Raw genomic sequence first — 72089 nt, forward strand, 5'->3', positions numbered from 1 at the left:
GACTAAAGCCCATGAATAAAGTAAGTGCAAAGGAAAACCTAACCTATGAGATTGGAGATCCCATGATCTAGGTTCAATAGGACAACCTAACTGCATGAACTAAGGGTGGTCACTGTGGAGGCATAGCTTATGTATAAGTTGATGCATAAACTAATATCTATATCCTCCTAAGTTACAGAGGGTGTCTAAATAAACATCCTAGTCCATTCCAAAGATAGTCAGTGACAAAGGGGAGGCAAAGCATAACATATGGTTAATGATATGAGGATCATGATAACCATTATGCTTTTAATGATTTAAAGGTCAAATCAACTATGTGATGGTTAATGATATTTGGATCATGGTAACCATAATGATTTGAGGATCAAATCACTATGTGAGAGAGAAGTGGGGTCGCTTCAAATGGATTTATGGGGGCGCAAATCCTAGAGCTCTCGCAAAACCAGGCTAGTGTTCCATGACCAGAACAGACACGACAATGAGGGGTTAACCAGATCAGGAAGAGTGTTGTGTGAAATGTAATAACGTCTACATCAAAAGGGGATTGGTTCAAGGACACCGCGTCTACCAACCACTAAGAGACTAAGTATGTTTCACAAAGGAATGTTCAAGGCTAATGGTATCTATCCTGCAACGCTCAACCGCTGTAACTTTATTTGAAACGTGAATGTACGGATCGATCTCCATTCATGTGGGAGATTGTTGGAAATTTTGGACAATAATTAATATTTATTAGTACTTGTACTAATAAATAAATTAATTAATTAAACGTGTCCAAAGAGTAAAGATGAATGCGATATCGATACTCTAAAGTGTATAGTTGTGAACTTGAACATTGGTAAAAATAGAAATGGGTTTGTCCCACATTGGTAGAACGCTTGAGAGCCGCCTTAGCATTTTGGTGGTTGAGCCAAGTGACATGTGTTGATTGTGTAGCATGAACCCGTGATGAGTCAGCAGCTAGGTGTCGTCTTCTAGTTGTCCGCACTCCACATACTGCCAAGTGTCAAACTCATTGGTGAGTCGGATGACATGTGTCGTCACTTACTTTATCTTGCGCCAAGTGTCGAACTCATTGATGAGTCACGAGACACGTGTCACGTGGATAGCTCTGGATGTGACACGTGTCACACTGACTCATGACCGGAAATTTCTATAAATAGTAAGGCAAGGAGCTCATTAGGAACACCGAAAACTCGGATAAGTCACATCACTATACACACTCGACCTGACCACACAACGCCAAACCAGCTCGTGTTCTCAACTCCAACTCTCTCTAGATCCCGAACTCTCGTTACAAATAAAGTTCGGGTGCTAGGGTAATCCCGGCAGTACATACTGCTTCGGCTCTTGTACCCTGGGAAACAGACGGGCTTGCGAAAGTTGCACAAAATCTGTTTTAAGGGACCACTGTTTAACAGAAATCCTCAGCCACAACCGGGAACCATAGTTTGTTCAGTTTTGCAGCTAGAAAGGTGTAGACGTTTTCAGGTAATCAAGACAGATTCACCAAGGAAAGAGATGTACAAGAAGACATGACTCGGAGGTGATGCTCGGATCTCGGTGAACACGAGCTAGACGATGTGAGTGCGGTTCATGTGCGGATTCAACATGATGATTAACTCGACTCCGCCCCGGTTTCAACTCGTCAAAGAATTTGGTGTTAGAGCATAAGTTAGGGACTTCGGTATGAATCAAGACATACATATATGTATATATATATGTGCTATATTTTTTGTTATTCTCGTTTAAATTTGTATACGGTATATGTACCACAATTTCCCAAATTGTATAAAAAGATTATTTATTTGTTTTATTAATATTGTTTAATAAAATCGTGACCCATGTCCTACACTTATGTCGTAACTATGTGTTAGTCGGCTTCGTGTATGTGTTGAATAATGTCCGTTCCTCGAAAAGAAATCTTTTAATGAATTATGGGAGTCTTTAGACCATAAGTAACAGAGTATCAAACAGAGATTGTTAGAATAACAAATTTTGGGGTTGCTTGCCTTCTGGACTAGAAGATGGTTGATTTGAAAATCGTCCACCAACCAAATTCGTGAGCTACAAGTTATAGCTCATAACATTGTTGTTGAAGGATGACCTTTAGTATGACTTTTCGAGGCTAAGAAGTTGTTTCTCAGATGGTTAGAGATCAAGAACTACTTAAAAATAAAAGCGAAATGGGATATTTTGGAGAAACTTTTTGTTAGCCATTGTATTGAAAAATGGAAAATATAATAATAAATAATAAATCTCTAACTTAGCCCGAGAGTATATGACTTACAATATGATTATGTTGTAACAATTAAAATTAGAATGCATGTAATTCTTGATTTAACCTAAAGTTGTATGGATTATAGTATTACTTAGTTTGAGATACAACAACACATACCAATGATAATTTATTGAGATAATGAAAGAAAGAAAGAAAAAATGAAAAACGATTTAATTAGATAAGACTGACTCATATTTTTTTGATAACATAATCAATTTCAAAAGGCAATAAACTATGATAATATGGTAAAACTAGTCTAAAAGCAAATGCGAGATGAATATATATACGAAGAGACTTCCTGTCACGTTAATAAGTGTGCAATACTAATTACATCTAAACCAATACATGTAGACCTCATAAACTAAATTGTTAACACCCTAAAATAGTGAAGAGATAGGGTCTCAAAGTCACCACGGAGTAAGCTTGAGACACCCGTGGATGGATCTAACCCTATCAACTTACTAGCAGTCCTAGTAGGGCCGTCCAAACCGCTTGCTACCGAACGCGCTCGGCGCTCGCTCGGAAATTGCTTGAAAAATGCTCGCTCGGTTTTTCGCTCGATTGTAAACGAGTCGCTCTGCTCGGTTCGGTTTGTAAACGAGCCAAGCAACGAGTAAAGGTCTGCTCGGTTCGGTTCGCTCGAATATTTTTAATTTATTTTATATATAATTATATATTAACAAATATATAAATATATAGACAACGCATATAAATATAAGTATACAATTTTTTAAACTGTTAAAAATTTTCCCAAATCTATTAATTTTATAGTTTTATTTGTTTGCGTCAAGTTTTCAGAATACCAGGAGTTTGTTTGCATGTTCATTATATCTCAATTACAATATATTTCTCATAAAAATTTACAACCAATTATACTTTTGTCTAAAAACTACTATTTTTTTATAAAATATATTATTTACAACCTTCAAATTTGTTTCTTAATGAAATTTTACAGTGAAAAAGAAATAAATAATGCTCGAAAATCGCTCGATGTTCGATCGAGAAATGCTCGATTTGATTTTGGCTCGTTTCGATTTTCGCTCGGTTCAAATTTCAGCCGTTCGGTTTGGTCGATTGTAAACGAGCCAAGCAACGAGCAAGCCTTCACTCAGGTCGGCTCGGCTCGTGAACGGGCCTAAGCCCCAAATCCATCCGCAGAACCAAGTAACCAATAGAAGGTCTTGAAACACATCCGAGGAAGGGTCCTTGTCATGTCACATCATGTCACAAGATGCCCGCAAGCGTCCCCCGTGAACAAAAAGACTTATCACCCACTAAGAATATACAATGCATAACAGCTGACATAAGAGCCAATCACAGCCCAAGATGCCTGAATAACGATATCCAGGCACAATAAATTAGGATTGCACGATGGGTTAATTGCGGGTAGCCAACATTGTACCTCCAGGTGAATAACGTCCATATCAGCCAGCTATCACAACCATTCAGAAACCTCAATGTGCTCCCCAATATGAATAAAAGGTTCCATTGATACTAGTGACAGACTGACAGCTCCGCTAATCAGTCTCTACCTCCTCGGCTATAAATGTCATGCTTAGACCAACAATTTAAGGATCATCCTCACTCTCTCACTCTTATAATTATTCACCGAATACTCGTACTGATTGACACACCGGAGGGTGGTTACGAGAAGACCTCCCTCCTTTTCCCCTTCTTGTAACAAGCTCACGGTGTTCTGTTTTGTAGATTTGATCGGTGTCGGCTTGTAGAGATCACATTATATTTAACCCCTTGATGAGATATTAGGTTAATCCTTCTAGGGTTGAACTAGTGTATCTTCAAATAGCATGATAATAATTTTGAGATATTTAAAAGACATGCTTCAATTTTAATACTTTGATATAAGATATTCTAAATAATAAAATAACCTTAAAAGTGTGCTTTTTGTTGGTTTGAATGCGGATCAATGATCGTCTTCCCATCTTCATGGCGTGAGAAAGGGGAAGATCATGCCATGATTTCGTAACTCCACCTTTACTTGATATATCCAACAATTTCTATTTTAAATTTAAACATGCTTACTTTTTAAATGTCAACTATATTATTAATTAAATGGATTCAGATTCTGACTTTCTGATAACATCACTTCCTCTTGATTGAAGTTTGTCTATGACAGGAAATACGAATCAACTTTTTCTTTGTTTTTGTTAGTTTGTTTAAAAATTTAAAAATTAACACCATTTATTGTTTTTTTACCCATTATAAAGTTCACACAACTAAAAAAATCACTATTCATGGAATTTAAAAAAGGCTTTGTCTATTCGGACACCCAGTTTTCTATTTGGACACCCTTCCCTACCTATACGACTCGTATAGCTTATACTAGTCGTATAGAAATCAGCTTTATGTCAGAACCCGTTGACCCTTTAATACGAAAAGAGCTATACGAGTAACCCCCCATACGACAAGTATGTGCTATACGAGATGAATTTGAATTGCAACCTCCTATACGACTACGTGTATGAGCTGTATGAGTTATACAAGATAAATTTGTACGAGACAAAATACATTTTGTTTCAAGTGAAAAAACTAGTATAGGGCGGTGTTAGTAAAGTGTTCAAAACTATACATGACCCATTTTCCACGCACAACAAAAATATTCCGCGGCACCATCATTTGCTATTTATCTAATATATATAATTTATGTAATGCTATCATGTTTAACTATATTGTTTCGAATCTATAATTACAATACAAATCACATAATAATAGAAGTAATAATACCATATAACATAGGGATGAGATCAGTACCGTACCGGTACCGACCGATACCGGTACCGAAAATCCCGGTCCCGAAATTTATAAATTCTTGATACCGGTACCGGTACCGAAATATTCGTTTCGGTACCGGGACGGTACCGGTATTGAAGACAAAAATCCAAGAAATACCGGTACCGGCACCGAATTTGCTCATTCCAAATATAACATAGCATTACCACATAAATACAAAATAAGAGTCACCCTACGAACATCCATAATCAAGTACAAACATCCAAATGTAAAAAGGTACCACACAAACCACATAACAACCAAATAAACATAATCGTCAACACAAAAACATAAGTCCACATAAACCCTATGCTGGTGGAGGTGGATGCTGAGGGGGCTGGTGCTGTTGACCCGGATGCTGAGGAGCAGGAGGGGGGTTAAAACCCTGTGATCTCACCCATTCAACTATCCAATCTTGAAACCAAACCTGACTTGCCTGAATATGCTGGATGTCCTGAATAAGCTGATGTGGAACTGCCGGTCCTCTAACAACATGCCTGTGGTGATGGTCCTCTAACAACATGCCTGTGGTGATACTGATAATGTTGTTGAGCGGGGTCTTGGTGTTGGTCCTGAACATGGCGGTCATGGGGGGGCTGGTCCTGAACATGCTGGTGAGGCTGCCAAACAACTCCAGGAACCACAGAGAAACGTAAACCCATGTTTGGAAACTCCATAGCAATTTTCATACGTTTCACTGTATTCTTATCTAAACTCCTCGCCTTTTTTACGTGCATGCCACGAACAGAATCTGGGTTGAGCAAACCTAACCCGCGCCCGATGGCTGTAATAAAAGATCTACAAATAATTTCACCATCCTGCCTTTTGCTATGAAGTGTAGCAAAATAAGAAGCCATACACCATGCAAGGTTGAAATTAACCAGCGTCAACAAACAATATAAGTAAAATAGATCAGGTGAGGTGCACCACTCCCTGCTATTCCCACGACCAGTAATAGAACACGTGATCACCTTGTGTAGGTATCGATGAATAGGATCTATAATCGAACTCGACCTGGCCTTTATCTTAAATGGGCCAGTACCAATCTGACCCCAAAATTGTGTCACGGTTTGGTCATTCTCCACAAATATACCCTCCTCGAACTCCGGATAAAGAACCTGCTCCTCTGTGTACAAGCTTGATACAACAGCAAACCGGGGTAATGTCATCCCATGATCCTGGCCAAATAAACGGAACACCACGCTGTTATCAGCATGCATATTGTTTGGAGGGGTAAAACGAAACATGGACAAAAACTCTAAAGTAAGCTCTTGATAATAAGGGAGGCCCGCAAGATCTATAAGATGCCTCCATGGTGTACCCACACCTATAATCCCCTCGGCCCTCTCAATCTCTCCTACATCCCGCAAAAGATCCCAGTCGATCGAGATAGGGTTAGTCATTTTCCTGTCTGCAAGCCGATGAAGTCTACGATGGTCCTCGGTTCCCGCAGGGAACTGTAAATACTCATGGGTCTCATAAATAACATCACCGTCGTCCAAACCTTCATCGTCCGACATAATAATCTGCTAAATTACAAGTTACATAAAAAAAATAGATAAGTAATAATTGGATTAAAAGTATACCATTTGAAAAAACATAATTACATAAAAAAAATTAGTTATGTTTTTTCTTAGTTCGGGTCCAGTTTGGTTTCACGGTTCGGGTGCTAACGATTTAGTTCGGGTCCTCTTCAGTTCATAATGAAGCTAACAACCAATTCGTTGTTGTTGTTGTTATTATTATTATTATTATTATTTTCATCTTTACAAAAGAGTTGAAAGGAAAGAGTGGCTGCAGAAAGGTAAACATGTAAACCGATTATTATTATTATTATTATTATTAATATTATTATTATTATTGTTTTGATGAATATGCAGTTACAACATATAAACCATACAGTGGGTCGACTGCAGCAATACAAAAGAGTTGACCCGAAAAGCAATAAAACATTCGGATAAGACGATTTGGTTCGGCTCTGGTTCGGGTCCGACTGCAACAATACAAAAGAGTTGACCCAAAAAGCAATAAAACGCTACTTTGTATCAGTTGAAGCGGTAAATTACCAACCCGTTTTGACCCAAAAACCAATCCTACCCGAACCAAAATATGAAAATAACCTTTCTTTGAATCGACCCGTTCCGAACCAAACCCGCTCTAGCCAACAAAACACAACAAAACAAATTTTAAAACAAAACAAAACAAATTTTAAGCCAACCCGTTTTGACCCTAAAACCGTTCCAACCCGAACCAAAGTATGAAACCCGCTTTACCCGTCGTGACCCCAAAACAAAACAAAACAAATTTTAAGCCAACCTGTCGTACCCTAAAACCGTTCAACCCGAACCAGTTTGAATAATTTTTTTAGACAAAATAAAACTAACGCACAGATTCAACTAATCATCTCAACTTTTAGTCATATTCCACCATTTCCTCATATGAAGCAAATATTAAACAATTAAGAACAAAGAACTGATACAAAATTTAGGGAATAAGGATGCATCAATGGTGATTAATCTATACTTACAAGAAATAAAGAGTTAAAATCCTTTACCTTAGTTTACAACAAGAGCGTCTTCTTGGCTATGAATTGAGAAGTCTATGGAAACTAAATTGATTAGGGATATCATACGCCTCTTCACCCTAATTTGTTTTGGTTTAAATTAGAGATTTACAAAAATAATTTTTTTGTTTTAAATTTTTTTTAAACGAGATTCTACTTAAATATGTGTTTAAATTAAATAAAAGATTGTTATTTATTTATAAAATATTTTTTTAATTCTTATTTTCTAAATAATAAAAGGCTAATAAACCTCAGTCTCCCATCTATAAAACTCATACCTTCACCAATTAAAAACTCCAACCTCCCACCCCAAACTCATACCTATATTTGTACTATAACTATGTCTTCTTCCTCGTCGATGAGTCGGTTTTCTCCTCACTCTAATAACGTCTTTTGTTATTGTGGTAAACCAGCTGTTTTAAGAACATCATGGACGCCAAAAAATCCTGGGCGTAGGTTCTATGGTTGTCCAGATGAGGTAAGTTATTTATTTATTTATTTATTATGTGAATTACTTCTTCTTTTTTGCAACTTAAATCACTTCAATGGTATAACAGGGATCAAAATGTCAATGGATTGGTTGGTTTGATCCAAAGATGTGTTCAAGATCAACTGTCATAATTCCTGGATTGTTAAATAAGAAAAACGAATTGAAGATTGCAAATAAAGAGTTGGTTATGGAACTCCAAATTAGTGTTGCAGAGAAAAATAAATTGAAGCATCAACTGATTATGAGTTGGATTTTCTTCATAATACTTATAATTGCCATTGTTATGCATTAAAATTTGAGTTAGTGATGCACGTATTATTATATGTAATGGCTTTATGTATGATGTAATGGTCTACCAACCAATTTTAACAACTCTGATGTAATGGTTTGCAACTTTTTATTTGACATAAAATTTCCCAATTAGATTAAAATACAACATGCATAACATATATCATCCTAAGTCTACATAATTAGTTTGACGTTCTGTTTGCTGATCTGTAAACATTTTTATGCGCAGCCGATACAAGTCTTCCCAAGCACTTACCATTTCATGTCTGAAATGTTTCCAGTAAGAATTAATTGTTGGCATCAGGTATCCCTTCAAACTTAACAACCACAAAATGACAATCGTCGACATTTAGAATGGTAATGGCAGCATGATTTAGGATTTCTTGAGAACGATGTAACAATGGAAAAACTATAGAATTGTTACGTTCATCTGTTGACAATGAGTGAACGATCACCCCATACCTATTAGCGATCATAAAAGCTGTGGACGGCATATCCATCCAGCGTTCTCGTGGAGCCATTCTATAGCTTGACCAATGCAGGGAATTAAATACTCTATTACAACGAACGTCATCGAATACATGGATGTACACATTCCAATTACTCATCATCTCTTGTATAAGTTCATTTTGTATATGGATCCAGTCATCTTCAGGACAAACTAGAGCAACAGCCGTAGACCGAAATCCACAATTTCCATCAAGAGCAACATCTTGTATATGTGAAACAAAAGGTTGAAGAATGTAGTGAACTTGTTCTAAATACTTGTGATGGTAACGTATCTCTTGAGAAACCGGCACATAACTATGTCTCTCATTGTCTTGGCTACCCATATAAGAACTGTGTCTCGCATTTTCTTGGCTACCCGTATAAGAATTGTGTCTAGCGTTGTTTTCGACACCGACAAAGGAACTATGTCTGGAAGGGTCTGCCTGGGTGGGCATGGTTTCATGAACGCTTAATGATGTAGAATTACTGCGTTTGAGAGGGGGCTCGCGTTTGCTATTTTCCTTAGACTTTGTCGGCGGACGCCCGCGGTTATGTTTTTGGACTTCTGGTTGTTGACTGGTTGATGAGGCTAGCCTTACTAGTGAAAGGAACTTTGACAACATACTTTTTTTTCCGCCCTTTGACTCTTTTTTAAATTGTTGTACAAATTCTTATACCAGCTTGTTAGCTTTTGAGTCAAGACCTTCATCCTCGTTAATAAATAACGGATCGAAATCCAACTTCCTCCAATATATATCTATCGAATCCAAAGGAATGGTTTGATCTAAACTCAAATACTTTGAAATCATACATGCACTTGGCATACCACAACTTGTGCGGACATGACACCCGCACGTTCTACCAGACTCCATCAACTTGTTGACCCGGTTAAGCTCGCCCTATAATATATCTAGAGCTTTACATGAAACATGACGGCGTAACTCGTTGAAAAGTGGTATGTTGTGGTGATTCATTTTCTTTTTACGACTCTCTTCAAAGGTTTCTTTTATGGCTGTTAGCTGGCTCACCATGATTTGATCGATAATACCCACAAGTTTATCAAGCGTAGAGTTCTGGGTCACCATGTGTTTTTTTAGAAGAGAGTGTGCGCTCTCAACTCGATTCGTTGTGGTATTACCAAAATTTAGATTTTGGTATATCCACACAGATACAAACTTTTCTTTATACTTATCGAGCCAGTTGATGTTAACATAATCAAGTACTCCTAAAAAAAAATAATCAATACATATGACAAGTAATAAACATCTCCTGAATCAAGTTAAAAAAACACTTAATATGAGAGCTAGATAAATTACTTTTGTGGTCGGCAATTAAAGTATCATAAAGTCGCCTGTATCTTGACTCATATTCAGGGAGAGTGCTAGACTTAACCAACCAGTTCCATCGACCAAGAAATTGTTCGTATCTTCGGCGATAGCGAAGCTTTGCCTGCAATGCTTTTTTATGTTCTCATTAATGTGCCATCTACACAATAGTTTGGCAGCATTAGGGAAGACAATTTCGTAGGCATTTATCATGGCAAGATCACAATCTGTTAATATCACATGTGGCATCATGCAGTTGTCTAATGTCATCTTTAATATAGTTAGCACCCACGTGAAATTATCCTCCTTTTCATTGGATATAGCTGCCATTGCTATATGAAATGTCTTGTTGGTTGAAGTTACACCAACGATTTGTACAAACGGCATCTTGTATACATTTGTATTGTACGTTGTGTCTATCACCAACACATGCGGGAATGCACGATATATCATATACGATGTTGGATGAACGAAGAACAAATCCTCCAAGGCATTTGTGGATGGATTTGTGCGATGGTTGTGTATATAAGTCGTGTCTTGCAACAAATTGAAAAGAACCTCCATCGGGCTTTTTCCTCGGTGATCCTCTTTACGGATCTTTTGCCCTTCATTGTAAACGGTTTTGATGCAAGTCACATTTCTTTCATCCTTAGACTTTAAGTTACATAAAATGTCACGTGGTGGTGCTCTGTTTTGATACATATCATGTACCATAACCTTTTGAGCAGGAGTAAGTCTACCTGCGTATGCGTGACCCTCAAAATATTGAACTAGTTCATTGTTGTGTGTATCATCAACCACCCGCAACCTCCAACCATTATATTGTCGCAAATAGTTGCCTATTAAGCTAAAATGGCAACCCGTTTTGATTGTACCAGAATGTCTAACTGTCGCAGTACAATTATGACCCACCATGATCACACTTTAGCCAAACTTTAACGACTTCTCCACCGGCGTTTGTCTTCGACCGTTGGGTTACTACGACAACACCAACTTCACGGCCTATTGTTTTCACCCAGTCCTTACGTTTGTCGACAGACGAAAACAACTGAAAATAAATTTAACCTTCTATTATCAACAATATCTTAAATATTAAATAACATAAACATACTTTATAAAATTATTTATACCTCGTTGGTTGAAAATGGTGAGACATTGTCGGAAGTTTCACCAACACAATCATCTTGATTGTCATCATCATCAAACGACATATCTAACTCTTTTTTGTATTAATTTTTTTTAAACACTGACCACTCTAATTTTTAAACACTAACCACTCTAGATAGTTTGTTGTGACACGGTAACCTCTCAATATATATTTGATTGGTTAGAGTATTGCGTCGTGTCATATAATTTACGGTGGAATATTATTTCATGTCAAATAATTTACCGAATATTATATCGTGTCAAATAACTGGCAGAATATTGTATCGTGTCAAATAATTATCCTGCCTGTACGAGTCGTATAGCCTATACTACTCGTATAAAACTAGTCATTCCCAGACATGGTACACTTAACTAACGAGTCGTATAGATTATACTACTCGTATAAGTCTTAACTATGGTCAAAATCATCTGAAAAGCTGGTATGTACGGACTGAGAAGGGTGTATCAGGATTCAAAACGACTCGTATAGGCTATACTAGTCGTATAGAGGGTGTATGGTTATTATACGAGTAGTATAAGCCATATGTCTCGTATAATTACCAACACCATCTCATATAACTCATACGACTCGTTTTAGAATTTGGTCAAACACGTTTTCCAAGAAAGTGGTGGATGTTAGGGTACGGAAGCTTATACGACTCGTATAAGCTATACGAGTCGTATAGATGGTGTATGAATCTTGAAGAAGGGTGTCTTATTAGTAGGACCCTTTAAAAAATTCATTGTAGAATGTATTTTTCTTTATTGTATGACGAAGATGCAAATATGGAACAGTTGATGGATAGTTTTTGAAATTCACTGCATGGAGGAGAAAACATATAATGAAGACACTAGCAGAGCAGATTATTTATTTATTTTTTTGTCTGAACGGCAATAGAGCAGGTTATTTAACAGCACAATTTTTCTGTATATAATAATATGCAAAGCCAGTTGGTTTGATGGCTAAGGTTTTCTTAATAACTTAAGTTATGTAACGTTTAGTTATTACTTATTACTAAAGTTACGTTACTGTTGTGTCCGTGCTTTTATAAAAATTAAAATCAATCAATTCCCACAGCGAAGCGTGGGTGCAAAATACTAGTTCAATATGATTAGTATTTGATATTGAATCCTTGAAATAAACGAGTTTTATCTCACCGTACTGTCATACCTTAGAGCAAGTGTTGATGGGTGTTGGCCTTAGATGAGGTTTTTCCCATATAGAAAGACGAGTGTATCATGATATGGTTAATTTATCTAGTACCCAATTTTGAAAATTAGTTGGCTGTTAAAATAAAAAAAATTACTGGTGCCCACTTCGAATTCCAGTTAGTTTCTCCCAACTTTGGTTTCTCTCCAATACATGATGCATGCCGTGAGGTCAATATTCGACGTGCATTTCGCTTCACATGGAAGTCAAACTACCATTGGCGTTATCTACGCTCTCAATCACATCAAACTAAATTTATAAAAGAATATATCTTAAAATTAATTCTCATACCGACAGATCCGATTTAAGACAACGAGTTAATAACTACAAAATTTAAAATATAATCTCTAGGGACCACGTACAATCCACCCTACCGTAACAACCGTGGCAATACATTCCAATAATCCAATGTTCCATTCACTATATACACACACAATATTATTCACAATTCACAACCCTCCATCTCAAATTCTACACTAACATTATTATCATTATTATTCATGGCCATGCGTCACCCAACACCGTCCGTATTCTTCCTCATTGTCACATTAACCTGCTTACTTTTACGCTCACCCACGCACGCACAAACATGCTCATCCGAAAAATTCACAAACAAAAAAGTGTACACAAACTGCACCGATTTGCCTACGCTCAATTCCACACTCCACTGGACGTACTCGAACGACAACTCAACGCTTTCCATCGCGTTCACCGCACCACCCGCGACCCCAAACGGGTGGGTTGCATGGGCCATTAACCCTAATGGGATGGGCATGGCCGGTTCACAATCTTTTATCGCGTTTAAAGACTCGAACAGGACGATGATTGTTAAGACGTATAATATTAGTTCGTACAAGTCTATTGTTGAAGGAAAGATTGCGTTTGATGTGTTGGATTCCAGTGCTGAGTTTTCTAGTGGGGTGATGAGGATATTTGCTACGGTGGAGTTGCCGGAGACGATGGCGGAGTTTAATCATATTTGGTAAGTGGGTGGGTCGGTGGTGGATGGGTTTCCCGGGAAACATGAGTTTTTGCCGGCGAATTTGAATGCTAAGGGGAAACTGGAACTTGCTGGAAAGAGTGGTGTGGCCGGAAGTCCTGCAGTTGCTCCTCCGACTCCTTCGAACGGTGGTTCGGGTTCGGGTTCGGTTAATGCTGCTGGGGTTTATGGGTTTGGTATTGTTATCGGATGTTTGATGGCATTCTTCTGATCATCGGAGATGAGTTTCTTTCTTCTTTCTTTTTTTTTTCTAATTATTGAATAATTAAGTTTGTACTTTAAATATACATGTAACACGTGAACGAGACTCGAATCTATAAACATATTCATTGGTCTTGGATAGATTTTAGGAGATTAATTCTCGCATAGTTATAGTTATAGTAACGCCTCCTATAAATGTGTGTTATTGTTTTAAATTTTAACGGCATAACGTGTGTTAAATGACTCATTAACAGTAGTGGCGACGCTTGAATGAAACGCCGGGTGACCGGTTTAATATGTATAAAAATTGTCATAAATCAGGATGGCCGGACTCAAAATCTTTGAACAAAAACAGGTAAATCTACACTAATGGGTAAAAAAGCGGAGATGATTGGGGCCACCTTAGGCCACAATACAAACTTCTGCTTAATTAGCAACATATGTTACATTCACTACAATTATACTCTTCAATTTTTCTCTTTAAGAAACTATCAGGTGGCTAGCCCCATATTGGCTAATGTCTTTTTATAAGCAAGAATAAACTATTTTGAAAGTATAATTATTTATAAGTTTACATTGAATTAAGAGAGTTATAAGAGAGATGGTTTTACATCAAAGTTTACGCAATTAACACTTAAACGTAGTTGGTAAACATCTTTAGTTTGAAATATGAGATATTGGGTTCGATAGTTGTATCACACAATAATTTATTTTTACACAATCACTAACTTGTTATAATGACAAATGCGTATGCCTTCAACTCCTTCAACTAAAAAGGTTGTGAGCTTTACTATCACTTGTCACTTAACAAAATAAAATGTTCACCAGTGATTAGTTAAAGAAATCAACTAAAATTTTCTGCCACGTCCGCATAATTGGGTCTAATTGTAAGAGGCATGTCATCCTAAGAAGACGTAAGTTCGGTTCTCACTTGGGCCGATTCAAAGGCATCTAGGCGAATGGATGAATCAATGTTTTGATCTCGGGTTTGAACTCGACAGAGGCGAGGGTTTATAGATTCCATTAGGTTCCTGTGTATCAGGGAATACGGTTTCATAGCGGTCGAGAAGCCAACCTTAAACATGGTCATGAAAAAATAGATTTACATTTTAGATTTTCTGTCGTTATAAAAAATAATTTCTACTTTCTTTAAATTACTCAAATCAACATTGGGTTCTAAAAAAATGGTGGCCGTTAAACACATAAAAGAATTGGATTGACTTTCAAATAGAAATAAAATTGAATGAATTTATGGAACACCACTTAGCTTGATTTCCGTCGTGTGAACTATTTCCTGAAGTGAATAATATATTTTTATTCTTATGAACTAAAAACTAATTTAATTACACTTTAGTGCCACTAAATTTTTTATATTCATAACTATATTCCATGTTATAAACTTAATAAAGTATTTCATTTTAAGATCGACGGACTCATCCACTAACTCGGGAAAGAGGCTATTACAGTATTACACGGTTTCTACCTAGTGCATCACTGCATCTCATACTCATGATTAGAACATTCAAAGGCACATTCAACTCTTTATAAAGGTGCAACATGGTCTCTCATTGTTCTTAGATTCTAAACCAAAAGGCTTTTCATTTTGAAAAACAAAACAAAAACCAAACAAAAATAACTACTTTTTTTTAACATTATGCATTCATATATGTCATTATGCATTCATATACGTTCGATTAACGGAAATTCACTTTCCTTTTTATATTCGGTGGAATTCGTTCAATTAGCTTTCTATGGGGTGATGGTTAAGGATTGTGATCTTTATGGTTTCAGTTTCAAAATTGACTTAAGAGGGCTTTCCTACAGTGATGAGTTTCCTTCTTGATGGTGTCTGAGTGAGTTAGATATGAAGCATCATAATCCTATGGACGGCTGACATCATATCTCGAAAATGTTTGCTCGGATATTAGGGCAGTTCCACACACTGTTACTCATATAGATATATTACCCATTGATGTGCTAAAAGTAGTATAATAAAAACACGCTAATCTAGACACTAAGTAATAAATTCTAGACTCTTAAACTTAACTAAACTACTAACCGGCAAGTGAACCGATCGACTCTAGTACAGCTAAGTAAGTCCGGATATCGAACCCACATGACTCTTTAAATTACGTTTACTAGCTAATTAGACTCAACTGAAGACACGACTTATTTATTTATTATTTGTTTAAAGGGGTTTAACTAATAAACTAATTTAAACTAATTAAGAAAAATAAAGATGACTAAACATAGAACTTAGACTTACTTTAGATGATGATGAACAACCACCTAGGCTAGAATCCCCTAAGTTTCAGTTATCAATTAACCGAGAGACTATTTTGTTATGAAACTGGGATCGTAAAATAGACGCTTAAGAGAAAACCCGAACAGGATCCCTGACCCTTGTCAAGAGACACCTATGGATTTCTAATAAGTTTTAACACTCACTAGTATTAACAATTAAGTTTCCTTACGGTCACCTAATCAATTACAAACTAGTTCCTTTATACAAAATCCTACCTTACAGCGCGGAAATCAAAGGCAGTCTAATATATTCAATTAACTCGATAGACAAAGTTAATCAATCAAACCTAGAGGGACTCCTTACGAAGAACTAAATCTAGCAATCCTGATCAACAAAGACCTATCAATAACCTAGCACCTTACAGCTATTTAGGATAGCAGCATACTTAGGTTTATTTGATTAACTAATATTATTCCTATGATCTTATTCGAAATCAATCATAAAATAGTCAAAAACACAAAGTAGATGACCTAATATCAACCTATTATAATGACAAACAATAATCAAGGCAACTATGGAATAATAAAACTCAACAAACAACCCTAAACACACATATGCATCAATTTAATATAATTAAACCTTTTAACTAGTTCATAAAACCATAACGATAAATAAATCCCAAGTCAAAATCAAATGTTAACAAAGGTTCATCATAAGCCTAGGCAGTCTATAATGTTTAGCCTATCATTATAAATTCAAACAAAACGATAATAAAAGAAATCATGGAGAAAATAAATAAGAACGGAAGATTAAAAGTGATAAAACCCGTGGTCTTCGTTCTTGGATGATAAGCACTTCGCCGGCTGATTCCTAGCCTTCAAACCCACCAAACATTGCAATCCTAAGCTCCAGGAAACTCCAAATTCGGCTCTGGTTCGCAGGGTATGCTCAGGATTAAGTTTAGGGGTGTTTATATAGGTTTTCTTGGCCCAAAACTGATAAAAAACGAAGAAAATTCGAGAAACGGTTGCCCGGCGCGCCGCGCGGCGGGATTTGGCCTTCCGGTCGCGCAGCGCTCCGGATGAGGGGGGCTGACCGGTCCGGTTCATTTTCTGATGCGGTCCGGTTCGTTTCCTGATGCGGTCCGGTTCAATTCTGATACTCCGGTTCACCGGTTTGGCTTGTTTTAGCTCTTTTTTCGCCCTTTTTAACCATGAACAAGTCCCAGAACCTATATTATTCAAATAAATTAGTAATATACAAATTCTAATAAAAACCGAATGAAAACTAATAAAATATTATATTAAATATACAAGGGAATTATATATATTTAGCATTATATCAAATATCCCCACACTTATCTCTTTTTCGTCCCTGAAAAAGTCTCATTGCAATGGGATCAACATTAGAGAAATACAGTCTTAAAAACATATAAGGTTATCTTAAAGCTCAGACAAAAGTAAAAACCGCGATTACCGATATTGTTGTCCACTTAAACCCAGCCACCAGCTTATCAAGCCCCCAAGCACATTAAGCATTTAAGTTTAATTGATATCAAAAACCTATGGGTCTCACACCTTTGGAGTTAAGATCCACCTACCCCATCTCAAGCATAGTAAAGACAATTAAAAATAATCGAGTTGAAGCAAACTGGTTCAACATATCACCGTAAGATAACAACCCCATAATGGTAAGAAGAAAATGCACTTAGATGGAATTATGGATGTTAGGTCAAGTGAAGTCGTACAAGCATGCCCTAAATATTATTGGACTTTGTCCTATATATGCCCTAAGAAAATATTTATTGACTAAAAACTTTGAGCCCCAATAGTGTATCCTCAGAGTCGCCATCCCATTGGTAACACGTAAACTCTCAGTCTCGTCTAGTATGTGCACTTTGGCCTCTTTTCTATTTTTGAGAATGTTTTTTTGGCATTTTTCATTACATAACTTTTCTCTCTTTTTCTTTTCTTTTCTCTTTTTTTTTAAATTTATTTATTTATTTATTATTTTTTTATTGTGCACTTAGGCATCTTTAACATAAATATATAATTAAAGACTAAAGCTCGTATAAAATTGGACATGGCGGGCGCCACCACTCTTTATTTATTTTCATAAAACGGAGTGGCGTGCTAATTTTAAAGTGCATTTAATTCTCACCACCTTAGGGTAATCAGCTTATGGTAATACTCCCTATACCTTATTGAATTTCAGCTTCACTGTCCCCCCTAGGATGAGAACCCACAAAATCTAAGATTAATTAGGTTTATTAAGAATATGCAATGGAAAACCTTTCAAGACTAGTTGGGCCTATCGACACATCCCAAGCTTAGTACGCTTTCTTTAATTATTTCTTATATTATTAGTAGTTTGAAAAACCGATTCCCGATAAATATCCTCATCTCCCCTTTATGTGCAAAAAGAGACAAAATCAATGGACATTTTTCAAAACTTTTTTTTAATATAATTAAAAATTTAACTATGACTCAAATATCCTATCCCCACACTTAAATTTAGCATTGTCCTCAATGCAAGGATAAGGACTAAAAATAAAAAGAAATTCGAAATACAAAAACTAAAAGCCTAAATAAAAAATAAAAATAAACAAACAAGATAGATAAATGGAAAAGACTTAGCTGGAAATATGCGAATGACGATATGATGCCAAAGTCTTCTTCCATGAATGCCCTCTAACTCCGAACGTACGCATCAAACAATATCTAAATATATCTTATCAACTTGATAGATATTAATCTTTCAAAGTAGTTCACCAGACCAACCAACCCACCCTATATATAAAACATGAATAAATAGCAGCAAATAATAAAAAGTATACATTTCTTGCTGCTTCATCCCCACACTTGAATGTTGCATTATACTTCAAGGGGATTCTCTTATAGCTCAAATTCTACAAAACTTAAAAACACAAAAACAAAGAAAAGATACAAAAGACTACGTTAGTGACTCGATTAATTATACAAACTCTACGAAACCTCCCCACACTTGAACTTAATTAGGAGGTTTTTCTTTGATCTGGACCCTATCCAACCCGTTCAGTTCCACCCAGTACTTGTTAAACATTGAAATTTTCTCGATGGAATTGAAAAATGATTTAAAAATCTTTAATGGGTCAGACCACCAAAATTTAAACTTACCTGGCATGAACCGGATGCATGACATGTATCAAGAAGACTGGTCGTTCTTGAAATTCAATGGCCTCTTCTTTCCTGTAGACCATCTTCTGACTTGCAAATTATTCCGTTTCGCAGATGCTCTTCTCTTCGCCTTCTCCCTTGGTTTTGATTTATGAGCAACATTTATTATAAGTGTCACGGGCCAGCTATGGAGTTCTTCCACTACCACCAATTCTATATATTCTAATAGGGATTCAAAAAATGCTAAGTCAACCTCCGAATCGAACTCACCTATTTCATCGTACTCAGGCAAACCTTCGAACTCCAAATCCAAAAACTCATCCTCCTCACACAACTTATTCTCAACCTCTTCCTCAATACCAAACATCAACTCAAGTGAATCTCCCAAATCCACTTCCTCCTCTATCTCTTCTTTCTTCACTAACGACCTTTGATAAACAACCCACTCTTCTTCATATATTTCATCATCAGAGTCACTCCAGTAATTAGCAATAGTAACCTGTAGAACCGGAGGTGGGACTTCATCGTCCATTTTCGTCTCTGTTACTTGAGTGATCCCCTCATCTGGCACATCAGCATACTTCAATAACTTCAATCTCTTTTCTTCTTCCTCTTCTTTGTCCAATCTTCTAGTAATGATTTATATTGTACGTTGAAGATCTATAATAACGTTCTGCTGATTTTTCAAGATGATGTCCTGCTCAACTAACTTCTGTTGGGAATCTGAGGCCAGATATTGAGCCAACATATTCTCTAAATTCTTCATACTACTCTCGGACAAACTATTCTCAACAGGGTTGTTATTAGAATATTGACCATCAAATTGACCCTGATTATGCTGCGGCTACTGATATAGATCATCATAATAATACGAAGGAGGTCCTTGCCAAAAATTTAGTTGCGGCTGCACAGGAGGGTTAGCATAATAATGTGCCAAACACCCTACATATTGAGGACATATAAGCGTAAAATGGGGTCCACCACAAATCTCACACATATATACGAGACTCAAAAGAAGAAAAAGACACGGACAATTAGACTCCTACGACTCAAAATAAAATAAAATAGCACGTATGTAGACTATTACTAAAATACTCCTAAATAAAACTAACAATTAACTAAACTATATTAACCTAACTCCTACAACTCAAAAACAAAACAAAACAAAACAAGTAGCATGTATGTAGCAAGTAAATCTAATCAAAGCTAATAACGCAATTGTCAAGAGTCACCAACAACGGCGCCAAAAACACGCTAATCTAGACACTAAGTAATAAATTCTAGACTCTTAAACTTAACTAAACTACTAACCAGCAAATGAACCGATCGACTCTAGTACAGCTAAGTAAGTCCGGATATCGAACCCACAGGACTCTTTAAATTACGTTTACTAGCTAATTAGACTCAACTACAGACACGACTTATTTATTTATTATTTGTTTAAGGGGGTTTTACTAATAAACTAATTTAAACTAATTAAGAAAACTAAAGATGACTAAACATAGAACTTAGACTTACTTTAGATGATGATGAACAACCACCTAGGCTAGAATTCCCTAAGTTTCAGTTATCAATTAACCAGGAGACTATTTAGTTATGGAACTGGGATCGTAAAATAGACGCTTAAGAGAAAACCCGAACAGAACCCCTGACCCTTGTCAAGAGACACCTATGGATTTCTAATAAGTTTTAACACTCACTAGTATTAACAATTAAGTTTCCTTACGGTCACCTAATCAATTACAAACTAGTTCCTTTATACGAAATCCTACATTACAGCGTGGAAATCAAAGGCAGTCTAATATATTCAATTGACTCGATAGACAAAGTTAATCAATCAAACCAAGAGGGACTCCTTACGAAGAACTAAATCTAGCAATCCTGGTCAACAAAGACCTATCAATAACCTAGCACCTTACAGTTATTTAGGATAGTAGCACACTTAGGTTTATTTGATTAACTAATATTATTCCTATGATCTTATTCTAAATCAATCATAAAATAGTCAAAAACACAAAGTAGATGACCTAATAACAACCTATTATAATGGCAAACAATAATCAAGGCAACTATGGAATAATAAAACTCAACAAATAACCCTAAACACACATATGCATCAATTTAATATAATTAAACCTTTTAACTAGTTCATAAAACCATAACGATAAATAAATCCCAAGTCAAAATCAAACGTTAACAAAGGTTCATCATAAGCCTAGGCAATCTATAATGTTTAGCCTATCATTATAAATTCAAACAAAATGATAATAAAAGAAATCTTGGAGAAAATAAATAAGAATGGAAGATTAAAGGTGATAAAACCTGTTGTCTTTGTTCTTGGATGATAAGCACTTCGCCGGCTGATTCCTAGCCTTCAAACCCACCAAATATTGCAATCCTAAGCTCCAGGAAACTCCAAATTCGGCTTTAGTTTGCAGGGTATGCTTAGGATTAAGTTTAGGGGGTGTTTATATAGGTTTTCTTGGCCCAAAACTGATAAAAAAACGAAGAAAATTTGAGAAACAAAATGCCCGGCGCGCCGCGCGGCGGGATTTAGCCTCCCAGTTGCACGGCGCTCTGGATGAGGGGGGCTAACTAGTCCGGTTCGTTTCCTGATGCGGTCCGGTTGTATTCTGATGCGGTCCGGTTTAATTCTGATGCTCCGGTTCACCAGTTTGGCTTGTTTTAGCTCTTTTTTCGCCCTTTTTAACCATGAACAAGTCCCAGAACCTATATTATTCAAATAAATTAGTAATATACAAATTCTAATAAAACCGAATGAAAACTAATAAAATATTATATTAAATATACAAAGGAATTATATATATTTAGCATTATATCACCCATCAAAACCCAAACCAAAAGATTGCCTACAAGAAAAATATTCATCTATTTTATGCCCTTATTTTGATAATGTACATGTAAAAACTTTAAATTCTTAAAACTCTACATCTTAATGCAGTAGACTTGAAGAGTTCAATGCACTATCTCAATTAGAGCATCACCAATAAATAAATCTTAAATAGTGTTTTGGGGTGTTTAGAGCATTATCATTTCGTTCCCTACCCTATATCCATATATATCATATAATTACACTAAAAAACACTGAATTTTCTCTCTCATGTTTAATTAAATAATAATTTTTATATCTTTATAATCATATTTTCTCTCTCTTGCACTCACAACTACTTTAAGAAAATATTAAAAAATTATACAGTATATACAGTAAAACCTCAAATTTAACTTTTTCATATAAATTTTCTCTCTTTTCTATTCACAACCACTCACAACCCCACTTATAATTTATAAACCCTTCTCACATAATTTTGGGATATGGGCTTAGAATGCTCTTACATGGCATTTGTCCCACCAAAATACCATCTCTTTTCTCTTCTCTCTCATCTTTCTTCAATCTCCTCTCATAAACATATTTTTAAAGATTCTTTCACAAGAATCTTACCTCACTTTCTCTCTTCCACCTCATTATCTCTCTTTTCCACATCACTTTCTCTATCTCTTCTAAAAACACATAAGAATATCCTATTAAAGATGGTCTTAGTATTCTATCTTTTTAAACTCTGACAAAACGTCGGCATCATATTTACTTTTATTATTTATGATTAATTCATACAAGTTATTTTACTCGCGTGTTGTGGCAAGTTATAATTATTGACGATTTTAAATGATGCTTTAATGTACAATATACATATATGTTTACCCACATGACCGATAACAAAGGATGGATTCCTAAAGATGGGTGTCTTGAATGGTTAGAAAATGTGTGGTATAAAGTGGCTTGAGAAATTAGAGAATTTTGATGATTTACATAAACATTAAAATGTTGACTTGCACTATTGACACAATATTTTAGGCATTTGATGAATAGTAAGTTTTGTGAGAAAGGTAGATTTTGGTTTTTAATATATATAATATATGTGTGCATATAACTGTTAAAACAATAAATAAATTTCATATTCTAAAAAAAAAAGAAAAATGAAAACTAAGTTACAACTTACATTTAATCTTATCTGACTATACTAATAAAAGAAAATTATGAGGATGATGTGACAATCCCATATTCATTCTTGGCTTAATCTCTCATCTCATACATCCTACCTATCCTTAGGTTAACGGGAAAAACCATTTTGGCAAATGAGTTATAATTTTCTTTCTAATTCTCTAATCTCTCATCTCATTCATTCTAGTTATCCTTGGGTTATGGATCAAAACAATTTTGACAAATGAGTTATAATTTCTCTTCTAATTCTCTAATATCTCATCCCATTCATCATAGCTATTCATGGGTAATGGGTCAAAATGATTTTGGCAAATCTTACTAATATATTAAAGTAAAACCATGTGTCCACATGGCATTCATCTAGGTTATCCACATAAGATGTCACATAATCAATTGCCTTTTATATTTTATCAATCTCATTAATATTTACATTAAATTCTAAATTCACAAAATATTATTGAAATCAAATCAATTCTTAACTTGAGACTTTATATCATCATTTAATTATCTTCTTATGTTGGAAACGCCTAAATGTAACTTATAAGTAATTCTAATATATATATATATGTGTGTGTGTGTGTGTGTGTGTTTGTTGAAATCTCGAATCAGTCTATATTCTATAATAAGTTATCATTTTTATATATAATTACAAAAATAACTAAATTGTTATACTTCTAAATAAAATTAACATAATTGTAAAACAAATAATGGTTTCTAAAATAAAAATACGTTTTGCCTTAAGTCCTTAACTTATGCATATTACTCATAAATTGAAACTGCTGACTCTTATTTTTCCTTAATTTATTCTTATTAGTCTTAAAATCAAATTATGTTTCAAATAATTTCTATGTTTACCAAGTTTAACAAAAATAAACTGCTAATTACATCACTATATAAGATTACACGGTCAAAACACATTCTTCATCAATTCCATCATTTCTATCGATGTCAGAAGCAACTATGTGCAAGTACGTAAGTTCTTCAGTCAATTTTCAAGCATTTAATGCTTAGTTATTCAATATGAAATACCATTAATTCTTATAGTAATCGTTTCATCATTTTAACAGGTAAATAGAGAATCAAAAACATCACAGTGCTTAATGAAATGGATATACTTTGAATCATACCAAGTTGAAGAAATTTGAAAATTAATGGTTAATCACCATTTAGTAAAAAATGAAGACAATACTTTGTTTTTTTTGTTGTGTTTTTGAATTTGAGAGTTTCTTTTTTTTTTCTAGGTGAATGTCATATGTACACATTGTATTGCTTTAATAGATTAGTAAGATTAAATAAAAATGATATTTTTTTAACGTTGTTTGTTTTCATTTATAGCTTTTATAAGTTTGTTAATAGGTATATTTGTTTTTAATGATCCCAACTATTGCCTTTTGGTCACTGCTAGTCCCAACTAATGAATTGACTACTAATGGTCCCAGCTTTTAAAGTATTTGTTCATAACGGTCCGCGACTAACAGAATCCTAACGTCGTTAGTTTCATGTCGCCAGAAAAACGGTTTTGGCCGGAAAACTCAATTTTCCCCCGAAAACTCAACATTTTCGTCCCAAACATCTTGGTAACTTCGTATCGGACCTTTAGGAACTTTTTTATAATAAAAGCCCCAATTATTGAGGTCGACGGAAACCCTTGAAACATCATCGGAATCGGTTGATGGTGCTCAAGTGGTGGTAGTTGGTTAGCGGTGAGTCAATTGGCGATGGTTGCGGTGTTCATGTGGTGTTTTCCAGAAACAAATTTGTATTTTCCGACCAAAAACGTTTTCCCGACGACCTGAAACTAACGGCGTTAGGATTCTGTTAGTCGATGACCATTAGGAACAAATACTTTAAAAGTTGGGACCATCAGTAGCCAATTCATTAGTTGGGACTAGCAGTGACCAAAAGGTAATAATTGGGATCATTAAAAACCAATATACCTTGTTAATAATCTTTTGATAGAAAAACAACTTTTGGTTCAATATTATCACAACTTAGTGTAACGTTAATATTTTACCCCTAATATTAAAAGTCTAAATAAAATGATTATTATGACTTTAAAATTGTAACCCCTAAACTTTAAACGTTTAATAAATGGAAATTATTTAGTAGTTAAATGGTTATTATGAGTTTAAACTCCTAACCACAAGTTTACATGTTTAATATTTTGATAACTTTTTTTAATTTCCTTTAATGTTTTTTGTTAAATAATGTTTGGAAATTATTTATATAATTTTGAAATTATATAGTGTTAGGCAGGTTTGGTTCATGTATTTTATAGGAATTGGAAATGAAATTGATAAACATTTCATCTATGATTGTGTTTGATTGGTAAGTAAAGGTATTCAAATGAGAAATATTTCCTTCAATTAAATGAATTCACTTTCTTTTCAATATGTGATGGAATTATAAACATTCCACTGGAATATGGTATGAATGTTTTAATTTCTAAAATAAATCAAACATGAAGATTTGGTTTGCAACTTAAAATTAATAGTGTATAAATAATTAAATATATCAAAAACTTATTAAAAACTTATAAATATAAACTATTATATAAAATAACTAAATTTACGTATTACATATAATATTTTTTTTACTTTATTATATTTTATACCGTTTGTAACACGGGCTCTAACCTAGTGTTGTATATAAAGAGATTTTTTCGAATTTGTAAATATGATATTCTAGACTTCTTATTATTTGTAATATTTATTTTATTTTCTCTCTTACTTTTAATTTTGTTCATTTCTTTCAAATAACGGACATTGTTTCCTTTTAAGAAATATCTCATAGAACAGTAACCAAGTTTCAAAAGTGTTCCAATTAGGTCACTCATACAATCTTTCTTCAAATCAGCTCACTAAATCTTCAAATTGAGCCTTATCGAATTTTTTGAGCGTTTAGAAAACAATGGAGGAGAACATGTGAGGGTCGTGATTTTGTAATATATGTAGTTATATTTAAAAATTATAAAAAAACTTTAATTATATTAAAAATCAAAAATAAAATCCATGTTACCACTCGACACCAACATAAAAAATAGATAAGTTGATTTCCTCATTGAAACAAAAACAACACATGATAAAAAAAACTTGTTAAAACCTATAATTTAATAAAATATGAAAGTTGAGTGACTTAATTTGAACACTTTTTAAACTTGAATTACCAGGAACACTTTTGAAACTTGCTTACTATTCAACAAAGTTACCCCTTATTTTTATTATTTGACAAATCCCGTGTAATACACGTGTGTCAAAAGCTAGTGTATATATATTCAAATATGTTTTAAAGTATAGTGTATACTAAATCTCTATTAAAATTGTATTTTGCAAGAAAATAATCAAAATTTAAGTTTTTTTTAATGTTTCAAATAAACAAAACATAAAGCTAGTTTTGATTTAGTATTAGGTGTATAATTATACTAAATATTAGAGTCCCATCACATGTTCACATGATACTAATACAACAAAATAATTATATTATCTATTTTATAATTCAATTTTGTTAGATATATAATTGTAATTATAGTATTTTATCTTCACGTGTTCACTTGAGAAGCTTCTGAATGACTTCCAGTCTTCCACACACTCAAAACTCTCCACCAACTCAAAACTCACAATTTATGAGTTCTGTGACGTTCAATTTTAGACTCTTACTCTAGTGAGATAAAACTAGACATTTTATTTTTAGTATCGATCTAAGGCCAATTTTCATAGAACTTTATACAAATACATGGTAAAAAAGACGCCAAATAATCAAAATAAAGAAATAGGACCACACTCGAAGGTTAATGAAGGTAAATCGTCAACAAATGATTTAATAATCTATCAAAGATAAGATTGCAAGGCAACGGTTCTCTGTAGCCACATCTTTATATTGTCTCAACCTTCGATATCTAGGTGCCAGAAGCCATTCTTTTGTAATATACAACCCATGCAAACCCTTTTTGATACTCGCCACTTGTTTTTCGTCATACTTGAAGTTTTGTCTCTAGATATATGTTGTCCCCAATGGTCAAGCCAAAATGGGCAACTTTAAAGGAAAAAAAAATCAAAAGGTTGTTTTTAGATTTACAAACTGATTGACAAATTTGATTGCTAAGGCAACGTAATGTGTTGTGTATGGTTTCAAAAAGCCGTTGTTTTAATGATAAATGTAATCAAGGAGAACGAGTTTATGATTCAAAATTGGTACATGAGACCTGGATGATGAATATATGAGGTCATGTTTCATTTTTTAGATGGTGTTGTCATCATACCATCATCATGACATATAATATACTGCCATGGTCCAAGGTTCGAAATTCCAATCAAGTGGAAACCATAATTTCAGCAATATTCAATGGTCCAAAAGTCCCAACAATAATTTATGATTTTATGGGGTAGATACCCATTTACAACAACATAAAAGCCCATTTCTTAATCAAGACTTTTGAAGATACTAATTTGCTTAATAGGCACATTGATTTTTCATGCTACTTTTAAACAAGAAACAAGTCTTGGGGGGGGGGGGGGGGCGTTTTTATAACTAGTTTTAAGGTGTTTGGAAAAATTAAGTTTTGTAAGTGCATAAGTCACAAGTTACAACTCTTTAACTTATAACTTATGACTTAAGCAAGTCATAAGAAGGTAAAATAAGGAATCCCAAACACCCCCTTTACTAAAGATGATATGATGCTAAGTGAGATAACCCATATTCAAGAAATCTAGAGAATTAAACACATCACAAAAGGTTATTAACTTATCATCATACTTCATGTTATGCGTTACAAAGGAGCTTCTTAGTGAACCAAATATACTTAAACTGTGAAGTCCATGTATTCAGTATAGTTCAGTCAAATCTTGACTTGTTTCGTGATATAAACCAGTAGCCAAACATGAATATTCACATCATCTACAATGGGAAGCCTAAAAACACTCACTCATTGTGGTTGCTAATAAATAAATCAAAGAGTTAACTTCCTTCCAAACCAAACCAACTAGTGCACTATCATGCAACTAAGATGCATAAAATCCAAAACAACATTTTTATTTGACTTTAAAAAATAAAACTCGAAAAGTATGAACAACATATCAACAATAAAAAACATCGTATGTAGAATGATTTGTTGTTCACAAGAAAAACTAATAACTCCTTAAAAGTTAAAAAAACACGCAAAACACCATCGATCATGTTACAAAAAATAATGAATGAACTATAACAGTAGAAACAAAATGGGTGGTTGAATTAAGGTGTCGATGACTGTTGTCTAGCGTCACCATTGCCATTGGGTTTAGTAACCTTCACGGACTTCCTTTTCAACACAACAATCCAAGTAAATGCTTCTAAAACCAAAGCAATAACACCCAAAGACGATATTATAATTATGTATGATAATTTTCATTTGCTTGAAGGTGATAAATTCTCAAGACCCTTGAACACATTCAAGACGCCAAGAATAATCACTATATACCCCGTTTCGTGATGGTATATGTTCCAATAAAATCTTATCTTGTGCCCCCTTTTCGGTCTCAAGAACAATACGAAAACCTATATAAAATACACCCAAATTGGGAAGAAAGAGAACCCAATGTGACGCATTATTAATTGTGTTGGGTTGGTTGGTTGAGTCATTAAACTCCGACATGATCCCTATATTATTTGTGTTAAAACATCAATTTGAAGACCCAAAATATGACAAAACATCAAATGAAAATGATAAGGTTTTAGGTTATCATATCTACCATGCTTAATAAAAGGGTTGTGTTCGGGGAATTAACCTATTTAATTATATAGGTCATGCTCCAATTGGAACGTTTAACATGTGTAATAAAACAAATCGATCCACTTAACACATTTTAAACAACCCACAAACTCGATTAACAATTTACAACTCAATTATTACATGCCATCCCGTTTGGCACGTTTACATATATGGGCTAAAAGGTCTTGTTCGGTTTACAGGATAGAAAGTGTGTATGCTTTAAGGTTAATGTTTTTACACGTATACAACCCGAACACACTTAAAAGGTGTGTAACCTAACACGATCCATTTAACTAAACGAGTTAAACAAGTTGTTAGATTATAATAAATAGGTTAAATTGATTGTTCTTGGGTTGGTGGGTCACTCTGTAACCCTATTTAATTAAACATGCTAAACATACTAATCCGTGCAATCAAGTGACCAACATATTATACAAAAAAGGCCAACCCGAACACAAAGAGTTATATATGACCATCCAAAAATTTTTTATTTTGTATCATGTTCGAAATTGACACCTCTCCTACATAACAAAGCCAGAGACACTATTTACTACTTAAAAAGACAAGATTTTGAACAATTTGATCATCAAAATCACTCAATACCAAAAATCTTTTAAAAAGGAGGGTAACGCAAAAAATATTTTGAGAGTTTAAGTTTTACCTGGAGTGTTGCAAGACAGAAGAGAGTGATTCCAATATTCTGGTGACCGGAATATTTGACACCTTTAGATTCACTTCCGAGCTTTAATCCGGTTACCCAGCCGGTAACCCCAATGGCATAAGCAGAAACTTGCAAGGACCCATGTAGGTAAAACCATGCAGGATCTACTGTTGGAAAAGTTCTGAGGTATCTAGCCATCATTATCCCCACCGGAAAAAGAATACCCCAACTTACTGCATTCAGAATCCCATGAATCTGAGCAATAATAAACAATTAAATTCACTTATAAAGTTACCAAAATTTGTTAGTTTAACATGAAAAAGTGTTCTTCAATATTAAAAAATTATAACCAAATAAAATTGGATTTTAATGGAAAGAAACTACGTTTTCCGATTGAAGAATTTACTAACGTTTATTCTATTCATAGTTTTGCAAAATGTTTTTAAACGACGTAAATGAAAGCTAGAGATATATGGGGTTACTTCTATGTCAAATACGGATTGTCTTTACCAACAAAAGAAAAATGGAATTGTATTTATAAAAATTAAAAGTGCCACTGTTCATATCATCGATATGAACTATTTTAGACAATGAGTCATATTTAAATGGTATATTGGTTTTAATGATCCCAACTATTGTCTTTTGGTCATTGCTGGTTCCAACTAATGAATTGGCTACTAATGGTCATAACTTTTAAAATATTTGTTCATAGCGGTCCGCGACTAACAGAATCCTAACGTCGTTAGTTTCAGGTCGCCGGAAAAACGGTTTTGGCCAGAAAACTCAATTTTTTCCCGAAAACTCAACATTTTCGTCCCAAACATCTTGTTAACTTCGTATCGGACTTTTAGGAACCCTTTTCTAGTAAAAGCCCAAATTATTGAGGTTATCGGAAACCTTAGAACCATCGTCGGAATCAGTTGATGGTGCTCAAGTGGTGGTAGTTAGTTAGCAGTGAGTCAATTGGCGGTGGTTGCGGTGTTCAGATGGTGTTTTCTGGCAAGAAATTTGAATTTTCTGGCCAAAAACGTTTTCCCGGCGACCTGAAACTAACGATGTTAGGATTCTGTTAGTGGACCATTAGAAACAAATACTTTAAAAGTTGGGACCATCAGTAGTCAATTCATTAGTTGGGACCAGCAGCGACCAAAATGTAATAGTTGGGACCATTAAAAACCAATATACCTATTTAAATTACAAAAGTATAGTGGGTGTCAATTGTGACGAGTTGATATTTACAACTTAAACCCAACCCAACTATTCATGTCAAAGATTCAACCATAACCCGCACAAATATAAATCAAGGTCAACCTCAATACGACCCATTTAACCTATTTTTTAAAATGAGTCCTACATGTTTAATAAGTTATCAGCAGGTTGTTAGTATTGTAATTGAGGGTTGTTAGCACAAGTTTCATAGATTAGTATGAATGCGATAAGTAGATAATTAATAGTGTAACAAGATTAAATTGTTCCTAATGATTTACGAAATCCAAACCATAAAATACAAAATTGAAAATTTGGGATTAGTGGATAATTAATCAAATTGCAAGTATATTTATAAAAAAAATATTTAATGTTTTTATTTTTAAATACTTGAATGGATTAACGGTCCAAACCCATTTTTTATACAAGTTAATCCAAACAGACTTGTTTTTTAAAAGGTTCGTGTCAGTCAATCTAAAATATGTCTTTTTATTTAATGTCGTTTCAAGAATTGTCGTCCGTATGATATATTTGTCTCTAAACTATAAAGAATACTTACATTTCTCTTTTTTGTTGCTGAACTCCCGCCACCTAAAATCTCACCACTCAACAAATTCAAAATGCCTTTAGACCCCAAATTCTCCGGTTGAAAAGCATGTCTTGCCGGGACACCCTTCTCCTTCACCGACCCTCCCACCTGCCACACCTGATTCACCGTCATCTGCCCGTTTTCCGACAACCAAACCATCGCAAATATCCTTGTAGGGGTATGGTACTAAACCCGGTTTTACGACCCTAAATTTATTATGTTTGGCTTATTTTATTATATGGACTAATACAATGTTATTGGGCTGAGGGGTTTTAAGGAGGTAACCCTAACTGAGCTAGGCCCATTAGGGTACCATGATGGTGGCCATGTGGCTCTCTATATAAGGAGGTCTCCACCTCCTTATTAAAGGGTCGTGCTCAATAAGAGCCACCACCATAACCATTTTTGTGTCTGTAAACAAGAGATCCTTGAGATTTCTTAGCAGTCACCTCCACACCCCCAAAAGGCCATTCCAGATCTCAAGCAACCGGAGAAGAAGATCAAGGCGTGGTTCGTTCATCTCGACATCCGTGGAAACATCGTCATAGATCAGGTCAGATTCATTTCATGTTTTGACATTGGCGCCATCCGTGGGACGGCAACGAACTACCCTTCGATTTTCGTCTCGGTTCTCAGATCTCTCCCAAGAAAAACCCAGATCTGGAAGTTTACAGAAAGAGGCTTCAAGACTTGTTCTATTAAAGCTCAAAAAGATCCATAGATCTAAAAGAGGCTTCCAGATCTGTGCAAAAATGAAGCTGAAAAGGATTTGTAGATCCAAAAAAGAAACTACCTGATTCGGATGATCAAGCCTCCGGATCTGTGATGGTTTTAAATTCTCTCCGCTCCGAGCTTCAGATCTATCTAGATCTGATTTACAGATCTAGATCTGGATTACAGACCTGAATTTTAGGTTTAAAATTACAGTCTAGATTACGGAGACTTCCGCCGCCATGCACGCGCGCCCACGAATTCTCACTCCGCGGAAACCACCATGTGGGTTTTGCGCAAAAGACCGCCACCATGTGGGTTTTGCGCAGAAGACTGCCACCATGCATGCTCGCCAGCGGGTCACCATTCCGCCGACATGCGTGAGCGCCCGTGGAAACCACCGCGGAAACCACCATGTGGGTTTTGCACAAAAGACTCGCCGCCATGCATGCCCACGCAACTCTCCGCCATGCATGCGCGCCCGCGAGTCACCACTCCGCCGCCGTGCATGCGCGCCCGCGAGTCACCACTCCGCCGCCGTGCATGCGCACTGCCAAGGATCAAGCTTCGCCACCATGCATGCGCGCCCGCGAGTCACCACTCCGCCGCCGTGCATGCGCACTGCCAAGGATCAAGCTTCGCCACCATGCATGCGCGCCCGCGAGTCACCACTCCGCCGCCGTGCATGCGCACTGCCAAGGATCAAGCTTCGCCACCATGCATGCACGCCCGCGAGTCACGACTCCGCCGCCATGCATGTGCAAGCCTGATTTTGATTTTTGCATACATGTTTCACACTTCCTTTTATTAATTTGAGCAATATGACAACATTATATTGACATCAAACTAAAAATAAAACGAAGTAAAACATACATGCGCGAGCTTCAAGCTCAGACGCGTTGACTAGTTTTAACTCTAAAACGTCAGGGCCTTAGCCCAATAATATGAGCCTTAGCTCAAATTACTCATAGCATCTATCCCACGTATTGCGCAGCTGGACCATAACATACCTAAGCACAACTAAGGCAAAGCACATGCCAAAACATAGTTGTTGAGGTTTCAGGTCGGGGCCGCGCATGGGATTATAATGGATATAGGCAGAGTAACACATACTGACACGTAAAGGCTAAAAAACTCATTCATAATTCCCTATAATAAATGCACGATAACGTCGCGCAAAAGAGGAATAACGAAATGCCAAGGCGCGTGTCAGCATATTCAAAATATCGCAAAATAGCTTGAAATATGACAACTATTAAGGGGTACTTAATAATTTCCTTACAACCTTGTTCAAATTTCAATGTGTAAGCATACTTTATATTCAACAAGCACACGCGCGCGCCATCGCGCATGCGCCACCATGGTTCGATGTACCGCCATCACGCATGCACCACCACGATTCAATACATCGCCATGAAGCAGCAGCGCGTCACCACGGATCACGATGCGTCGTCACGGGTCAATAATCCGCCACCAAACATGCGCACAGTCGCGGATTAACATTCCGTCGACATTCATTCGCGCCACGACAAGTGAACCTCGCCACCGCGTAAGGTCATTGCGCCACCACGCGTACACGCCACCGCGGATAACCATCTGGCCGCCATGGTGCATCCCACCATGCATGAGTGCCACCGCTATGAAGCAGCAGCGCGCCATCACACATGCGCGCTGGCGCCGAGCACCGCACCACCGCGATCCAACACCAACCAACCACGTGCATTGACGATTCGTTTTAACCAAAGGGATGGAATTGCGCGCAACGCGTGTGCAAGAAAAGAAAAAGAAAAAACAAACCCTATTGAAAAAGCAAACTAGTCTAATATCTATCTTATCTCGCTCGCGCGAGACAAGACACATTAGACTCGGGAGGCTTGAAGGGGGTATGCACCCGCCTTAACATCGAGCGGGGCGGGTCAACCCACAAAAGATAGACGAGGCTTAAAATCAGGATGTCATGAAGACACAAAGCCAAAACCTATGCGCGTGGCGCATATCACATATGCTCACGCATCACGTATGCTCACGCATCACGTATGCTCACGCATCATGTATGCTCACGCATATCATATGCTCACGCATATCACATATGTTCACGCATCACGTATGCTCACGCATATCATATGCTCACGCATATCACATATGTTCACGCATCACGTATGCTCACGCATATCACATGTGCTCGCGCATCACATATGCTCACGCATCACATATGCTCACGCATCACGTATGCTCACGCATATCACATCTGCGCATGGCTCATATCACATATGCTCACGCATATCACATCTGCGCGTGAGAATAAAGGAGACCTTGCGCAGGCCGCGCGTAAGCGACACAACAAATGAGGAACAGTCTAATCCAAATCAGGATAAGGACAACCATGATTGTACTCATCAGACGAGACAATAGTCTAACCCAAATCAACAAATGAGTCACTCTCCACTCATCAAACAACCTTCCAGAAGGTATCTTTTAAGGAGTAAAGAATGTGCTGGTGTTAACAGCTGCCAATGAAGGGTGGACAACTCAGCAAAACCCATGTGCCACCACGTGATGGCACATGGGTCAGGTGAAATACCTGGGTCAGAGAATAATCAATGAAAAGCACTAGGTGCCCTGAGTACACGTGGCGCGAAACAATAGGAGGAGGCCAAAAAAGGCCATAATGGGGTCTGAGCCAAATCATTGGAAATCCTAATACTATAAATACCACACCACCTCAACAGTTGATCGACACCGTGCATGCGCATCGCTAAGCAACTCCCACCATGCATGCGCGCTCAATCCTGCGCCACGCACGCGCGCTCAACTCCCGTCATGCATGCGCGCTCAATCCTGCGCCACGCACGCGCGCTCAACTCCCGCCATGCATGCGCGCTCAATCCTTCGCCATGCATGCGCGCTCAACTCTCCGTCATGCATGCGCGCACAGCAGACAAACACTCCGTTAGGCGAACACCGATCACCGCGGATCATTATGAGCGCCGCGGGTCACCTATGAACATTCGCAGGTCACTGATGCAAGTCAGTGGATAAAAACGACGCGGCACGTGAATGTTACAGGTTTTCCAACAAAAAGGAATTAATTTTCAAAATCTCAAAAGGGCCCCTAAACTTTTGCCATTATATTAATTATGATAACAAAGTAAGGGTTTAGATATTGACATTCTACCACCCTCGGGTTACTACAAGTATGACAAGGAAACCTCCCTCAATCAGGAAAGATGCTCGTGTCAGAGACGTGGAATACTGGTAGCCAAATCCCAGAACGCTAACAATAGCACATGCTTGGTTACAAATTCCCCAAAACACACAGCTATGCACCAAATACTAGGATGGGCTCACCTCATAATTCTCCTATGGAAGACGTCCTAATTATAGGTGGGGAATCCTTACAAACCCATACGGCTATAGCGCCAAACTTAAAGGTTGGGAATCCTCATAAACCCAAACGGCCACGCGCCAACGTACGTTGGGCACACCTCATAATTTGCCCGAGGATGGGAACCATGCAATACATCCACTTTTAGTTGATATGTTTTTGCAGGTTCGGCTACGAGTCGCACAAGCACCTATGACATTATTATTATTATCTGGCCGTTTGTGCCTCCATTATTATTTTGAAGACAAGCAGGGATAGTCATCCTGCGCAGAAGAGGCCCTTGTGGGCCAGTCATTATCATCATATTATAGCTCGTAAGTCGCCTCGCGCGCAAGCTTAATTATTTTTATAGCTCGTAAGTCGCCTCGCGCGCAAGCTTTATTATTTTTACAGCTTGTAAGCCGCAACTCGCGCATGCTTCATTATTTTTGTAGCTCATAAGCCGCAACTCGCGCATGCTTCATTATTTTTATAGCTCGTAAGTCGCCTCGCGCGCAAGCTTTATTATTTTTATAGCTCGTAAGTCGCCTCGCGCGCAAGCTTTATTATTTTTATAGCTCGGAAGCTGCCTCGCGCGCAAGTTACATTACATTATTATCGAGACGCGCACTCTATCTTTTATCAGGCCCCGCGCCACTATTGTTATGATGCGTGCTATATCTTATTCATGCTAGTGCACCATCATTATCATAAGGACCACAACATGTCACCATCATGGAGAAAACCTCCCAAAACTCAAAGACAATAAAGACAAGGCCGAAGAAAAGGGAAAAAACCGCATCATGTCCTAACACACCTTATAAAATCCAGCGCTCCACCTAAACGCTTGCACGCCTAGGAGCAACACTGGACTTTGGGGGCTTGTAGGGGTATGGTACTAAACCCGGTTTTACGACCCTAAATTTATTATGTTTGGCTTATTTTATTATATGGACTAATACAATGTTATTGGGCTGAGGGGGTTTTGTGGAGGTAACCCTAACTGGGCTAGGCCCATTAGGGTACCATGATGGTGGCCATGAGGCTCTCTATATAAGGAGGTCTCCACCTCCTTATTAAAGGGTCATGCTCAATAAGAGCCACCACCATAACCATTTTTGTATCTGTAAACAAGAGATCCTTGAGATTTCTTAGCAGTCACCTCCACACCCCCAAAAGGCCATTGCAGATCTCAAGCAACCGGAGAAGAAGATCAAGGCGTGGTTCGTTCATCTCGACATCCGTGGAAACATCGTCATGGATCAGGTCAGATTCATTTCATGTTTTGACAATCCTCATCACGCCATCCGAATCCTCTCCTTTTAAATGTTGGTTATTTTAGTTTTATTGGATTAACTTGTCGATCGAGGAAATAACGTTGGATATTAAACGATTTAGGTGATGTGGGAGTGCGGACTCGTGTAACAATAATGTTATTTAGGCTTTGTTACTTGGTTCAAGTAATTATCTATTTGGGCTTCATTATAATGATAAGTGGGCCTCTAATTGAATATCTGGGCTTATGTGGGATAAGGGAAAATAGGAATCGGTATTTATATGTCGATGGTTTCATTCTCTGGGTTTCACTCACTTGATCGATCTAATAGATAGACCAAAGAAGACGATTACCTCCTCTCTGGTTCTTCATCAATTCATAGAAACAATCAAATCCAATTCCATGTGCAGAAAATCTCTGTCTTATCCGATAAATCATTGCGTGTAACCCGCAAATAGGTTTATCTGAAAGTGATTCACGATTCAGAGATTAATCCAGGAAATTGTTCAAGAAACCAAGATTGAAACAAGATTACAGGTTTGCATAATTGATTGAATTCATCATCCAAGTACGGAATTATACAACAAAGATAAACCTATTAGGGTTTAATTGGATAAGTATTCAATTTTCGTTTATAGTGTTGATTTCATGGCCAATGGTATAATTAGATTTTAGTTGAAACCCTAATTCACAAAGTTTGGTAATATGTTTTCTCATATAATTGGTTCACTGATTAAATATAGTCATCGGAATTCTTTGGATAGAAGAATAATTGGTGAATAATAATTGATTTGGTATTAAAAGAAAAATAGTCATTGAAGTCATGTATTTAATTTTTTTGAAACTTGTGACATATAATGGCGTTGGATTTTGAATAAACAGAAGGATTTTCTTTTCTAAATTACATGTACCAACATAATCAATTTGCAAAAATTGGGTTTGATATTAAGAGGGTGTGGGATTGGTATTGTTTATATTAATCAAATTTTCTAACAAACTCGTTAGATTAATTTTCTGATGTGATCGCATGTTGATATCACAGAGGGTCCCATATAAAGAAATGCGTATAATGAAAGTTACTGTTCAATGAAAAACGAGATGCATGGTTTGATTGGAATTGATGATCTTTTTTTTTTAAGTTTCAATTTCACATAACTGAATAAATCTTTATTTTCTAGAACCCCTGAATTGATTTATTTGAAAATTTCAGATCATTACAAAGGACTTTCTTACATAAATATATGAACTTCATGAAAAGGACTTTGTATCAATGTTAATATATTTTTACAGGCGGTAGTAATAAAATCCATATTTGAATTTCTTGATAACTATAGTGGAAAACCGAACATAGGCAGTTATGTTCATACACACAAAACGAACACCAACCCTTTTTAGTGATAAAATGGAATTTAGTGAGAATTGTTTATGGACTTTGGTGATTGAAAGATACACATCAAGAATGTGGGGCACATGTATTATACCATTCAACATGAAAAACATAACAGGAAAACCTTTGGTTATGTTTTAGAAAACATGTATCCTTTGGAACTAAAGGATATGTTATGATTGTTATTCAAGAAATTAGATTATGATGACGTAATTGGTACGACTGGTTGGAATTTCCATATTTGGTGGTGGTAGTATATTTGTGGCAATCTTGTGGGAGATGTGACAAACCAGGGCATCTTAATAAATATTGTCGATTGAAGATTGACGGTGAAAATGTGACTAATATGGCGGATTTTAGTGGTTGAAAGACTAGAATGCTCCAAAAGGTACATTTGCTAACTATACTTTAAATATGACAAAACCTTTTGAGTTTTATAGTTGATTCAGTGTTTCATTCGGGTCATTTTAATTTTAAATTTTGTAAAACACAAAATTAGATTTGATTCAAAGAAACCATGCTCATTTTAAAGTGTGAATGAAACAAAACTATTAATAATATATTTGTCTATATGGTACGCACATGGGGTTGATGGGCAACGACCCAAGTAACGATATGCCCATTAAAGGTATACAAGTCGGGAAAACCCGTTGGGTGTGAAATAGACTAAACCCTGGTTTCGGGTTTGTTATTGAACTTAAGTTCAATGATTTCGAAATATAATTCGGTTAAGAATTATGTATTATTGATCTCTGAATCCTTTTATGTACAGGATGACATGCTTGCATGGTGGGTATACTCAAGTGCTATGAGTCAAGTATTCAAGAATCTGAAATGGTTTGAAGAAATTAAATCGGGTGAAGATGGATCTGTACTTAGGATGGGAAACGTAAAAGTTAGACTTATATTTTCTCCTGGAAAACATTTGTTTTGGATTATGTGTTGTATGTTCCATGGATTTGAAAGAGTCTTATGTTTGGGATTTTGTTTTAATCCAGGAAATTGTTCAAGAAACCAAGATTGAAATCAAGATTACAGGTTCGCATCATTGATTGAATTCATCATCCAGGTACGCAATTATACAACATTAAATCAGTCACATCAAAATCCAATTTCCCTTTCACTATACCATCATACGAACTTATATTATACGTGTCCACAACCATTAACCCTTTTCCGCCTTTATAACCGATCAAAGATTGTGATCCCACCATTCCTTCTCCTGTCGGGTTGATCCCCCATGATATCCACCCGTTGGGAGTTGCTGGTGGCGCGATAAAAACAATATCCATCGTGTCTTTTTTCGTATCTAGCGACCAATGGAGATATGAACCCAATTGAAGCAAGTTGACACATCAGTCGTATTGTTAGTCGTATTGTTTCCCGTTAGTGAATTTCTGACTCGCGCATGTGGGCTGGGCGTGCGATGGTGAGATTACGAGTAACACGAGTGTGAGAACAAACAAAGAGGTCGTCATGGGAAAGTTGATTAGCATCTGGTTTAAAAGTAGCAGTAGATGAGTGTATGAGTTAACGTTAAAAAAAGGGAAAATAAGGTTTCTATTTTCTAAAGCTTTGATGTTGTTATTATGGGTTATATAATGTTGGGAAGAGGATGACGTGGCAGTAGGTGAGTTTCACAAGAAGTAACGTAAATAGAAACGAAAGTTTAAGGGTTATGGTTACGTATTATAGGGCTAATTAATTAGTAATCGTACCTTTAGTAGGATAATAAATTTGGAGTCTCATTATTAGGTTAGTATATAATGATGCTTTTGGAATATTTGGTCCGTTCCGGTTGCTGGTGTTATCCGGTTGAACAATATATTGGTTGTGTTTGAAGAAATATATTATATAGATGCTTGTTATTGTATTGTTCTTTGGAATAAACAACGTGACAGGAATGGTTTTAGGGACAAAGACGGACGAAGAACAGATTGGATTTCTCACTTCAAATTTGGTGAATTTTGTCTTGTGTTGATTCGGGTACGATAGAAACAAAGAATGTTTTGGTTATAACTTATGTTTGATTAATACAACGTATGTAATCTGCTTCATTCAGTGTTTGAAATATAAAAGTTATATATTTAGAGCAAGAATATTATAACCATAGATATTAATCTTAGCATGATTTGTAACTTGTTTGATAAATATATTGACTATAATCTAGACGCGTTTAAAACTTATTTTATCTAAATAAGGTGTTGTAACTTGTAAGGCTATGTGTCATACATGCAGAAAGAGTGATGGTGTTTAGGTGAAAGTTAAATGGTGAGCGAGAATGGCATACCTCTCCATCTCATTCTTCACACATTTGCATTATAATTAATTTATCAAAGCTGTGGAGTTACTTACCCTTGTTCAGCGCGTCATGCATAGTAATGTTATGACTTCAAGATCAGCAAATGTAGTTTTTAAAAGATTGAGTTTTGCAATTCAAAAAGGGGTAGCTGTGCAGCTTGTTGTCCGCTTGTCTTCTGTTTCGATGTAATCTAAACATTTATATGAATTCTAATAAAAAAACAAAAAGTGATTCGGAAAAAAAAATTTATTAGACTTTGGATGGCGAATTGGTGATTTGCCTTGGGTCTTCGGGATCAGGTTGGGCCGATTTTTATGTATATGTAGGATTTTAGAATACAGTTGGAAATTTTTTTGAACACATATGGTTGGGCCGACTACATGTATACATTGGGCTAATCAATTGAAAAGCCCACTGAATTAGTTTTGGGCCATATGACACAGTCATATACTGGACAGAAATGCAAGATTTGTAAGAAGCAAGCAGTGAGTCAAGCAATTATGATTTATGATAACCAATTCAACTAGAAGCAGTACGCAATTCTTAAGCAAATGATAATCAATTTTTGTATACTAGTATTACTAAATTATTTAAAAATTAAAAATTAAAAATAAAAAGTTTGCGTTTACTCTATTATCTAAAGGACAAAAGAAGAAAAAAATAAAAACTAAATTGCGTGGTTATCAAACTATATAACCAAACAGGTTGACATGCCAACTTAGTCAATTAAATAGGTAACGTGTTAAGCATTTCTAGCCCATTCTCTACCATATATTAATTAAAATAATATTTTTTTATATATTTATCATTATCTTTTCTCCTTCCTCTACTCACAACCACTTTCCTATATAATATTGTTTCTTTCCTCTATTCACAACCACTCATAAGCATGCCATATAATTTACAAATCTCCCTCAAATATTTTTAGAGAACGGGCAGAGAATGCTCTTAAACATGTAACAAAGGACGCAACCCATTTAAATTTTAACATGCTAAAAACCAGCCAATTTTGTTGGAATTATGTACCGGTTCGGGTAAGTCAATACGTCCAACCGGGTTATGGCCTGTGAGAGTTACACCGTGAGGTAACGAACCATAAACCCGCTTAAGTTAGTTAACCGTAGACACTTTAACGAGATAAAATTACATGGAACGGGCTTTAGAGCAAGACATGGACTTATTGGCCCATTAGGTTTATAACTAATTAGATTAGTTAAACCTAATTGAGGGTTATAAGTATATGATATTTTATAACCTGAACCTAATCCTGACAGGTCCATCTCCTTCTTCCTCCACTCTAGTTGCCGGCCACCTGTTCCACCGCTGCTGCTTCACCACCGGCGCATGACTAGCCGCCGTCGCCTGTCCGCCGCTGACCAGCCGCTGACCGCGCCTCCAGCCGCTGCCGCACACCACCACCGCTGCCGTTGCCGTCGTTCACCGCCACCATTGGTCGTTGATTTCGTTGTGTCACCTAGCTCAGTTCGTTAGCCTTCGGTGTCTCAACCGGTTATTTATTAACCGAGGTAAATTTAAGTATATCGTTAGCATATTTATTATTTGACTCGTACTCTTATTGTCCGTAACCGGATCCTGTCGGGTTTAGTTTCGGTGCTGATTAATTATATCCATTCCGCTGCATATAACTATAATTAATAAGATTAATTATTATTAACCACGTTTATTAAACCGGTTTTAATAAACAAAATTTTAACTGATCACCACTGAAACCCAACAGTGGTATCAAAGCCTTGGTTACAACATACGAGTCGAATCCGGTAATTTTATCGGTTCTACATCATAAACTTCAAGGTAGTTGACGTTTTTGATCCAGATAAAATATTAGGACAAGTTTAGTTTGGTCAAAATTTTATTTATTTTATTTGACCAAAATTATTGCCTGACTTAATTTCGTTGAATATGTAAATCTGGCCCGACCTTGTTTGTTTGGTTGAATGATTTTTATTTTGGCCATATGGATGGTTCAAAAGTTGTATTTTGTTTTCGGTTTTATTTTATGGTTTTTGGCCGCCTTGATGGTTCAAAATTGTAATAGATAGTGTTTAGTTTTTCGTTACTTGTATTAGTGTAATTTTGTAATGAAGAAGACCGAAAAAAAACTGAAGACGAGCTCGTGGAGTTCTTGAAGTCAGTGGGAGTTACCAAAGATGACGGGATGCATCAAGAGTCCATCATTGTGGTTGTTTTGTGCTGTGACCCCTTGACCCGATTGATCTTGCTAATAGGCTCTAGCAAGATCAATCACTAATCTTGGCCATTTAAGATTTACATATTCTGTTTGCTATTTTGGTTGCTTGCTTGATTATAATAGGTTATAATACCACCAACCTAATACCAAATATATTAAAATAAATTAACCAATTAAGTTTTGCAAAATTAAACTAAATTTAATTTTCCATAACTAATAACTTAATAGGTAAAACTATTAACTTAAAATTGGTTGGTATTATCGCGACAAACTTAGTTTTAATAGGTTATATAAAACTAAGTGTCCTGAGAGAAGAAAGGGTTCATCAAGTTGTCTTGATCAATAAAGTAAAACTGGACTTTTACTCTATTTGGTAATATTTAAAATTAATCCCAATTTAAATCAATAGTCTATGCCTTCCTTGAGGCATACTGCGAAACTTCAAGTGTTTGGAGCTACAGCACCGCACTTGATTTCTAGCCTATCCTTTCAAGGTGAAAGGGTTTCGTTGACACATCCGACTCTTTCACAAGTGACTATACTAGGGCGACTATTACTTTACTCTCTTGTTACGTGCTGCAGCTGTCTGGAGACTAAGGTGGGCATAGATAAGGCTAAACGTATCTACTTAGGCAAATGTTGTCTTAATAGGCCTCATAAACGAGAGTTGTGCGCTATTCACAACTGGCAATCATTGTTTGTTTGCCTAACCACTTACTAATGTTGTGTGCTACAGCTGCCATTAGTAACTGGAAGCCCGATTCTCAAGTTCCTATTTACTAATGTTATTGGGTCATTAATAATAGGATTAAAACATCGAAAATACTAATAAAATTTACTTTTGCTTATTTAAACAGATGTCTACTAATAATAACTCCTCATTCACCCTCAAGGTTATCCTTGAGAAAGAAAGGTTGAATGACACCAACTTTCTTGAGTGGCACCGCAACTTGGGACTTGTCCTCAAGATGGCAAAGAAGCACTATGTTCTCGATGGACCTATTCCAACCGAGCCTAAAAACAATACTGTTGACGCCAAGAGGGTTCTTGACAAGCATATGGATGACTCGGCTGAAGTCGCCTGTATCATGCTAGCCACCATGTCTTACGAGCTTGCTAAAAGCTTGGAAGATTTTGGTGCCTATGAGATGCTTGAGCAACTCAAGGGCATGTTCCAGAAACAAGCCCGTCAAGCACGCTATGACACCATGAAGTAGCTTATCAGCTGCAGAATGGAACAGGGATCACCTGTTAGTGTGCATGTCGTCAAGATGAAAGGGTACATTGAACAACTAAGGAAACTTGATTATCCCCTGTCAGATGAAATGGCAGCGGATTTCATCCTGAACTCTCTTCCCGACTCTTACGACCAGTTCGTAATCAATATGAATGGCTGGGTGAAGACAGTGCCGGAGCTTCATGGAATGCTCAAGACGGCTGAGATGAATATTCCCGCTAAAACAATCAAGTTCTTATGGTTCGATCTGCTGGTGTCGACAAGCCTAAACCCAAGAATCGGGGTCATAACGGTAAAGGCAAGAAGAAGGTTACTGTTGCTGCCAGGTCTGCCACCAACACTAACAAGGGTGTTGCAAAAGTACTACCGCCGCCTCCTGAGGAGCGCCAGTGTTACAAGTGCAACAAAATGGGACACTGGAAAGGTAACTGCCCTTTCTACCTTGCTGAGCTGAAAAGGTAGAGGACCAATGGTGAAAGCTCCTCTAAAGGTGTTTCTATTTACGTTATTGAACTTTTCACTGTCTCTAGCAACACATGGGTATTTGATACCGGATGTGGTTACCACATCGCTAATGTATTGCAGGAGCCTGAAAACTGGAAGAAGTTGAAACAAGGCAGCATGGAACTAATCGTTGGTGATGGGAAGAGAGTCCCAGTTCTTGCAACTGGCACATATCATTTTGCTTATCCGTTTGGCCTTGTAGTTACTTTGGATAACTGTTTGTTTGCACCTAGTTTGACCAGAAACATTATTTCAGTTTATTTACTATTTGAACAAGGATTTAAGTACGTTTTTAATAGTATTGCTATTTCAGCCTACTTGAATGATATCTTTTATTTTGAGGCTAAACCTCGAAATGGTATTTATGAGGTTGATGTTCAAATAAACAATAATGTATATAATCTTTCTAAACGTATCAAATTTGGCATCAATGATACATTTCTATGCATTGTCGACTTGGCCACATAAGCAAGGCACGAGTCAAGAGACTCCAATCCGAAGGGATTTTTGAATCCACTGGACCGGACTCTTTTGATGACTGCGAATCTTGTTTAGCTGGAAAACTCGCCAAAGGATCCTTCACTTATAAGAATGAACGAGCAAAGGATCTGCTAGGAATCATACATACTGATGTATGCGGTCCTTTCAGAACCATGTCTAGGAATCATGAAAGATACTTCGTTTCTTTTATTGACGATTACAGTCGATATGCTTATGTGTATCTTATGAAACACAAACATGAAACTTTTGAAAAGTTCAAAGAGTTTCAAAACGAAGTGGAAAACCAACTCGGGAAAACTATTAAAATGCTTCAATCAGATCGAGGCAGAGAGTACCTCAGCTCAGAATTCATACATCATCTGAAAGAGCATGCAATTGTTTCATAGCTCACTCCACCCGGCACACCCCAACACAATGGCGTGAGCGAGAGGAGAAATCGAACCTTGCTAAACATGGTCCGATCGATTATGTGCAGAACTAACTTGCCTCACTCCTTTTGGAGCTTTGCCCTTTTGACCGCCGCCCGCATTGTCAATCTAGCTCCAACTAAAAAGGTAAGCAAAACCCCATATGAGATATGGCATGGGCGTAAACCCAATTAGTCTTTCCTTAAAGTATGGGGATGTGATGCTTATGTCACTAGTGATTCTGATGATAAGCTCGATCCTCACGGCGTAAAGGTTGTTTTCGTCGGATACTATAACCAAAGCGGATATTATTTCTTCTATCCTGATACAAATGTGATTTCTATCAAAAGGAAGGACCACTTTCTCGAGAAAGAAATTCTCGATCGAGGAACTGGAAATAATATTGTCGATCTTGAAGAAATTCAAGAACCACAAACAACCGCTGAGGAAGTTGGAACGTCTGATCAACAAGTTGTTGTTGCTGATACATCAGACATAAACACAAGCGTTCATAGAAGTAATAGGACACGCGCACCAAATTCTAAATACCTATGGCATCTAAATGGTCCCGAAATCCTCTTAGTAGCCGAGTCAAGCGACGAACCTGCTAATTACAAATCTGCTACCTTAGATCCGGAATCTTTGAAATGGCAAGATGCCATGAACGCCAAGATGCAATCTATGCGTGACAATCAAGTCTGGAACTTGTTTGAGCTACCCCCCGAATGTCGGGCAGTAGGGAGCAAGTGGATTTTCAAAACGAAAACCAACATGCATGGAAATGTATACACCTATAAAGCACTGCTAGTAACGAAAAGCTTTACTCAAACTCAAGGTGTTGACTTTGGTGAAACCTTCCCGTCCATTGCTACGATCAAATCGATCAAGGTGTGCAAACTGAATAAGTCCATTTATGGACTTAAACAGGCATCTCGCAGCTGGAATTTTCATTTTGATGAGAAAATCAAAGAGTTTGGTTTTATCAAAAATGAAGATGAGTCTTGTGTTTATAGAAAGGCTAGTGGGAGCACTGTATCATTCCTCATCCTGTATGTGGATGATATACTGATCATTGGAAACAACATCCCTATGCTTAAGGAAGTTAAGAACTGGTTGGGATCCTGTTTGGCAATGAAAGATCTTGGTGAAGTTGCTTATATTCTAGGAATTAAGATCTACCGAGATAGGTCTAAGCAGCTTCTAGGACTGAGTTAAAGTACATACATAGACAAAGTAATGGCACGCTTCTTTATGGATAACTCCAAGAAAGGAGCTCTCCCCATGGAACCGTGTTAAACAAATCGCAATCTCTGGCAACGAACATTGAAACTAATCACATGCAAGCGATTATATATGCTTCAGCGATTGGTTCTATCATGTATGCTATGTTATGTACTAGACCTGACGTCTCGTATACGCCGAGCATGACTAGTCGTTTTAAGTAGAACCCTGGCGTTGCCCACTTGACTGCTGTGAAGAACATTCTGAGGTGCCTGAAAAGACATGTTCTTAGTGTTTGGAGGAGTGGAAGAAGAGATCACTGTAAGGTGTTACACTGATGCTAGTTTCCAGAATGACCGAGATGTTTCTCGCTCACAATCTGCTTGGATGAAGAAATTCATAGCCCACCTCGATCTGGTTCCAAGTTTTCTGAAAACCGATCGACCTATTCTGTGACAACACAGGAGCCATTGCTCAAGCCAAAGAGCTCAGATCTCATCACAGGGCCAAGCACATTCTAAGTAAGTTCCACTATATACAGGATATACTGGAACGAGGAGACATCATAATAAGCAAAGTTGACACAGATCAAAACCTAGCTGACCCGTTCACTAAACCGATGACTCAGGACAAGCATGATCATCACAGAGATGCTATCGGTCTTAGATTAGCTAGTAGTTTATTTTGATTTAGTATTTGGATGTGTGAACATTTCAAACAGTTATACTTTAAGTTCTCTTTTGATTTAATGTTAAATGCAAATGTTGAATGATATAACCGTGTTCATTTTAATACGTTTAATCCGTGAATATTGTATTCTAAATTATCTGTAGTCGGTCAGACTCGTGGGAACGTCAAATCATCTTCACGGATCTTTGTCATAAGATGTTTTTGATACTGGTATACTCATTTAGTATCATTAGAGCTGATATACATATTAGAACTTTCGTTTACTAAAGGCTATTCTTTGATCAGTGTCAACCGCTGTCGCGTAACTGCCATCTATAAAGGCATTGGTTGGGAATAATCTGAAGTCCAGTGGGAGTTGTATGTATTCAAGATGGGATTATGTACTCTTACATGATATGTAACAGTCAGATATCTTGGCGCCCTCATTGATTCAAACTGATAAAGAGTGAGGCCTCACCCAAACTAACTATGTGTTTGATTGGACCACTTTGATTATAGATCGAGAACTATAATGATTGAACGCCATATGAGATTGAACCTAATCCATGTCTCATTGTTCAATTGATGTCTTATACAGAAAGGATAGATGACAACGATTACCATAAATTCGTTATCTTGCAATAGTGTATTCCAAGATTGTTTTGGTTAATGAATTTAAAATGTTATAACCTGTTGGGGGCAGCTATGTGTAGCTAGAGCACCGCTGGCTGTCAGTATTGAGTAACTTAACCGGAAACCGTCCAAGTGGGAGACTGTTGGAATTATGGACCGGTTCGGGTAAGTCAATACGGCCAACCGGGTTATGACCCATGAGAGTTACACCATGAGGTAACGAACCATAAACCCGCTTAAGTTAGTTAACCGGGTTAGACACTTTAACGAGATAAAATTACATGGAACGGGCTTTGGAGCAAGACATGGACTTATTGGCCCATTAGGTTTATAACTAATTAGATTTGTTAAACCTAACTGAGGGTTATAAATATATGACATTTTATAACCTGAACCTAATCCTGACAAGTCCATCCCCTTCTTCCTCCACCCTAGTTGCTGGCCACCTGTTCCACCGCCGCTGCTTCACCACCGGCGCATGACCAGCCGCCGCCGCCTATCCGTCGCTGTTTGCCGATGCCGCCGCCACCTGCCGCCGCTGACCAGTCGCTGTCCGCCGCCGCTGACCGCGCCTCCAGCCGCTGCCGCACGCCTCCAGCCGCTGCCGCTGCCGTCGTGCACCGCCACCGTTGGTCGTTGATTTCGTTGTGTCACCTAGCTCAGTTCGTTAGCTTTCGGTGTCTCAGTCGGTTATTTATTAATTGAGGTAAACTTAAATATATCGTTAGTTTAATTATATATTTATTGTTTGACTCGTACTCGTATTGTCTGTAACCGGATCCTGTCAGGTTTAGTTTCGGTGCTGATTAATTATATCCATTCCGCTGCGTATAACTATAATTAATAAGATTAATTATTATTAACCACGTTTATTAAACCGGTTTTAATAAAAAAAATTTTAAGTGATCACCACTGAAACCCAACAAATTTAACTCATGACTAACTCGAGCTCGGGTCGATAAAAAAGCTTGAAACGAGCTGAGCCCGAGCTTGAGCCTCGTATAGAAAGATCATTTAGGCTCGTCGAGGCTTAACAACGAGTCTTGTGTATTATTAAGTTTGACATCTTTTGGACTTCTATGTATTAAGTTAATAATTCACAGTCGAGCTCGAGCTGAGCTTCGGCTCGTTTAAGGCACCAAAGTAAACGAGCTTGAGTTGAGCTTAGGCTCGTTTAAAATTTTTCTCTATATATATATAGTAATAAAAATACATATAAATTAATTGATAAATAATAAATACGTTGAACCTGAGTTTGAAAAAACAACTCACGAGCCTGAGTTTGAAAAAATAACTCACAAGCTGAGCCTGAGCTTTAAAAAAAGAGTTCAAAACAAGCCGATCTCGATCTCAAGCCCTCATAAGTTTAATCGAGCTCAGTCTTGAGCTGACTCGTTTACACCCGTAGCTGTACGTATCTTTAATGTCTCTTTTGACATTTTATTCACCAACATCTTCTAGGAGGTTCCTAAGACACAAAGTCACCTCTGAAACATTCTTAATTCTTGCACGACTACACTGAAATTCACCAACTATTCAACTGCCCCATTTATGATAACTTATTTTCTGTCTATAGTTCATACCTTTTTTTTTATTTTTTATTTTTTCACAACAATGGGTTATGGCTTCCAATATCAAAATGCTGGATAATGCTTTGATTTTTCAAACAATAACGGCGCGTTCGTTTCACGAACTTTTTTTAAAGGATTTGGGATTAGAATGGAATAGAATGTTTGAGAATCCCTATCATATGTTTGGTTGGTTAATATGTATTGGAATTGAAATCTTCTTCATTCTCTTTTTTTTTGAAGAACGAGGGCAAAGGCCGAAACGATTTAGTTTTTTTACATTTTTCGTTTTTGATTTATATTTTGAGTTATGATTTTTTATTAATTTTTTTGATTTTTTTGGTGGGGTTTTTATTAACCCCTTCAAAAAATTAATAAAAAAATCATAACTCAAAATATAAATCAAAAACGAAAAATATAAAAAAACTAAAACGTTTCCGCCTTTGCTTTCGTTCTTCAAAAAAAAAAAAAAAAAACGACCCGAAACCCATTTTGACCGAACCTATTCCGACCCGGACCTGTTCTGACTCGAACCTTTTGACCCTAACCCGTTCCGACCTAACTAAAACAACCCTTTTTTTAGTTGACCCATTTCGACCCATGATCCGTTTCATCCCAACCCAACCCATTTGCCACCCCTAGTACTGATTAGGGTTAATAAAACAATCCTTATTTTCCATAACAATCCATATAAAATAGGTAAGATTTTAAAATCTTATAAATGTGGGATTTGATAGGATTTAGTTCCATTCCCATTCTTTCATTTAGTGAAACAAACATATCAATTCATGGGAATCCCATTTCTTAGAATTCCTTCCAAATCCTTGAAACGAACAGAACTTAAGAGTTCATGTTTTATGGTTGTAAAAAAAAGTAATTAAGAGAAGATTTAGAGAGTATGTCAATTGTCGTTCTCAAAAACAATCTAAGAATTCGAGACTATGTCACAACCGATTTAAATGTATATGATTTTTATATGATCATCCTCTGGTGTGAGAATCAATACAAAATTTTTGTGATGAGAAAATGCTAAAAAAAACTTTGGTTCAATGCGAGTAAACGAGGCCGCTTTCTGTTTCATAATTGCCCATTTCCTTGGCAAGGCTTGTATACTGGGCGTGTTAATGCACCCTAACTTAATTTCTTTTCATGAGGATGGTTTGACCCCTTTTCAAATAGTACTTTGGTGTGAGTACTCGAGGTGATTTCCACGTATATGACCCGGCTTGGGTCATTTCTTCAAAACATGTTAAAAGATTGTACCATATATCATGTTCTAAAATTCATTTCATAAGTAATTTAATTTTGTAAATCAAAATTTGAAATTGTAAAAATATAATGCTAAGGAAAAAAAATTATTACATCGGTTAACATGACGCTATTGATTTTGCATGAATTTTGACTCATTGCGGTATTAATTAAGGATCATGGTCCAAAATATATAACTTTAAAGAGGCAGTTATTGATGGTTGGGTGAAAGTTAGTTAATTTTATATATTAATTAGTGAATTTTAGTTAAATAAATGAATGAACATTGGTACTTCAAGCATTGCTATGTGTTTTCAGGACATTGAAAGTTATGGAGCTTAAACGAGCTAATTCAGAGCCATCCAGATGAAGATTAAGCAAGACTCGAGAATATGGAAGCATGGGGACACATGTATTGAGGGTTAAGAAGGATTCGGGAAAGGATTGGATGAGAAACCTGAAGCCGAAGTGAAAACTGAACAAGATGGGTTACCAAGAAAGTGTCTTTTAGTAAAACGGGCATATTTCAACCTAGAAAATGAGTTACGGAATCCATAATATATGAATTTCATGTTTCTCAACGAGACGAATCTGAATATGAAGTCAATTGCATATCTTCGCGATACGCGAAGATGTAGGAGAGGCAACTTCGCGATACGCGAAGATGCTTAAAGTCAGCCAAAATTAGGGTTTTGCCTTATATAAACCCATTAACCTCACCATTCGGCATATAAAGACTTCCAGAGGCAGAAGAGGTGTTATAGGGCGACTTTCAGCCATCCCGAAGCTTCCGGTTCCATCATTGATTATATGTTCATCAAGATAAGTGCTTTAACGATTATGTCAATGTCCGGCTAGTCGTGTGTGTTCGTTCTAGGCTAAGGTTTTGTGTGAAATACTGTTATGATCAGATTCTTATGCTTAATGATTATAGCTTGATTGATTTTATATGAATTTGTCTTGCTTAATTAGTTATTTGGTTGATTAAAGTTTGTGTTTGCGATTATTTATTTGTGTAACGTTTGTTTGGTTGTTCATCAACATTTAGGGTTTAAGCTCTTGTGTCATTGAACTAAAATCATCAAACCTTATCATTGAGTTAGTTGTCCTAGACATTGATTTGACAATTGTGGTGTCCAGGTTCATTTGTGTCAACAATTCGATTAAGGTATCGTTTGTCATCATAAATCAAACCATAGGACTAGCAATTATTATAACACCAAAGACAAGAGAATCTGTGATTAACGTATGGAACACATAACCCGAGCCTAGAATGAATACTTTTAATTAATATTGTTTACAAATATTTTTAAGTAATCATTAGTTTTAATTAAATCTTTTTCTAAAAACCGCTTGACATCGTCTGTCCGCTTAAATTAAATAATTAGTTATAAATTAAATAAACTTGCACTTTTCTTGAGTCCCTGTGGAGACGACCTTACTTACCCGTACTAGTGATAGGTATTTAAGTATTTAATTAATTGTTTTTGAGTAGACCGCGACAGCCTACGTCAGTTATGCATCAAGAGCTTCTTGTGGCTTGTAAACAACCCCGTTTCTTATAAAATTTGGCCTTTCAAAAAGAGGTATACGCCAAGAGCGTTTAAGGTAACGTCTCAAAATTGAGAACGATTGCAACATTTATGGGAGGCGCTCAAGATTTTAACATGTGTATAACACTACCTTATTTTATTTAAAGGGGACAACGGCCCCCCTACTGAAATCATACGTTCGTCTATGCATAAAAATATAATATGTTTACTCATTAGACTTTTTCAAGTTAATGTTTCTTAATATGTTTACTCATTAGACTTTTTCAAGTTAATGTTTCTAGACCTTTGCCCAAACAATATCATGGCAATCAATAAATATAAAAACATTAAGGTTTTTGAGTTCAAGTCTTTATCTAGACAAAAGATATAATTAAAAGGCGTGTATGTGTATAAACCTTCGTACTTGTTTTGTTTTGCTTCGTGTGTTTCATGCAACATAATATCAATATGTCTTTAGTTTAACGATGCGTTTTATAACTTTCTCTTTTAACAAATTAACTTTACAAAAATTGCCAACCTTTATTGACTGTTATTATCTCCCGTTGACATTTTAGTTTATACATATGAAACACAAATATCCGTTGAAACAAGGTGACGTTGTGGGTCCAATAAAGAGTTGACTGACTATGTCAATAACAAAATGTTTCAAAAATATCGGCTCCTTAATGGCCTATGACCAAATTCACACTGTAGACTACAATCTTCTATGCCCAACGTACAATCACCTCATTGACTACATGGGTACTTTTAAAATTTCTAATGCTCAAGACGAATACAAAAAATTTGCCCGTATATGTAATAAAAATTCTTAAAAGATCGACAATTTCTTTACCAGGCTCAATAGTTTGTTGATATTTAATAAACTTGTTCATATTTTTTTTATTGACTCTTTATTAGTTTTTTTAGTTATTTTAAGTCAAATTCACCAGTTAAGATTAAAAAGTATTTATATATATAACTTTTTTCCTTTAATATTATAAGCTCAAAAGCTCTTACCAAGACCATGTCTAAAACATCGACCGAGCCATGTATGACGTATGAGATAGCACCTGCTGACTAGTGGCGGCCAAATGGTCACCTTTGTTGGTGGCCCAGTTTGGTCACAAAATTAACTATTATTTTACTATAATTATTTTTCAAAAAGGAAGCCGATAAAAGAATTAAAAATATACGGCTATATATAATAGTAACCTAAGTGATCCAATTTCCAAACACATATCCAAAACATGGCCTTTTCTCACTATTATTTCCTTATCTTTACCCTATTCATTCTCTACGTAGAATCAGCTGATCCTTCGGCACAACTTTGCAACGAGAACTCAAACACCACCTCACCCGAGATAACTAAAAACATCGACTCGGCTCTAGCCAAACTGGTCCAAACCGCCTCCAAATCAGGCTACAGTGCGATCTCACTCGGCACGGGCCAAACCCAAGTCTTTGGGCTAGCCCAATGCCGAGGAGACGTCCCCACCGAAGAATGCTCAAGTTGCCTCGAAACGCAAAAGAAATAAAAACAATTTGCCCTGACCGAGTCGATGCTCGGCTATGGTATGAGTATTGCTTCATAAGGTACGATACCAAAAACTTTTTTGGTCAAGTTGATACCGGGTACGGATTGATTTACGCTAATGTTGAAAATGTGACGGACCCAGAAACTTTTAATAATACGCTTGGGGCACTTATGTACCGGGTAAATACATTAGCTGCAGGCCCGGGCTTCAAACGGCTTGGGACTGGGGAGACTAAGTTGTCGGATTTTGAGACGCTTTATGCATTGGCTCAATGTACTAGAGACTTGTCGTCGCTTTCGTGCGGACAGTGTTTAGCGATGGCTCTCGGCCAGACTTTTTGTGACAACAAGAAAGGGTGTCGGGTTATATTTAGTAGTTGCTACATTAGGTATGAATTGTATCCGTTTTTCTTTCCACTCGATGATAAGTCGGCTCTTGAAAGCTCTTTGAAGACACACTACCGGCGGGTAGTTAAAAAACCTTAAAAGAGTTTTTGGTAATGATTTCAAGAAGTTAATTAGTTCCCTTTCGAGGATGTTATCAATAAATTTGTGTTTTATTTTACGTGAAATGCCAATGACTATTAGTTTTTATTTAATCAAGTTTTTCATTTATGTTTAAATGAGACACAAATGTGGTGTTTCGACAGGACATGGTTTATTGTAAACATTCTTCAGCTTGTGACTAATATCCTAAGTTTATGAACACGAGTTGACGCTGTCTCAGTTATGCCATGAGGTATACATTCACGCTTCTTAACTTTATGTAGGCATCACATTACTTACTCTACTCCATTTCACTTCATCTCACTCGAAGAAAATAGTTACCCCCCCCCTCCAACACATACATTTACCTCTCTTTATTTAATGTAAAATCAATTCTTAAATCATTATGTGTGTAGAGAATTTTACAACCCGTTAACATTTTAACCCATCTTGCATTTAACACCCCTTTACACATGAAGAGAGTGGTATGCCATGTAAGAATAAATAAATATATTATATTTATTAATATGACTATCGTTATCATTTATATTATAATAGAAAAAATTATCAACATACCTTATTATATATTAGTTTGGTAATTGTTGATGGACCATATTACCATTGCTAGCTAATAAAGGATTTCCCCTTAGGTGTGTATATAGAGAGAATAAATTAACATCATAACCTAATTTTCACATACAATTTTATGTGTCTCCTCTCTTCTAAACCGGGTTCCTCTTAAGAACCAAACACCATCCTTAGCTATACATCCTAACGGGGAACTTGATCAAGATGACAAACATGTCGACTACGTCATACTCTGCTGCGGTTACTACTCTCCCTGCTATAACATGTTCATAGATTTAATATTTATCATGTTTTCTATTATTTTCATGAAGAACTGATCAACATGTGGTATCAAAGCGATGTTGGTAACCAGTTCTTCATGTTTTCCCTAAATATGGAAATTAAATAGAAAGACATGAATTTTGATTAAAACCCTAATTTATTTTGTTTTCTGTTTTCATGTCTTCTTAAGAAAACTAGTTATAATAGCTAAAATTCATATTTAAATCTCTAATATACTCGAAATTTGTTAAAACTATGTTTAAGATTTCGATTCCAGAGAAAACTGAATAAAGTTTCTTCGAAGACGTTCTTCATGCTCATTATAAAATTCGAAGAATCATCCTTATTTTGGATGAATTGTAGGAATAAAATATGTTGTTTGCAATTTTGATTGATTTTTATCTATTAAAAAATTTTGAAACATAATATAGTTTTATCAATAAAAGATTTCAAAATCTTGGATAACTATAATTAAATCCTTTAAATTAGGAAATAAGATAATCCATAAAATTCGAATTCCATATTTATCATAAATTAGTTTATGGGATTTAAAAATAATTTATGAGTTAAAAATAGTTTATGGGTTAAGGATTTTTAAAAATAAATTTCGGTTTTTTCTAAAATGGTTTTGTTTTACCAAAATCCCAAAAACCTTATAAAACCCGAAAACTCCCGAAAACCAACTAAAATCCGGGCTCACTAAAATTCCCGAGAAGTCATAATTCCCAAGAACTCAAAAGTCTCGATAACTAATTTCCCGAGAACTCTAATTTTCCTGTAAACTGTTCCTAATTAAATGTTTTGTAAACAATTAAAAGTTATAAAATTTACAAAAAACATAAAAAGCTTAACTTGAGTGAATTTTGATGTATAGGTGATGTGTTACATTAACCATATCATTCAAGTCTAATTAAAAGCTTTTGTTAGTTTTTGCCTAACATTATGCAAATGTCTCACTTCTGCCTAAAAGTGACGTGTTACGTTTTTATCTAGCAAAACTAGTCCGTACATAATTAAAATAATTGTCTCACTTCTATCTAAAGGTGATGTGTTACAATTGTTTTGCACACATACTTAAATAAATTTTAATTCTGCCCAAAAGTGATTTATTTTTTGTTTAAGTAGGACTTTTAATTATAGACTATTAGTTTGATGTTATTAATAGACATATCACATCTTCAATAAAATATAATGATCCTCACATTAACGATCATAAATTTTAATATTTGTAATTTTAATATCCCATAAAATACTCACTAATCAATATAATTTTCTTCTATAAATAACTATCTCATCAAAATCATCCACTCTAATGTTAAAATATAATATAAGTTTTACATCAAAAAGAGTTTCAAAAACATTTAGCTCTTCTCAGTTTTAATTATCCTTTAAGACATGATATGACTATCCTACTATTTTTTTTAATAACAATCATTCTATTGAAACTAGAGTATCACAAATGGGATGAGTCAATCATAATGTCTCTTATGATAATAATAATCAAGAACTTATTTAAATAAATACTATCATTAGAGTTATTCTAGATTTAGTTTTTCCTAAGACTAGGGATGTTCTTTGGGTCTGTTTTTTGGGTTTTGGGTTTTTCGTTTCAGGTTCTTCGGGTTTGAAATTTTTAAATCTTGACCCGAAACCCAACCCAAATCTCTCATAGGTTTTTCGGGTTCAGGTTTTTTTTGTGTTGGATTAATTGAGTTTCAAGTATCCAAGGAAACAAAAATAAAAAAAAAAACAAAACAAAAAAGAGTAAAAATTACAATGCTAATACTAAAACAACATATTCTTTTTTACTTGTAACGTAAATAACCAAATAATAAACTAACATAACATGATAAAACAATTCAAATGAAAAGTAAAGCAAACTCTAACCATAATTGTCTTCAATCGACAGTGATTTGGTTATTCGATTGCGGTTGCTATTAGTCATAAACTAAAAACTTAAATTATCAGTAAATAGTCGATCTATAATAGGTGGAATGACAATAGTCGATTAAGGTCAGATTCTGATAACTTCAGTGGTTAAGACTTAGCTTATTATACCAAAAAATATATTTGGTTTTAAAACTAAAAGTTTATTCGGGTTGACCTGAAACCAATAAATCAGACCCAAGAACCAACCCGAATTACTTCAGTTCGGGTTCGGGTTTTTCGGGTCGTGTTAGTTTGGGTTCGGGTTAGTCTTTTATCGGGTTTGGGTATTTCGGGTTGGCTTAGTTCGGGTTCGGGTATGGGTTTTCTCGAGTTGGGTTTCGGGTAAAATTGACAACCCTACCTAAGACTAATCAAAATAACTCCTAAGATGCATGTATTACTTCTAAATTCTAACTATAATGTTAAATGGTATCCCTGAATACATCATAATATACAATACCATGACCATAAAAGTAAGGGCTTACACATGAAAATAATCACATTTTTCCAGTGCATTACATACTAATTTTGACTACTACAATTTAATGCCTCAAGACTCAATTATAACATTCAGAAGTACCAAAGAAAAATGAGCGTGTTGATCAACAACATACGTACGAGAAAGAAATGTATGGCACTGGAAATAAGATGTTATTCAACTCACTACCACTAAAACCTAAAAGAGGATAATTCTAATGTTCATAGACAAGATACAGGTATTACTTCCAGCTAAAGCTAGCAATTGGGTACCTGTTTAAGACACGATAAGATCTGTTAGACAAAAAAGCGCGGTATGTGATTTTTTTTATTTTCTTAAGTAATTGAAATTAGTAGGTCAGAATTCATGATTTTCCCTTATTGGTATATGAAACTTAAAACTGCCTTATAGTCATGACATATAAAATAGTTAAATGAGTAGTATTCATGTTTGATACTTGTGTTAAGCGTGCCGTTGCTTTCCTATTAAATCTGTTAAGACATGAATTGCCAGCCCTACTTCCAGCTTTAAGTTCTCTAAGGAGAAGTCATATTGCAAAAATATGCCATTAGATTAGGCATAAGCAACAAGACTACCCATAATTCAAAAGAACAACTGGCTAAAATTGATAGTTGTATATTAATGATATTTAAGTCTATTAATCTTAATATTCCTATTAACACATGGTTGGTTGAGTCTAGTTCTATATTTTTACCCGAAATCAACAAATAACTAACATGAGTGTTAGTGACAAATTTAAATGTTAAGACTATTAGAACCATGATAAACTGTCTTCTAATTACGCTTTATGTTACCTTACATATTCTGGAGACTAATAAGAATTTAGTATCAATACTTAAGCTACATTATGATAGCTATGAGGTTTGCATAGCCAACATAAAGTCAATCTTACCTTAAACTCACATACTATTTGTTATATCAATATATGGATTGAAACATTTATAAAATAGAACTAGATGATATATATACTTTCACAACTTTTGTTATCATGCAAATAAAAATTTAACAAAAGACAAATGATATATATACTTTCACAACTTTTGTTATCATGCAAATAAAATTTAACAAAAGACAAATGAGACCTATAAAATTCATCCATTAAAACCAAATTTCATGAGAAATCATGACATTGTCGATGAGGGTGATTTTTCATATAATCTCATTCTTATTGATTTTAAATCATGTGTTAGATGCCCTAAACATTACTTGGCTAAAGAAACAAGTATGGGCCCACCAGAAGTTATATTTCACTTACATTCGTGGAACTTAGTCAAACGGAATATTCATACATAATTCTTTTATAATTTAAAATGATATTTACTTGTATCAAATCTGTATTCTATAGTCCATGGTCTTAAAAAAATCCATTCATATATATACTTAGCATGATTTCTTCTAATTATGTTCCTATGTTTCTTATGACATCTGAACGTTAAGGAAATCAAATTAAGTTTAATGTATATATGACAGATTCCCACGTCACGTAAATCATTGAAACTTATCTTATAACTTTCCTAGAGACATCGAAGATCAGCGGAAGCATTAAGTGTCTTAATCATAACTTGTAAGATTTGCAAGAGGTGGGTAGTGAAAACTTGATATCAACACAATTACACCTCTTGTGCAAGGCACTGCTCCATCAAAACACTATTCCATCAAAACTTATCTCCTTAGAATTTAATACTACTTTTACAAAAGTTTCATTGTTGCTCTAATATGGGCATATTAAGATTTCTTACTAAAATAATCCTCACCAAGAGAAACCACGACTTACATTATTAAGTTGTTTCTATATTAGAACATATCGGCCTTTAAAAATAAACATGCCAATTTCCTAAAGGTTTCTAAGTTCGGTGGGATCAGCAAAAGTCCTGATAATGACCTGTCTGAAGTACAAGAAGCGGGGAGGAAAGAGTCATTATAAGGGCTTTTACTGCTCCTACTGACCTTAGAAACCTTTAGGAAATTGGCATGCTTATTTTGAAAGACTGATATATTCTAATAGAGAAACAACTTAATATTGTAGGTCATGGTTTCTCTTGGTGAGGATTATTTTAGTAAGAAACCTGAATATTAAGCAACAATGAAACTTTTGTAAGAGTAGTATTAAATTCCAAGGATATAAGTTTTGATGGAACAGTGCCTTGTACAAGAGGTGCAATTGAGTTGACATCCAGTTTTCACTATCCACCTCTTACAATCTTGCAAGTTATGATTAAGGACTTAATGCCCCCACTGATCTTCGATGTCTCTAGGAAAGCTATAAGAGAAGTTTCAATGATGTGCGTGACGTGGGAATCTGTCATATATATACATTAGACTTGATTTGGTTTCCTTAACATTCAGATGTCATAAGAAACATAGGAACATAATTAGAAGAAATCATATTAAGTATATATATAAATGGATTTTTTTAAGACCATGGACCATAAAATACATATTAGATACAAGTAAATCGCCTTTTAAATGATAAATGAATTTTGTATGAATTTTTCGTTTGAATAAGTTCCACGAATGTAAGTGAAATATAACTTTTGGTGGATGCATACTTATTTCTTAAGCCAAGTAATGTTTAAGGCATCTAAAACATGATTTAAAATCACTAAGAATGAGATTATATGAAAAATCACCCTCATCAACCATGTCCTGATTTCTCATGAAATTCGGTTTTAATGGATGAATTTTATAAGTCTCATTTGTCTTTTTTAAATATTTATTTGCATGATAACAAAAGTTGTGAAGTATATAGTATCATCTAGTTATATTTTATAAATGTTTCTGATCTGTGTCGGATAACCCTATAACAATAACCCTCACAACTAAGCTTTAAATATAAAACGAAAATCCTAAACCACACACAACCGGCAAGTGTACCGATCGCAAGTAGTATAAAACTAGGAAGTCCGAGTATCGAACACGTGGACACGTAAGAACACTAAAGATCACTAACCCTAGACAAGACCTACCTAAGAATAATATTTAATTGATTTTTGATTTCTTTTAATTTAACTGGACTAACTAGACTGACTGACGAAAGTTACCTAAAATAGAAAACTTAACGACAAAATAACTGTGTTAACTTCGGATGGAGAAAAACGTCTACCTAGGTCTGAATCAAACTGTAGGCCTAACAAGCTAATTGATTGAATGATCTCTAGACACCGGTCCCTAAAGATGACACGATTAAGGATTGCTCAGGCTCACTGGATCACCTCTCGGTCTCACTCAATAAAACCCTAACTACTCTTAATCGGCTAAAACGACCAAACCGGAAAATAATTGTTAACGTGTTCTAATGTTGACTCACCTCTCGGTCTCACCAACACTCGAACCTAATGGAAATGAATACTACACAACCAAGGATAGAGGAACAATTCAACTTAAACCAAAATAGATCAACTAGTCGCTCAAACACCTAAACCTGACAAGAAACAAACTCGCTCTCGCGCAATTCTTATTCTAGCATGCGAAGGCAATGAGACAACCCTAACTTCTTATCACCTTTCGGTCTCTAAGAAGGTGTTTAACAACAAATTCATGCAACAAAACCCTACGGTTGTTCCTACCGCAAACAAACCCTAAACACAAAGTCTAGAATCAAACAAGCACCGATCAATCAATACAAAACTAATCAACCAACGCAAGGAGTTTATGCACTGAATTACCAAAATTTCCATCCCTTAAACACAACCTCTTTCATGTCTAAATCAAACTTTACAATAACAGTTGAAGTCTATTAATCAAACAATCCAACAAGCTCATCAAACACTAACAGTTATCATCATTCCTAGGTAGAACTAACAAGTTTAGCCTAGCATAATTTTTGGACATCCATGAACACTTAATAAAAACATCATATAAGTCATACCAATTATCATAATAATCATTCAACAATCAATTCTACTCATAAACAATTCAATCTCTCAAGCAAATGCAAAACAAATTAACAATTGAACAAGAAAATCAAAGTGTATTAACAATGAAATAGATGAAAGGATATGGGCTGTTCCGGGGCTGCTCTTGGCTGTAAAAACCGATGATAAACGTGGCCGACACTTGGTTCTTGCTTTTTCTTCCTTCCTTAGCCTTCACACGATCAAACCTAGCCGACAAAAAACTTTTTCTCCTTTACCTCTTGGCTGTGATTTCCGATCGGCCTGCTTCTAGGCTTAGGGTTCTTTTATTTTTTTTATATTATAATAGTGTTGTAAATCTTTGGCTTCCATGATGCATATGGGCCGGGCTTTGAGTTGTTTCTTGAAATCTCATGTGTATAAGGCTCGTAAACTGCTCAAGAAGCTCGGTTTCTTCAATCTTGTAACCCATAACCTACAATATGAATAAGATTATGTAAAACCTATATAAAACAAGTAAAAATACATAAAATATAATATAATACGTAGATAAAAGGCGCGGAAAATAAGTGTGTTTTACAACACATCAAATATCCCCACACTTAAGACTTTTTCGTCCCTGAAAAAGAATACTACACAAGATCATAACCGATTTCAACCGACTACTCTTGGCTTTATTTATTTATTTATTATTATTATTATTATTATTATTATTATTATTATTATGTTTTTTAATTTTTAAAGTATTAGAACAAGTGACCCGTTACCCAAATATTTCTTTCAACTTTCACCTAATAAGCTAGATCAGGTCGATTGTCGGTATTACTATCAACTTAAACCCATGCCCCCAATACTTACCGAGGCAAATAAGGCGCGACAATTTTATCAGTTTGTATGACTAAGCGGAACCCACACTTAAAAGCTCTGCCGCCACTTCACCATGTTCCATTATGGTTTTACCGGACCGAGTCACCCCAACTTGACTTAAACCTATTGCCACATGATCAAAACATTTTCGACTCATATACAACTATAAACTCTAGCTTGGTCCTTGATCGACCGACAGTAGTTTCCTTCATGGTGGTTTTTATTTGAAATATTTTTTTTTCTGCCTTTTGGCTTTTTGCATTGCCTTTTGGTTTTTTTGCAATTTTTTTTTGAAAAGTTCACCATGTTGGATGATATTACAGACTGCATTAAGGCTCAGGTCTGCGCCACCGCGCAACAGAGGGCCGAGCAAAACTGTCTTTTGCTATTTGCAGGAATAAATACGTATACATAAGATTATATGTCGGACCGGTGCGGGACACGGTTTCCCAACGATTCACGGGGCAACGTGTTAGAGTGCGGAATCCTCTAACACGGCGATTCGGTGGTGATCAACAACGCGCGGTAACGATTCCTAAGACGGTTTGACACCTAGGGACGGAGGAAAGGACCGACACGTGAAGAACGGGCAGAGAGTATTTCAGCAGAGTGGTGGTTCGTGACTGTGTGTAGAATGTGTGCTCTCTTGTGAAATTTCCTAAGTTTCGTTTATATATCGAAAACTGGTTCGATCGAATGAGTCTCTCATTCGATCGAACGAGACCTGGTTCGATCGAATCAGTCACTGATTCGATCGAATCAGTTTCTTTTGACATTTTCAGTCCGTTAACTTAGTTTCACGATCGTTATCTTCATATCGAACCATCCTGATAGAACTGGGGACATACACATGACATTTCATGTCCTAACAAACTCCCCCTTGGAGCCAGTTCTATTTACTTACAATCAATCGAGTTCTCTTGCTCGATCGTAACTCCCCCTTGGAGTTATCTCACTCTCTCTTTTCTCAAAGCTAATGGTGCGCATGTTGCATCCACGAACTCCTTTCATCATGAAGTTCTCTCAGGATCAAATGGTCCAGTCAGTCAGACTTACCATAGGTTCCGCATATCCTGAGAAGCTGTCAATTGAAACTTTAGATAAACATTTAAGCACAATCTATCACAATGTTCCAAAACAAATTACATTCAACTCAAAAACAATTACAACCAGAAGATTAAACCTTTCATTACAACAAGAAACAAAATAAACATGACAATTAAGCTTCAGTCTCTTGTGCATACTTCTTCTGTTGCTCTTTCCAATTTGATCCTGCATGTATGTCATAGGCAAAGCAGATCCTAATGACATTTCTATACGTTAAAGCTTGCTCCATGTCTTCGGGGGCGTAGAGAATCTCTGTCTTGTACAGCGTGTAGACGTCCTCCCGTGACAAGTTTGTGAGCCACATAGGATCAAAGATACGAATTGTGCTCCAATTTCCATTGTCGTTGAGCACGATGACTGCTTCATGCAGTCTTCCGTCATAGTACCAATGCCTGAACGCTTTGTAGAAGTCCTGCTTCATCTTTCTTAGAGGAATCTTCTTCATCGTGAGTGGTGGCATGTACTTCAAAACAATCTTTGGCCTGTTGGTGATCGGATCGATCTCCCTTTTACTTGTATATCTCTTTGGGCTTTGTGGAGTGATCATCTTCCATTTTGAGCTGTATTCCATTCGCAATACACTCTGATAATACGTTGCAAATGGAGATGAACTTGCATAAAGCATATCAAGATAGTTAAGACGGTTTAGATCAAAAGTAGGAAGAGTCTTCAAGTCAGTGATACGTTGAAAGTACTCAACCCCTTTTTCTCTCTTGACAGCAATGCAATTAAGATCCTTCAGACACGCCCAAGCAATTATTTCACCTGAAGTTCTACGACCCTTCATCTTATAGGACATTGTGTGAGGAATGGTCGGCTTTGCTTGTCGTCTGGACCTTATCTTCTCAAGAATAGCGTTGAAAGCTTTCTTGCACTCTTCAGTTTTCTCAACGAAATCGGCTTGATCTGCATCAGAAGGCTGTTTCATTGTGTTTGACCTTTCGTCAGCCTTCTTCTGTATTTCCTCCTCTGTTACATTTTGAAAGAAGCTTGCCGAGTTAGGAAGATCTTCAGTTTGAGACGTGTAGTACTCTGGATATTCTTCCTGCGTCAAGTCTTCCATTTCGACTTCATCGAATTGAGAGGGATCAGCGGCCGTGGATGATGTTGAGTCAGGTGTAGCAGCCGAAGAAGATGTTTGTTCTGTTGAAGGCAAAGCCAGATACTTGCCTGTTTCTTCATTGTATAGCTCAAACATATGTTCCAGTTCTTCTTCTGTGAAATTGTGAGAAATTTCACCTTCTTCCAAGTCTCCACTTGCGAAGAATTGCTGCTCATCTGGATTGTCCAGTAAAAACGTGAAATATTCCGCTGCTGTTTTTGATTGCAGCGGTTGGACATTAAACGGATCAGCATCACCTGTTTGATTACACAAACACAAAGTAACAACAAATTTAAGTAAACATATGTAATATCATAAACATTAAATACAATATCATTACATATGAAACTAGGTTTACAAACAAATCATTAATTGAAAAGATTTAACATTTAAGTCCTTACTACATTCACTCAAAATACTCTTAACTACCTTCACCTCCATCATCAGAAGAGTCCAGTTCGTCTGTGTCCACATCGACATTGGTTGGACCTTCCAGACGAAGAACATCACCCTTCAGCTCAGTCACTCTTGCTTCAAGGCGTAGATTTGACTCTCTCAGCTCGGTGATCAAAGAACCTTGTTCATTGATCGAAGATCCCTGTTCAGCGACAGTAGCATTTAACTGACTATTTTCAAGCCTGAGCATTTCGTTCTCAGCTTGAAGTTTAGCAATCTGCTCATCTCTGAGCCGATTCTGTTCTTCTTGCTCTGCCTTGAACAGTAACATCTTCATCATCGCCTTGTGCAAATCAGCAAGTTCGGATGCAACCTTTTGAGGTATGGCCATTTCAGGTTGAGCTTGAGGAATAGGTTGTTGAGCTGACTGCGGTGTTGGTGGCTGTGCTGGTTGAGCAGGAGGAGCAGCAGAAGTCCCGACGGATGGTAACATTGAGGGACGCGGTTGATCGGGAAATAAGCTTCGATACTTCCGAGTAACCTTCTTCTTTTGCCTCTTTGCAGGCCTTTCTTCTCCTACATCTATGTCGGCCGGATTTTCCACGGCTCTGACTTCCTCACCAGTTTCCAACTCTTCTTCATTTAGAAACGAATCAGCCTCCTTTTCAGCTTCGGTCCTTGTATCTTCAGGGACCGCCACCTCCTCAGTGTCAGAGTCGTCGCTTGATTCCTGCAAAGGTAAGTTTTCGACGTCTGAGTCACTGGTATCATTTCTCCATTTCCTTTTAGGAGGGGCCCTGTAAGACGGATTCACCAAATGCCCGAAGCATCTTTTGATTGGTGGCCTGGTTGGACGTTCCTTGTAAGATTTGAGACGGTTGAGAGTCTCATTTTTCATGTGGTCCAGTTTCACCACATCACCTTCGTTTTCTTTCAGTAACCCTGGTGCTTGAGTATCGACAATCATTTGCACGAACCGTGGGAACTGTAGAAACTTCTCACTTTTCCCTTGCTTCAACGTGATGTTCTCGACCATATGACCGAAAGTCATCTGAGAGAAGTTGTATGGTCGGTTCATCACCAAAGCAGCTACAGTGAACTGCATGCTTTCCCTCAGCTTGTCAAAGCTGGTTCGTTGAGGGCCCAAGCAGTGCATCACAACGTGTGCCAAATATTTGAACTCGGGGCACAAGTTGGCCTTATGAAGCAGACCGGCATTGAGGTCGCCGTCATACTTCATACGTGCGAAACATCCTCTTGTTGCAGCAGGATGTAGGGAGGTCGGGTCTGATTCATCATCTTCAAATCCACAGACTTCTCGAATGACCTGGGCAGATATAACAATTGCATGCCCTCTAACGGTGGAGCGAATAACCGACGGCACGACTGATTTGTCGTGCGTGGCATTTCTCCAAAATTCCTGTTGGATTGACATTATCGGCTCAATGACCCTCGAGATAGGTCCAAAAATCCTTGACCTCTTCAAAAACTTTATCACCGTTGCAAAGTCTTTCCCGTGGCTCGACTTTTCGTCTAGAAAAGCCACGATGTTGTGCTTGATGGACGTTTTGTACTGAGCAACCACTACTGCAACTTCAGCCATTGAATCTGTAAACTTAAACGTGTTAGAACGAACAGATATTGAAACGACTGAATGCGTTTAAACTTTTCAAATTTTCTGGACTAGTTCGATCGAACGAGTAACACATTCGATCGGTTGAGCTATTCATTCGATCGAATGAGATCTGGTTCGATCACAGACAATCGAATGAGATAGATCTTATCGTTGACTTCTGATTCGATCGAACTAGTGGTCGAATAAGTCACATTCGATCGAATAAGAAACTCGTTCGATCGAATGGACTGGTTCGACTCATTCAAGCAAAATCCAGAAATGAAGAACACCCGAACCCGGAAAACTTAAACGATCAAGAACTCGATCAAAACTGTTGGGTTTCTATGGAATTTACAAACTTAGTTAACCGATTAACTAGTTATAATATATGCGGAAACGTGATAGACAAACTAAACATATGAACAACCTAGTTTATTCATTTCAAGATTACCAATAATCTATTTACTAGAAACCCGAAGCAAGGATCACATGATACGGGAACAACTAAACTATCAAAGCATATAAACACTTACAATCTTAACCCTTTAAGAGTTTAGTAGGTGGTTGAAGAAGATGATGATGAATGCAAGACTTTCAAAGGAAAACTCTCAAACCGAATATACCCCGAGCCTCCAACACGCACCGAGCTATGCTAGGGAGCTTGAACACGAAAAACCCGAGCCCTTTTTTTCTTCCCTTCTTGGCCGTGAGGTAGAGAGGAAAAGAAAAAGAAGTTTTTTTGTGTTTATGATTACTTGAAAGTGTTATCCAAATTATCATCCATCACATGCATACATAGGGTAGAGTTATATCCAAGTCCACACTCCATCTCCTTTTGCATGTTGACAATTTGACCAAGTTGGTGGGGTGTGGGGCCCACCCAAAACCGGCCCCAACATATTTTATTATTATTTTTTTTTTTTTGTTTATGTTATATATATATTTTATACTTTATAAAATATATAAACACCCCATCTTTTATAAACCATTTTATAAAAGAATACATAGTTAAATAATCATTCCAATAATAATTATTTGAATAAATAAATTAACCAATTAATTATTTAATACTTTCAAGTAATCATTCAGAAACCCGATTTTCTGAAAGTGTCGTGTTCTGTATTTGTCTTAAAGATCTTATCTTAACAAATACATAATTGGTGTGTGTCTAACTCGTTATTGGGTATGACCCGACTTGGATCAAACATAACTAGCCACATTAACTTAATTATGTGTCTCGGGCATACGATATTCCAACAATCTCCCACTTGCACGAGACTCATAGGAAGTTAATGCTAATGGTGAATACCGCCTAACAACAGGTCACCACCCCTAGTATGTTTGACTAAGTGCCATTCAATAACATCATCCCCTTCAAGTCCATACTTGATATGATATAGGTAAGTCTTATCATTATTTCCCTTTGTTACTAGATGTCCTGTCAAATCGAAGAGACATAGATTGATCATTCTCTCATTGATTTAACTTAACAGGCCTTAGACATCTAAACTCTCAACACATAAGAGGAACAAATCCCATCTTGACTGCATACATCCTTGTTGACATCTCGTATGATATCTGAGCTCTTTCTTTTATGTCATCGTGTTACCGAAAAACAAAGAAGAGAGTCAAGTTATCAGACTTGATGAAAGGTCAGATCCAATATGCATCTCAGGTCAAAGGACACAATGATACTCGCCTTTACTCAAGGATTACTTATGATCAGTTGCACTAACTCCATGCAGTGATCCTCGAGAGCGGATCATGTCCAATATTTGTATCCCACAAATATCTATGAACCTTGGTGGCAAACCTATGCCTTATATTCATCACATGAATATCAACCAATCCGGGTTCATAATAGTCTTACCTTCATACTTGTTCCCACAAGCATGATCGACTACGGACGTTTAGAACAACATAAGTCATTCATGGATTAAACATGCAAAAATAGAACATAACTCATTTAATAATTAAAACTTAATTAATTTCATGAGATACCCATTACATTCGTTCTTAAACAAACACTAAACACGGATTAAATCCACTCACTAGAATACCGAAGTCCTAATGCACAAACATGACCCTCATGCTTTGGCCTATCGAGGAGCTTCGTGAGTGGGTCCGCAATATTTTGATCGGTATGAACTTTATGAATACATATTTTTCTCTTTTCAACTTCATCCCTTATGTAGTTGAATCTGCGCTCAATGTGCCTCGTTTTCTGATGAGCACGAGGCTCCTTGATCTGTGCAATAGCACCCTCATTGTCACAGAATATCTCTAGGGGCTCCTGAATGGAAGAGATAATCCCTAGATCCATGATGAACTTTTTCATCCATGCAGCCTCTTGGGCTGCCATTGAAGCGGCGATGTACTCAGATTCTGTAGTGGATAACGCGACAACATCCTGCTTCGAACTCTTCCAAGAGACAGCGCCTCCATTTAAGATGAAAACATATCCCGACTGTGACCGAGAATCATCTCGGTCAGTTTGGAAACTCGCATCCACGTAACCCTTTACGACGAGTTCCTCCTCACCAGACCCATATATTAAAAACATATCCTTAGTCCTTCTAAGGTATTTTAATATATTCTTGACAGCCATCCAATGACTGTCACCTGGGTTGTGCTGGTATCTACTTGTTATGCTTAAAGCATACGAGACATCCGGTCTAGTGCACATCATTGCATACATAATAGATCCTATTGCCGAAGCATAAGGAACATGCTTCATCCTATCCTGCTCTTCCTTAGAGCTAGGACTTTGGGATGAGCTTAATACGGTTCCTCTAGGAATAGGCACCAAACCTTTCTTAGAGTTTTCCATCCTAAACCTCTTTAGGATTTTATCAATGTACGCACTTTGATTGAGTCCGATCAATTTCCTTTGTCTATCCCTATAGACTTTTATTCCCAAGATATATGTCGCTTCTCCAAGATCCTTAATTGAGAAACGACTACTTAACCACGTTTTAACGTTTTCCATACTTGGTATATCATTTCCAAATAAAAGTATATCATCGACATACAAAATAAGGAAAATGATTATACTCCCACTAGCCCATTTATACACACATGCCTCATCACCGTTTTGGACGAAACCAAACGCTTTGATTTCTTCATTAAAACGATGATTCCACATCCGTGATGCTTGTTTCAATCCGTAGATTGATTTCCTTAACTTACAAACTTTATCAGGATTAGATGGATCGACAAAACCTTCAGGCTGAACCATATGGACATCTTCCTCAAGATATCCATTTAGAAAAGCGGTCTTGACATCCATTTGCCATATCTCATAATCAAAATGAGCTGCAATGGCAAACAATATCCTGATCGACTTAAGCATCGCGACTGGCGAGAAGGTTTCATCATAATCAATCCCTTGAGTTTGCGTGAAACCTTTTGCGACAAGTCGAGCTTTGTAAGTATCTAAATTTCCATGCATATCGGTCTTCTTTTTGAAGACCCACTTACATCCAACCAGTTTGGAGTTAAGTGGACGATCAACCAATTCCCAAACTTGGTTATCGTGCATGGATTGCATCTCGGCGCTCATGGCTTCAAGCCATTTGTCACAATCAGGTTGTGACATAGCATCTTTGTAGGAGATCGGTTCATCCGAATCAATCAAGTAGCAATCATCCACAAGAAATCCATATCTCTTGGGAGGTTGACTAACCCTACTAGATCTGCGAGCAACGTGCGTATGATCAACCATTTGATCATCTTCAACATCCTCGTGTTGAAAGCTAGTATCGACCAACTGTGTATCATCCAGTGATTCTTGAACCTCTTCAAGTTCCACTCTCTTTTCACTAGGTCCTTCCATAAGGAACCTAGTTTCTAAGAAGTATCCTTTGCGTGAAACAAACACTCTTTGTTCACTAGGATCATAGAATATATATCCTATATCATCCTTTGGGTATCCTATGAAGACACACCTGATGGATCGAGCCTCAAGCTTATTTGGGGTGTCACGTTTAACATAAACTATGCATCCCCATATCCTTAAATATGAAAAGGATGGAACCTTTCCATGCCACACTTCATAGGGTATTCGATCCACCTTTTTGGTCGGGGCCATATTCAAAATACGAGCCGCTGTGAGTAGCGCATATCCCCAAAATGATGGCGGTAGTGAGCTTCGTGCCATCATTGATCGAACCATGTCCAACAGTGTTCGATTCCTCCTCTCGGATACTCCGTTATGTTGAGGAGTTCCAGGAGGAGTGAGCTGTGAAATAATTCCACAATCTCTAAGATGACTTTGAAAGGTATCACTTAGGTATTCGCCTCCTCTATCGGAGCGGAGTACCTTGATTGTTCGGTTGAGCTGATTTTGCACTTCATTTTGAAATTCTTTGAACATTTCAAAGGCTTCATGTTTGTGTTTCATTAGATAAACATACCCATATCGACTAAAATCGTCGGTAAAGGTAATGAAGTACCTTTCACTATTCCTACTAGTTGGCTTGAAAGGTCCGCATACATCCGTATGTATGATACCTAACAAATCCTTAGCCCTTTCATTTGTACCTTTGAAAGGCTCTTTGGTCATCTTGCCTTGAATACAAGATTCACACTCATCAAACGAACCTAACTCGTTTGTTTTCAAAAGACCATTCTTTTGGAGAGTGTTTATACGATTCTTGTTTATGTGTCCAAGGCGACAATGCCAAATGTAGGAATCACTCAAACCCTTTTTGAGTCTTTTAGTAGAAGTTTGATATAATGAGCTATTTGAGGTATTATCATGAACCAATTCATAAATACCGTTGTTTGGTACAGCTTTAAAATAAAAGATACCATTAGATGACACATGCATTTCCGATCCTACAAATTTAAAGTCAAAGTTACATTGTCTAAGAAGGTGCACAGAAATAATGTTCCTAGTCAAACTAGGAGCATACAAAACATTTTTTAAAACAACTTCCAAACCACTTGGAAGTGATAAAGTGAAGTCTCCTCTAGCGACCACGTGTACTCTTGCACCGTTGCCCATGAAAAGATTCACTTCGCCCTTCTTTAAGTCTTCATTCCTTTTGAACCCCTGCAACCAATTGCAAATATGAGTTCCACATCCAGTATCCAATACCCATGTGTTAGAAGAAATAAGATTTAGCTCAATATTAATCATAAAGACATTACCCGAGGTATGCGCCGCATTCCTCTTGTCTTTTAGCTCTTTTAGGTAGACCGGGCAATTGCGTTTCCAGTGTCCGGTCTCCCCACAACCAAAACAAGGATCATCCTTATGACCCCTTGGTTCCACAACCTTTTGTTTCTTTGCCATAACCGGTGATTTGCCCTTACCCTTAAGATGCATAGGGGGACCCTTCCTTTTAGCTACCTTAGCCTTAAGATTGGGTTGAGATCGATTCTTGGATCTACCTTCATTGATTGCAAACACGGGTAAAACCCTTTTGCCCATGCTCGCCTCGGCTGTTTTAAGCATTGAGTGAAGTTCTCCAATGGTTTTGTCCCACCCGTTCATGTTATAATTTAACACGAAAGTGTCGAACCTTTTCGACAAAGAGTTAAGGATCAAATCCGTTGCTAACTCATTTGAGATGGGACAATTGAGCTTAGTGAGCCGATCAATATAACTTTTCATCTTAAGTACATAAGATGAAACTGGTTGACTATCATCCATTCTACATGCATGTAAGGCTCGAA

The 72089-nt window shown here is 36.5% G+C and overlaps 2 protein-coding genes and 2 pseudogenes across 2 annotated transcripts; 2 read left to right on the forward strand and 2 right to left on the reverse strand.

The window, feature by feature from the left end:
- Positions 1-8699: 8699 nt before the first annotated feature.
- LOC143635116 (uncharacterized) lies at positions 8700-9356 on the reverse strand. The gene has a single exon (XM_077103011.1). The coding sequence runs from the start codon at positions 9354-9356 to the stop codon at positions 8700-8702; it is 657 nt and encodes a 218-aa protein (XP_076959126.1).
- Positions 9357-13082: 3726 nt separating this feature from the next.
- LOC143635117 (auxin-induced in root cultures protein 12 pseudogene) lies at positions 13083-13793 on the forward strand (annotated as a pseudogene).
- Positions 13794-28372: 14579 nt separating this feature from the next.
- LOC143635110 (cytochrome b561 and DOMON domain-containing protein At3g25290-like) lies at positions 28373-31560 on the reverse strand. Its single transcript, XM_077103006.1, has 3 exons — positions 31371-31560; positions 29606-29860; positions 28373-28730 (listed from the first exon to the last, which is right to left on the reverse strand). The coding sequence occupies exons 1-3, from the start codon at positions 31557-31559 to the stop codon at positions 28581-28583; spliced, it is 594 nt and encodes a 197-aa protein (XP_076959121.1). The 5' UTR covers position 31560; the 3' UTR covers positions 28373-28580.
- A 21856-nt stretch (positions 31561-53416) lies between these two features.
- On the forward strand, positions 53417-54207 carry LOC143635111 (cysteine-rich repeat secretory protein 55 pseudogene; annotated as a pseudogene).
- Positions 54208-72089: the final 17882 nt, after the last annotated feature.

The sequence above is a fragment of the Bidens hawaiensis genome, unplaced genomic scaffold (genome assembly GCF_021521415.1).
Source record: "Bidens hawaiensis isolate Kalapana, Puna unplaced genomic scaffold, B.hawaiensis_p1.1 tig00007411_1, whole genome shotgun sequence".
NCBI lineage: Eukaryota > Viridiplantae > Streptophyta > Magnoliopsida > Asterales > Asteraceae > Bidens > Bidens hawaiensis.

Bases quoted from the DNA above. Each gene is read 5' to 3' on its own strand.
- LOC143635116 (XM_077103011.1), bottom strand. From the start codon at position 9,356: ATGCCCACCCAGGCAGACCCTTCCAGACATAGTTCCTTTGTCGGTGTC.
- LOC143635110 (XM_077103006.1), bottom strand. From the start codon at position 31,559: ATGGTTTGGTTGTCGGAAAACGGGCAGATGACGGTGAATCAGGTGTGG. The intron at 29,861-31,370 runs GTAAGTATTCTT...ATTATTGCTCAG, and splicing joins CAGCAACAAAAAAGAGAAAT to ATTCATGGGATTCTGAATGC. The intron at 28,731-29,605 runs GTAAAACTTAAA...TATTTTATATAG, and splicing joins TCTGTCTTGCAACACTCCAG to GTTTTCGTATTGTTCTTGAG.